The following is a 71931-nucleotide window of genomic DNA, read 5'->3' as shown; positions in this document are numbered from 1 at the left end:
TGAAGTTCAGAAACTTCAATACGGCCGTATTGAGTTCAGTGCGGCCGTATTGAAGTTCAAAATGCTCAATACGGCCGTACTGAACCTCTGGGAGGCCGTATTGGGCTTCATTCCTCCCACTTTTCTTATTTTAGCTATCCTAAGACCTCTAGACCTATAGAGAACCCTCCTTGGGCCTTCTGGAAGTCCTTCTGGTTGATCTTCCTTCAGTCTTCGAGAGTCTTCAAGCTTTATTTCCGACCCGGACAATTTTAGGGGTCTACAAAGATTTTCATGCTCACGCTTTAAATCCTCAAGCTCTTGTTCAGCTTTAATTAAAGCATTTTCATACCATTTCAGCTTGTTTTTCAACTTTGAATTTAAGGCTCCTAATTTGACAGCTTCTTCATGAATTTGTATAAAAGCTTCTTGGAGTTGATCATAATCCGGATTGGATTCAAGGTCAGAATCACTTACAATTGTGTCATGGTCAGCTCCAGCCATCAAGCATAGGTTGTTCTCCTCACATTCGGATTCATCTCTTGTTGTGCTTGAGTCATTATCTTCCCAAGCAATGTAGGCTCTCTTCCCTTTTCCATTTCTCTTGCTTTTCTTCTCCTCTTGTTGCTTCTTCAAGAGGTTTGGACAGTCAGCTTTCATGTGTCCCGGTTTTCCATATTCAAAGCAATTAAAGGAGGATGTGCTTGCTTCCTCTTTCTTGTTTGTCTTTTTATTAAATTTGTAGGGGGAATTTTTCTTTCTTCTCATGAATTTTCTGAACTTCTTCACCAGCAAATTGAAGTTCTCAGTCTCGGAATCATCGGAGCTTGATTCTTCACACACCTCTTTTCCTTTGGCAGATTTTAAGGCTTTCAATGACACTCCTTTGCCTTTCTTATCCTGTTGCTCATGTTCATCAAATATGTGCAGCTTTTGCTCATGCTCTCTCAGCTTTCCAAAAAGAGTAGCTAGTGTCAAGGAGGTCAAATCCTTTGATTCTTCAATGGCTGTCACCATCTTTTTTCATAGGGATATAGGGTCTATTTTCTATAGCATCCCATACAGCAATATCAATAGCTTCAATGAAAATCCTCATCTTAATTTTCCAGTAGACATAGTTTTCACCATTGAAAACAGGAGGTCTATGAATAGACACACCCTCACCATAGGGTAGGTTGTTGTTGGCCATTTTTGAAATCTTGAATAACTCTCAAGAACCTTGCTCTAGATACCAATTGTTAGAAAAGAATGGCACAATCCAAGAAGGGGGGTGAATTGGATTCTATGACCCTTTAAAAATTTTCAGAGTATTTAGGATCTTTATTTCACTTAAACTTTTCTAAGACTGAATTTTCAAATGAAGCTTCTTTAAAGACTTGTTATGAAAGTATGAATGCAATATGCTTTCTTGATTACAAAACAATGAGGTTGAAATGCAATGCTCTAATTCAGATTAAACCATCAATATTCATACACAAATGTTTAATCAAGAATTATCTTCTTTAATGTTCAACCAAGAAATTACTCAAAGTAAAAGATAAGGTAGAAGAAGATTGCACAAGTGTTTTATACTGGTTCAGCCACTCCACATGTGACCTACATCCAGTCCTCAATCAGCACCTGATCAAGATTTTGTTCCACTATCTCAAGGAAGAAGGTTTACAAGCACACACACATGCATATACTTCAACACTAAAGATAACCACTTTCTTGACCCCAAGAAAGCACCCCTTGTAGAAACCCACTACAAGAAACCTTACCACTTGAGAAACCCTTCTCAAGATTTACAAGTATTCACACAGAATAAAGGAACGAATTCACCTGGAATTCAGAAGCAAATCTTAATCTTCCCCTTTCAAGAATATGATGATGATGATGATCCTCTAACAAAGTTTTTCACATACGTTTTTACTCTTGGATTTCACAAAGAAAACTCTCCAAGATAGTCACAAAGACTCCACAAAAATGCTTTTCTCAATTTGATTATCATTTCTAACTCTTGTCTGAAGTTTCTCAAAGTTCAAACTATTTATAAAAGTCTCAGACCCAGATAATTGATTATTTTAAAAGAATAATCAATTATTTTGTTCTTCAGGTTTTCTGGAAACCAACCAAGAACAATATAATCGATTATTTTGCTGGATAATCGATTATTCCAGAGAGTTACTTCTGGGATAATCGATTATTTTGGCAAATAATCGATTATTGCAGCAAGGCATCCCATTTTTCCTATTGCTGGAATAATCGATTATATTTAACGATAATCGATTATTTTGAGTTAGTTTTCAAAACTTCGTTTTAAGCCTCAAAATAACTTTCTAACCTTTTTAACTCCTCATCATATACTTTCTACTTAGCTTAGATACCGGTTTGCTCATGCACACAACATACACAACATAAAATCTCATTCAAAGAATTTTATTTTCTAAACTCTATTACATAGCTCTATTTAATAGCATTTTCTTGACTTTCTCTGACTTTGTTTTTGTGCTTCCAAGTTGTTGTTGTTGTTGTCTCATATCTTGTGATCATCAAAACTCTTTTAAGCTTCAAGCTTCTCTAAGCTCAACATTTATGATATTAGGGAATCTCAAAGGAGGTATTATCAAGAACTCAAGGATTGTTTTGAGTCCATTTCAAAACGCTTGGATGTTATGAACATTCCCTATCCTGTTGAACACACTAGCCTAGATTGAGCATATCATTAGGCACAATATTTTAATATGTTTTGATGTTTTGTTGCATTTTAGCTTATGTGTTGAACAATTTATAATTTCTGGATTGTAATTTGGTTTAATATTTCCATCTATGAACAATTTATAATTTTTGAATTATAATGACTTATAATCATTTACTTTAATATCAATATCTGTTTTGTGATATATATTTGTTGGATATCATGAAGTTAGCAGAAAAACACACAGAAGGGGGGTTGAATATCAATTTGTTTCAGATACAATATAACATACATATAGGTTTATGCATATCAAACAGTTTATCAAGTTCATGCATTATGTATCATACATATCAAGCGTTCAAGGGTTCTAAGGCTCACCCCCTCACTTGATTATTCCTTAGACAGTTTTAATAGATTTTTCCTTTCCTACTTCTCCCTTAGATAGGTTTGATAGATTTTTTCCTACTTCTCCCCCTTTTTAATCATAAACAAGAAATAGGTGTAGATAAAACAACAGTTTATTGTTCATTTATCATTTCCATTCCTAGTCTATCTCTTAGCCAGATGTATTTATCTTCTTGAAGGGGCTTGGTAAAGATATCTGCTAGTCATTCAAATAAAAGTGCATCTGAAACATAAGGGTAGTGCAGGTATTTTTATACTGGTTTGCTCAAACTAAGCTACATCTAGTCTCTTTCAAATGAAGGGTTCCACTAGATGTTCAATGAAGTACAAGTATTATTTGTTCAGCCTCTTCAGGCTCGCAATGAGTATTATAGACCACCTAGGTCACGACCATTCCTGGTCCCAAGTATTCTCAACCACTCCTAGTTTTTCAGCTTCACTCGTAGATGCTAGTATTCTTTACTCAGCCACTTCTGGCTCCTAGTGAGTATTCTCGACCAACTCCTGGCCCATTGACTTCACTCATCAACGCTAGTATTCTTTACTCAGCCACTTTTGGCTCGTAATGAGTATTCTCGACTAACTCTTGACCCGTTGACTTCACTCATCAATGCTAGTATTCTTTACTCAGTCACTTCTGGTTCGCAATGAGTATTATTTGACAAGCCTCTCCAGGCTTTACAAGTATTCTTTCCTTAGCCTTTTTAGGCTTTACATATCATAATCAGACAGGTTTGGTTTGAGTGTTTAGGTTACTCTCATAGAGAGGATACATAAGATTGTACACTCACTAAGGTATGCAACCTTAGTCTAACAACGATTGAGTGTTTGGCTTACTCTCATAGAGAAGATACACAAAGGAATACATTCACTAAGGTTCATGTTCCTAAGATGCACTTGGAACTCCTTAGTCTATAGAGATGGTACATTTGACTCTATACGCTCTATCTCTGGTTTCGTTGCTTTGTGGGCTTGATATCACTCTTGTTAAAATGCAAAGAGCCAACCTTTCAAGGTTTGAGGTAGTGATATATATATTGTCTTGTAGAATTTGCTCATTGCAAGTGTCCATTGAAGCAGATATAGTCGTTCATGACTAGTTTATTTTCTCATTTAATGCTTGAGATCTTGCATTAAATGTTGCTTCCTGTCACAGACATTGCGTGAAGTCTTTTTTTGCCTTGTTAGTAGCTATGTCTGAGTTTAATAGAGACCTATAAACCTTTTTTTCCTTTTCCGGTCGCGTAGCTGTAGAGTGTTGTCCTTATCTGAAAAAAGTGATGTACTTTTTATGACATATACATGCTCTTGCTTTTGCATGCTTTTCTTCATCTTCTTTCATCACACTATCATGTTGAGAGAATTTAAGTGATCGTAGATGATGCCTTAATTTGTCCTTTAAGACTTGATTCTTTAAGTACTTGTGTGACGATCTTCGTCTACGTCTGTTAGTCCTATGTGTCGCAATCTATGATCTTCATCTAAGCATTTGAGTTTAATGTTTTGACTTACTTTTGATCTGGTCAACATTATAGATGGAAAAACTTTGTTTTTATCTGCAATACTTTTCAGTCTGTGCTGTCTTTCATCTGATGTACAGTTAACTTTCTTCTAATTTTTGAGGTTGTTCTTGACACATCTTTGTCTGATGTTAGACTCATGGTCGTCTGGCGCACATGTGGGTCTTTATCTCTCATATGACTTTGCTTCTTCTGATCTTTATGTTGTATTTGATACTTCAAGACTTCCACTAATAGTACACTTCATCTTGTATTTGTTGTCTTTTCTTCTGTCTTTGATCAGGCCTAGTCTTGATGCTTGACTAGCCATCATTTGATTCTCTTGTTTAGTTTTTCCAGGCTTTGTAGATCTTGCATTTAATGCATTTGATCTTGCATTAAATGTTTGCTCGGTGATTTGGGGTTACGTGAAGTCTTTTGTGCTATTTGTATACTTCTATGTCTAGGTTCAATCATGACCTAGACATGATGGAGATGATAAGGAGGAGTGATTGGAGTTCTTCTCCTTAGCTTCTCCTAGGCACGGATCTTCTTCAAAGGAGATTAAATCCGAGGCTCAAGAACACTTGAAGGAAGGATGATTCTCGGATTGGAAGGCCTAAGCCTTAGAAGGAAGTATCCAAGCTCAAGCAATCAAGAGATTGCTCACTTCAAAGGGAAGGAACTAGGTGATTCCTAAGGTGTTCAAACTTTGGCCAATCATATGACTAATCCGGATGGTACCTTCATCTTAATGTCATTTGGGAGTTATTTGATTTGAATTTAGAGTTCACATGGCCGGATCCTCACCATGCAATCCATGTGACTCAAATTCAAATCTAATGACTTCTAAATGACATAGAAATGAAACCTAATGCACCTATTAATGTATACTTCGTATAAACCTAATCTAATGACCTAAATATATTGGTCAATGAAATACAATGAATAGGAATAATTACAAGAAGAAAAATGAGCCTAATATTGGGTATCAAAAGCCCAAAGCCTAAGAAGCCCAAATACAAGCCCAAAAGCAAAAACCCTAATCTATGGTCAAAATACAAGACCAAAATCAAAGTAACTTCCTATGCTAAGTAATTACAATAGAACATGGTGTCAATCTATTAAAGCCCAAGTGAGAAGCACCCTAGGCCCACCAAGCCCATTGGGCCCACTAAGCTCTGAAATAGACAAGTCTTCAAGTAATCTCCTGGCCATAGCTCTAGTGGTTGGGCCTTTAGCCAATGCTTTTCCATCATTCCCTCCCTCTTGAGAAGGATTCGTCCTCGAATCTGAAGACTCTTCCTCATCATCACGAGCACCTACAAAAGGTTTTAGATCACTAACATTAAAAGTAGGGCTTACTCCATAATCAGAGGGTAAATCAAGTCTATAAGCGTTATCATTAATACGCTATAAGACCTAAAAGGGACCATCTCCTCTAGGACTGAGTTTGGACTTCCTTTGTTTTGGAAAACGTTCTTTTCTTAAATGAAGCCAAACCCAGTCACCTTCCTCGAAGATCATTGGTCTTTTGCCTTAATTTCCTTGTTGAGCATACTTCTCATTTTGGAGTTGAATATGAGTTTTAATCCTTTCATGAAGTTTTTTAACAAACTCAGCTCTTGAAGCCCCTTCCTTATGAATGAAATGTTCAAATTAGGAAGAGGTATCAAATCTAAAGGAGTTAAAGGATTAAACCCATACACAGCTTCAAAAGGAGAAATATTGGTAGTTTTGTGGACTACCCTATTATAGGCAAATTCAATGTGAGGCAAATACTCATCCCAAGATTTGTGATTGCCCTTTAGGACTGCCCTAAGCATAGTAGACAGAGACCTATTTACTACCTCAGTTTGGCCATCTATTTGAGGATGACAAGTAGTTGAAAAGAGGAGTTTGGTTCCTAGTCTTGACCATAAGACACGCCAAAAATGGCTTAGGAACTTAGTATCTCTATCTGAAACTATTGTACTAGGAAGTCCATGGAGTTTAACCACATCTCTAAAGAAGAGTTTTGCAATGTTGCTTGCATCATCTACTTTGTGGCATGGATTCAAATGAGCCATTTTACTGAAACGGTCCACAACCACAAAGATAGAATCCATTCCCCTTTGGGTTCTAGGTAAACCTAGAACAAAGTCCGTGCTAATATCTACCCAAGGGGAAGAAGCAACAGGTAAAGGTGTGTATGTTCCATGAGGCATCACTTTAGACTTGGCTTGTAAACAAGCCAAACATCTAAAACAATGCCTTTGGACATCCTTTCGCATATGGGGCCAATAAAATTTTTCTTTTAGCAAACTAAGGGTTTTATCAACACCAAAGTGCCCCATAAGCCCACCTTCATGACTCTCTTTAATTAATAGTTTCCTAATGGATCCTTGGGGTATACATAACCTTCCTTCTTTGTACAAATACCCCTCAGCCATATAGAAACCATCAAAATCTTTTTGTTGGCATTTTTTATAATTATCACCAAAATCAAGATCTTCCTCATACAATTCCCAAATATTATTAAATCCAAGAATTTGAGTACCTAGAGACATAAGCAAAGTATGCCTTCTAGATAATGCATCAGCTACAATATTTGATTTTCCTTTCTTGAATTTAATAATATATGGAAATTGTTCAAAGAACTCTAGCCATTTGGCATGCCTCTTATTTAACTTACCTTGACCTCTTAAATACTTAAGTGACTCATGGTCACTATAGATGACAAACTCTTTGGACACAAGATAGTGTTCCCAAGTTTGTAAGGCTCTAGCCAATGCATACAACTCCTTGTCATAGGTAGGGTAATTGAGGGAGGCACCCTTTAGTTTTTCACTAAAATAGGCAATGGGGTGTCCTCCTTGCAATAACACAGCTCCTATGCCAACTCTAGATGCATCACATTCTAGCTCAAAAGTCTTTTCAAAATTTGGTAAAGCTAGTATGGGTGCATTTGTAAGTTGATCCTTAAGAAGTTGAAATGCTTGGTCATGCTTTGAAGTCCATTCAAATAAAATATCTTTTTTAACAAGCTCATTCAATGGTGAAGCAATGCTAGAGAAGTTAGGAACAAATCTTCTATAAAAACTTGCAAGTCCATGAAAACTCCTAACTTCACTAACATTCCTTGGTTTGGGCCATTCTTGAATGGCTTTGATTTTCTCGGGGTCCACACGAACCCCATCTTTGCTTACAATGAACCCTAGGAAAACCACATGATCCACACAAAAAGTACATTTTTCAATATTTGCAAATAAGTGGTTTTCCCTAAGGATCATCAAAACTTCTCTAAGATGTCCTAAGTGATCATCTTGAGACCTACTATAGATTAAAATGTCATCAAAATAAACAACAACAAATTTTCCTATACACTCTCTCAAGTTATGATTCATAAGCCTCATGAATGTACTTGGTGCATTAGTTAAACCAAAAGGCATAACTATCCACTCATACAATCCAAATTTGGTCTTAAAAGCAGTTTTCCACTCATCACCCTCTTTGATTCTTATTTGGTGATAACCACTCCTAAGATCAATTTTAGAAAATATAGTAGCACCATGTAATTCATCAAGCATATCATCAAGTCTAGGGATTGGGTGCCTGTACTTGATTGTGATATTGTTAATGGCCATACAATCACAACACATTCTCCATTTTCCATCTTTCTTGGGCACTAACAATACAGGCACAGCACAGGGACTCAAACTCTTTTGCACCCACCCCTTATCCAATAATTCTTGAACTTGGTTCTCTATCTTCTTAGTTTCTTGGGGATTTGTCCTATAGGCTGGTCTATTGGGTAGACTAACCCCAGGCACAAAATCAATTTGATGTGCTATACCCCTAAAAGGAGGAAGGCCCTTTGGACCATCACTAGGGAATATATCATCAAATTCTTTTAATAATTGAGAAACTTCAAAAGGTAAAGATTTAGGCTCAATACTTAAATTATGACAATTAAGCATACCTCTACAAAGAAGAAGGTAAGAAGGCTTTTCATGAAATAGGGTTTGTTTTAAAGTTTCTTGTTGAATTCCTTCTATGGGAAGAGGTTTCTCTTTCTTCTTTGAAGATTTATGCTTCTTTTCTTTTTTTTTATCAAATTTTTTTTTTATCAAGTTTTTTTTTCTTCTTCTCTTTTCATTTTCATTTGTACTTGATCCTCTATCACTTGTGAAGGAGACAAAGGATGAAGTACAAACTTCTTTTCTTTATGGGTGAAAGTAATTTCATTGGTAAGGCCATTATGCATGGTTTTCTTGTCAAATTGTCATGGCCTTCCCAATAAAATATGGCAAACTTCCATTGGAACTATGTCACAAACCACTTGATCTTCATAGTTACCAATAGAGAACTTGACTTTCACTTGTTTATCTACATTGATATCCCCATCTTCATTAATCCAATGAAGTTGATATGGTTTCGGATGGTGAATAGGAGTAAGATCAAGCTTCTCCACCAACCTTGTGCTACAACAATTACAACAAGACCCACTATCCACAATGAGAGAACAAGTTTTTTCAAGAATTTTACACCTTGTGTGGAAAATATTCTCTCTTTGTGAAAGGTGAGACTCATGAGGTTGGCTTCCTAGAAGCCTTCTAATCATTAGAAGTTGACCATCATATGGATATGCTCTTTCAATTGGATGGTCTTCCTCACTTGATTCACTATCACTTGAAGTAGTGGAACTAGATTCATCAACACTACTATAAATGGCTTGCCCTCTCAAAATCATTACCTTTTTAGTGGGGCATTGAGAAGTTATGTGGCCTCTCCCAAGACATTTAAAGCATTTGATGTCATTAGTCTTACTACTAGAAGTGACAACATTTTTATTTTTCTCTTTTTCATTTTATTTTTCTTTTTCTTGACCCTTGCTAAATTTCTTAGAGGAATCATATTGACCCTCCCTCTTGTAGTCCTTCTTGATATATGAGCTAGATTGAGTTTTTCCTTTGAAAGAACTTTTTCTTAAATTTTGTTGTTCCACCCTTATACAAAGTTGGACCAAATCATCAAGGTCCCTATAAAGGAGTAACTCAACCCTATCTCTTATATCAAAATTAAGACCACTTAAAAATCTAGCAATGGTCAATCTTTCTCCTTCCCTAATCCCAGCCCTCATGAGATATAACTCCATTTTCTGTCTATACTCCTCTACACTCATATTCTTTTGTTGGAGTCTTTGGAGCTTATCCATAAGCTCCCTACTATAATAAGAAGGTATGTGCCTTCTTCTCATAGCACTCCTCAATTCATTCCAATAAGTGATAGGAGGGTCATTGTGAATTCTTCTCTCTCTCTCCAAGGATGTCCACCAATACATAGCTTGTCCTTGGAAAGCTAGGGTGGCTAGGGAAACTTTTCTCTCCTCACCTACTTTGTGACAAATGAAGATTTGCTCCACTTTCATCTCCCAATCCAGGTAGGCATCTACATCCTCTTTACCATGAAAGTAAGGGAGATCAACCCTTGATTCCCTCACTTTGGGTTCTTTAATGACTCTTCTAGGATGGGGTTGGTAATATGCATCAAGATTTAGACTATCCTCATTTTGACTAGAAGAATCATTAGAACTTTTTGTTGAACTCTTTGTAGAACTTTTTGGACTTTTATTTTTATGAATTTTTTTCAAAAGTTTCTCTTCTCGTTGCTTAATCTTGTTTATCTCTTCCTCAAGAGCAATAAGTTGTACTTCTCTTTCAATCTTTTCTTTTTCTTTTTGAAGTACCTCTTGTTGCTTCCAAAGTTTTAGTGCTTCAACCTCGTTGACAATTCTTTTAAAACTTTTAGGAGATTCAAAGTCACTACTACTTTGAGAAATATGACTCATTATTAAGCAATAAGAATTTTATATGCTATGCAAAATAAAAAGCACATATAGGTAGGCAAAATAGAAAGCAAACCGAGACCAAACAATATAGACAATGCACTCAAAAGAAAAATTAGGTCAACATGCTATTCAAGGAATTTTGTAACATATAAGGACTAAACATAGACTCTAAGACAAAACAAAGATTAAAAACCAAAATCTAATGCAAATGCATGAGGTCCAATCATGGACACATACAAGGAATGGAGAGACTCAAATAAAATAAAAAATAAGCACAAGCAAATAAGTCCTAAAACATTGATTGTGGAAGAAAATCAAAACAATCAAGTAATGGATCTATGGAACACAAATTGATTCAAATCAAGTAGATCCGAAAAGAAACTCAAGTAGGACAAGAAGAACACAAGAACAAAACAAGAACACGGACACAAAAGATGAAGACACTTATCTCCTTGAAGACCTTGCTCTTGATACCAAAATTGATGGAGATGATAAGGAGGAGTGATTGGAGTTCTTCTCCTTAGCTTCTCCTAAGCACGGATCTTCTTCAAAGGAGATTAAATCCGAGGCTCAAGAACACTTGAAGGAAGGATGATTCTCGGATTGGAATGCCTAAGCCTTAGAAGTAAGTATCCAAGCTCAAGCAATCAAGAGATTGCTCACTTCAAAGGGAAGGAACTAGGTAATTCCTAAGGTGTTTGAAGGCACTCTCTCTTGCTCTCTCTAATTCGGTGACTCTTGAAGAATTGCTGAAGATGTGATTCAGAAATTCAAATATATTCAAAAGTGTTTGTACAATGCATAGAATATACATTTATAGGTGGGAGGCTAGGTTAAAGTGGCGCCAATCCGAGTAAGTATAATTGGCGCCAAGTTTGAATTTCAAATTTGAATTTGAAATTCAAACTTTGGCCAATCATGTGACTAATTCGGATGGTACCTTCATCTTAATGTCATTTGGGAGTTATTTCATTTGAATTTAGAGTTCACATGGCCGGATCCTCACCATGCAATCCATGTGACTCAAATTCAAATCTAATGACTTCTAAATGACATAGAAATGAAACCTAATGCACCTATTAATGTATACTTCGTATAAACCTAATCTAATGACCTAAATACATTGGTCAATGATGGAAGAGCATGGGCTAAAGGCCCAACCACTAGAGCTATGGCCAGGAGATTACAGGAAGACTTGTTTGCTTCAGAGCTTAGTGGGCCCAACAGGCTTGGTGGGCCTAGGGTGCTTCTCACATGGACATTACTTGAATAAACACCATGTTTAATTGTATTTTCTTAGTATAGGAATTCACTTTGATGTTGGTCTTGTATTTTGACCATAGATTAGGGTTTAAGTGTCTTGGGCTTAATTTTGGGCTTCTTGGGCTTTGGGCTTTTGATACCCAATATTGGGCTCATTCTTCTCCTTGTAATTTTTCCTATTCATTGTATTCATTAGACCATTGTATTTTGGTCATTAGTTTAGGGTTAAAGGAGGATTAGTAGTTCATTTGAATTAGGACAAATTAGGTTAAATTTAGGATGGATTTAAGTTGCATTTAGGTCACACTTTTGGCACCACCTTGGCTACACAAGTGTGACACCGAAATGCAACCCTAAATACATACTAAATTCAGCCTAATTCACATTTAGCTCTACATGACCGGTTATGCACATGTGACACAAGGTTTGAATTCAAATTTGAATTTGAATTCAAATCTTGGCGCCAACATGTGACCTATCATGTGGCGCCAAGTGTCTCCTCCTATTTTCGGTGCATTATATGTTCCCTCCTAACACATTTTGTATTCACTTTTGATCATAATAGAAATTTGTGAGCCATTGGCCGAGTTTCCTCTCTCAAAAGTCCCTTAGAAAAAGAAGATGAGTATGAGCTTGCTTTAAAACCTTTTCGTAAATTTTGTTATTCAACCTTTATGCAAAGTTGAACCAAATCATCCATATCCCTATAAGGGAGAACCTCAACCTTATCTCTTATTTCATAGGATAATCCACTCAAAAACCTAGCAATGGTAATATTTTCCTCTTCTCTAATGCCAGCCCTCATGATGTACAACTCCATCGTTTGTCTATATTCTTCCACAGTCATATTTTTTGATGGAGTCTTTGGAGCTTGTTGATAAGCTCCCTAGTGTAATAAGAGGGTATATGCCTCCTCCTCAAGGCACTCCTTAATTCATTCCAATATTGAATTGGAGGTTCATTATGGAGACGCCTATCTCTCACAAGAGAGGTCCACCAATACATGGCATGACCTTGAAAACTCAAAGTGGCTAGGGAAACTTTTCTTTCTTCACTTACTTGGTGGCAAGTGAAGATTTGTTCCACTTTCATTTCCCAGTCTAGGTAACCCTCCACATCATCTTTTCCATGAAAATAAGGGAGATCTACCCTAGATTCCCTTGTCTTGGAGGTCCTATGGATTCTCCTAGGAGGTGGTTGATAATGATCTCCTAAAGCTAGGCTATCATGCATTGACTCTCCTAGTGTGGAACTATGAGCGTAGGAACTATGTTGACCATGGTGATGTTTTCTTTTATCTTTCTCCTTTAATAAACGAATTTCCTCCTCCATTAGAGCAAATTGAGCTTCTTTTTCAAGTTTTTGTTGTAATTCTTGCTCTTTCCATAGCTTTAGTGATCTTAATTCACGTGACAATTTAGTAAAACTTTTGTTGTCACTTGAATTAGTATCACTATGAGGAGTAGAAAATTCTTCCATTATAGGTGAAAGATTCTTTTTTGTTGGACCTCATGCATTGCATTTAGATTTTGGTTTTGAATTTATGTTTTGTCTTAGAAGTTTGTGTTTAGTCTTTATATGTTGCAAATTCCTTGAATAGCATGTTTAACCCAGTTTTATTTTGAACTTTGTGTCTACATATTGCTCTCGGTTTTGCTTCTCTTTTGCCTACCTATATGTGCTTTTCTTTTACCTTATTGTGTTCATAATTTGCTATTAGTTCTAGCAAATTTCTTTAGAGTTAGGTTTCCATTGTGTTCTTAAGTTTTCAATTCACTTTCCTTTGAAAATCTCTTAAAAATTTTTGTGACCTAAAATTTCAAGTGTTTAACCTACTTCTAGTGCACTTTTCTTGTGGATTCAAATTTAAAAAAAAAAAGACGCTGAAAACAGAGGAAATACAGAGCCTAAAACAAAAGAAGAGTTCCAAATTTCAAAAGAAAAAGAGTACAAAAAGAATCCAAAAACAAAACCTAAAACTAGTGCACTAGTTTCCTTGTTTTCACTTGAAATTTGACCTAATTTGTAGTCTCGGTTTCTAGAGCTTGGAATCATAAAAAAAATTGAAACAAAAGGAAAATATACACTCTGGACTCTTAACTTGAAACTGGAAAAAGAAAGAATAAAAAAAATAGAGAAAGCAAATTAAAAGGAAAAAGCCGAGAGGTGTACATTGGTGAAAAACCTACTTGATTCCTTGTTATTGTTTTGACTAATATTTTTGTTATACTTATCCAATTGCTTTCAAAAAAATTTTGTTTTGTTCATCTACTCTAGTACCTATCTAGGAACATTCCTAACTGAGTGCTAGCTTTATTTGGAGTCTTATTTTCCAGTTTTACTTGTTGAACCTCTTTGAGTCTTGTCATATATACATATTACTCTTAACTTTTGGTATAAGCTTTTCAAATTGTGCTTCTATTGCTTGTCTAGTTTTCTTTCAATAATTTCCCTGTGCTGGAAGTGGCCTCAAATCCTTGCTCAAGGATCAAGCATTGCTCAACAAAGAGTAGGAAAAGTTTGGACACTAAGACCTAAAAATTTGACCTAAATTAGTGACCAAAACTTCTCCTAAACTTCCTTCACTTGAGTGACCATTCCTTTCACTTTGTGAGGCATCCACCATTAACCTCTTTTGTTGTGATTCTTTGCAGGTCCAGGAGCATCAAATTTGAAGGATTAGTGGCGGATTAAGACACTTAAACAAGTGTTAGAAAAGTTGAACACAAAATCGTCACTAATTGGTCACCAAAATTGCCATTTATTGCTTTCTAGGCTAGTTTAAATTTTGCAATCTCTCTTGTATTTTAAAATCAATTTGTAAAGCTTGGAGGGAGTATTAAGAAGCTGGTCAGGTATATCTAACTCCTTGTTAGCATTCTCACGTGTAGTACTAGTGGAAGTGGCTTGAAAATTTCATATGTTTCAAGTTTCCACCTAGGGCAAACCGACTAGTTGATTATCCTTGCTTCCTTCAAGTGTTTGAACTTTAATTGTGTTTACTTAGTTGCTTAAATTCGTCTAGACTTGTGTAGATTTACTTGCTCACGTTTAGTTTAGTCTCAAAAACAAACAAATTGTGAAAAAGCATTCAAAATTTTTGTGAAAAGTTTTGGGGAATTGGAAGTACCACAAAGGAGTTTAGTGATTTCCACTTGAAAAGGCTTGGTTATTAAGTGGCTCTTTGTAGCTCACCTCCCTTGATAGTGCAACTTGTACACTTAGACTTCCAAGTGTTATTTTCATTCCTAGAAAATACCAAAAACATTTTATAACTTTTTGCATAGCATATAAAATCTTATTGCTTAATCATGAGTCAACATTCTCAAAGTAGTAATGACTTTGAATCTCCTAAAAGCTTTAAAAGAATTGTCAAGGAGGTTGAGGCACTAAAACTTTGGAAGCATGATGAAATACTTCAAAAACAAAAAGAAAAACTTGAAAAGGAAGTACAAATCATGGCTTTAGAACAAGAGATTCAAAAGATTAAGCAACAAGAAGAAAAACTTTTGAAAAGATTAAATAAAAATAAAAGTCCAAAAGGTTCTTCTAGGAGCTCAACCAAGAGCTCCAATGATTCTCAAAGTCAAAATAATATGGTAGTATACAAATGGATGCTTACTATCAACCCCCACCTAGGAGAGTCATTAAAGAACACAAAGTGAGGGAATCAAGGGTTGATCTCCCTTACTTTCATGGAAAAGATAATGTGGACACCTACTTGGATTGGGAGATGAAAGTGGAGCAAATCTTCACTTGTCATCAAGTAGGTGAGGAAAGAAAAGTTCCTTTAGCCACCCTAGCTTTTCAAGGACAAGCCATGTATTGGTGGACATCCTTGGAAAGAGAGAGAAGACTTCACAATGATCCTCCCATCACTTATTGGAATGAGTTGAGGAGTGCTATGAGAAGAAGGCATATTCCTTCTTATTATAGTAGGGAGCTTATGGATAAGCTCCAAAGACTCCAACAAAAGGGTATGAGTGTTGAGGAGTATAGACAAAAAATGGAGTTGTATCTCATGAGGGCTGGGATAAGGGAAGAAGAAAGATTGACCATTGCTAGATTTCTAAGTGGTCTTAATTTTGACATAAGAGATAGAGTTGAGTTACTCCCTTATAGGGACCTTGATGATTTGGTCCAACTTTGTATAAGGGTGGAACAACAAAATTTGAGAAAAACTTCTTTTAAAGGTAAAACTCAATCTATCTCTTATGTTAAGAAAGACTACAAGAGGGAGGGTCAATTTGATACCTCTAAGAAATTTGGCAAAGAAAAAGAAAAAGAAAATGAGAAAAATAAAAATATTGTCACTTTTAGTAGCAAAACTAGTGATATCAAATGCTTTAAGTGTCTTGGGAGAGGTCACATAGCTTCTCAATGCCCAACTAAAAAGGTGATGATTTTGAAGGGGCAAGACATTTATAGTAGTGTTGATGAATCTAGTTCCACTACTTCAAGTGACAGTGAATCAAGTGAGGAAGACCATTCCATTGAAAGTGCATATCCTTGTGATGGTCAACTTCTAATGATTAGAAGGCTTCTAGGAAACCAACCTCATGAGTCTCACCTTTCACAAAGAGAGAATATTTTTCACACAAGGTGTAAAATTCTTAATAATGCTTGTTCTCTCATTGTGGATAGTGGGTCTTGTTGTAATTGTTGTAGTACAAGGTTGGTGGAGAAGCTTGGTCTTACTATTATTCCCCATCCGAAACCATATCAACTTCATTGGATTAATGAAGATGGGGATATTAATGTTAATAATCAAGTGAAAGTCAAGTTCTCTATTGGTAACTATGAAGATCAAGTGGTTTGTGACATAGTTCCAATGGAGGCTTGCCATATTTTGTTGGGAAGGCCATGGCAATTTGACAAGAAAACCATGCATAATGGCCTTACCAATGAAATCACTTTCACCCATAAAGAAAAGAAATTTGTACTTCATCCTTTGTCTCCTTCACAAGTGATAGAGGATCAAGTACAAATGAAATTGAAAAGAGAAGAAGAAAAAAAAACTTGATTAAAAAAAAAACAAAAAGGAAAAGAAGCATAAGTCTTCAAAGAAAAAGGAAGAGAAATCTCTTTCTATAGAAGGAATTCAACAAGAAACTTTAAAACAAACCCTAATTGTTGAAAAGCCTTCTTATCTTCTTCTTTGTAGAAGTGTGCTTTAGTGTCATAATTTAAGCATTGAACTTAGTTCTTTACCTCTTCAAGTTTCTCATTTATTAAAAGAATTTGATGATATATTCCCTAGTGAAGGTCCAAAAGGTCTTCCTCCTTTTAGGGGTATAGAACATCAAATTGATTTTGTGTCTGGGGCTAGTCTACCCAATAGACCAGCCTATAGGACAAATCCTCAAGAAACTAAGGAGATAAAGAACCAAGTCCAAGAGTTATTAGATAAGGGGTGGGTGCAAAAGAGTTTGAGTCCCTGTGCTGTGCCTGTATTGTTAGTGCCCAAGAAAGATGGAAAATGGAGAATGTGTTGTGATTGTAGGGCCATTAACAATATCACAATCAAGTACAGGCACCCAATCCCTAGACTTGATGATATGCTTGATGAATTACATGGTGCCTCTATATTTTCTAAAATTGATCTTAAAAGTGGTTATCACCAAATAAGAATTAAAAAGGGTGATGAGTGGAAAACTGCTTTTAAGACCAAATTTGGATTGTATGAGTGGCTAGTTATGCCTTTTGGTTTAACTAATGCACCAAGTACATTCATGAGGCTTATGAATCATGTCTTGAGAGAGTGTTGTAGACCCCTAAAATTGTCCGGGTCGGAAATAAGACTCAAGGACTCTCGAAGACCGAAGGAAAGTCAGCCGGAAGGACTCCTGGAAGACCCTAGGATGATTCTTTGTAGGTCTAGAAGTCTTAGAGTAGCTTAGAATAACGGTGTGCGAGGATTGGAGCTCAATACACCCTCCTAGAGGTTCAGTACGGCCGTACTGAGCCATTTGAACTACAATACGGCCGTAGTGAAATCAATACGGCCGTACTGAAGTTTTTGAACTTCAGTACGGCCATACCAAATTCAATACGGCCGTACTGTAGTTCAAAAACTTCAGTACGGGCCGTACCAAATTCAATACGGGCGTACTGTAGTTCAAAAACTCAGTACGGGCCGTATTGACCCCCTAGGCCGTACTGCGCCTCAATCCTATAAATAGGACGTCATTGGCACGTCCTCCCACACTTTTTCCACACTTCTGGACCCTCGTGCTGAGTATTCTTGGGTTTTTGAGCTATTCTCTGCCCTAGAAGTCTCTCCGAGAGCCAATCCGACGAAGTTCTTGAGTCATGAGCCATTAGATTAAGACTCGAACAAGTCGAAGGGAAATCTCTTTGATTTCCATAGTAAAAATTATCTTTAGGGAAAGGAGCGAGCGGACGTGTAGTGGGAAGGAGCGCCAAAAAGCCTCCTAAACTTCGTTTTGAATATATAAAAGCCCGCTTCGAAGGTTTCTTTCCAAATCCCTTCTTTTACCGCTTTTATTTATTGCTTTTTGATTGTTGCATTGCATGTTTAGAGTTTTCATCATGTAAATATTTTACTCATAATCGTTTCTAATAAATAGGGGTAATTTAGTAACTTTACACTATTATTTATGAAATAATCCGTCATAGGGAACCCGAAAGGGGCGTTGTGGGGTGCTAACACCTTCCTCGCACGTAACCGACTCCCTTACCCGACTCTGGTTGTAATGGCCAAAGTTGATTTGTGAAAATCAATTGCCTTATATCTATTTCCAATGTTTTGAGTAAAACATTGGTGGCGACTCCAAGAACCCCTTCTTTTTGCGAAAACCACTAATCCATGGAGGGTCCCGCTTGGGATTAACATGGATTGGTGAGAGCCATTTAAACAAAATTGTTAGCTCGATGAGGTCTCAGTTTGAGAATAAGTCGTTCTAACAATCCATCATCTTTCAAAACTTAAAAAGAGTCCAACCATCGTCGCAAATGCCAAGGTCCGTTTCGGCGGGTGGCGACAGATGGCGACTCTGCTGGGGAAGCCTCGAGAGTCAGTCCCATTTAGTGATGGATTATTTCTAAAATGATAATTTAAAATTACTTCATTACCCCTCGCTTGTATGATAATACGTTTTACCTAATTGGTTTTAATAACTGTTGGATGTTTAAATTTTCGCAATTGTTTGAAATATAAACTGCACACGAACCTTTGCACACAACATTTCCCTCTATACCCAGGGGCATGAGTGGAAAGCCATAGGGAGTGGATGTTAGTACGGCCGGTTGTCGAATGGGTCTATAGGTGCCCGTAGACCGTTGTCGGAAAGCATCACTCAAGGTGAAAACCATGAACTCAAGTCCGACAGTGCGTTGGAGCTTTCCATCGACTTACGACGAGAGGGATTGGGTCCCTATAATGGGGGCACCTTGGGGGCCTTAGACCGGTGAGAACAGTTAGAACCTCCTTGAATATGCACTTGTCTGCAGGATACCCCTACCTCGTGATTCGCTCGTGACTGTTCGTGGATGAGTGAATTGTTTGAGCATTGTTTATGTGACATTGTTTGAGCATACATTGCATTCTTTAAACATACAACATTCCCCTTTTAAAATAAGAATAAATAGGAATAAGAATCTTCCATTACATGGTGTTAACATCTACCTTCATCACATTCATATAGGTAGTTTCCCTTTTCACCCAAAAAAATACAAAAAACAAAATACCCAAAAAACGATATTTATCCAAACCAAGCAATATCATGCATCATCTTAGGAGCATCCCGAAAACATGATAATGCTTAGTTGAATAAACACAATGCATGCATATTCAACGCCATCATCTCATATCATGCATTCTTATCGTAGATCATGGAGGGATCTAGGGGAGTGCAAAGGCAGTTGAAGAAAGTGGACTTCTTGTTATACCGTGCCGAGAGGTTGGACCACCTCTGTTCTTTGATGCCACGTGAGGCTCGTGTTGAGTTCGAGAAACCATATGGACGAGTCCTCGATTTGATGAAGATATGTGTGGATCCGGCCTTTCTGAGAGCATTGGTTCACTTTTGGAGTCTTGATCTGCATTGCTTCGAGTTCCCCCAGTTTGACTTAGTTCCTACTCTCGAGGAGTACGAGCTCATGTTGCGATGGCCCAAATCAGCAGGGGTCTATGTTTTTCATGGTAATTATGTGGCCGTGGAGAGGGTCGCTACTCAAGTCAAACTACCATCACGATCATCTGCCTTAGTGGGGAACGGCAGTATCAAAGGTTGGAAGCTCGCTATGATTGAGGATCACCTTTCTTCCTTAGCTGGTGAGGGAGATTGGTTAGCTTTCAACAAGACTCTAGCGTTAGCCGTGTTTGGGACAGTCCTATTCCCCTTTCACGCTAACACAGTGGACCATGCCGCTATGGACGCTTTCTTCGCCTAGGACGTGCACATGAAGAGTCTCGTGCCTGCCATTCTTGCCGACACCTTGCTTTCTGTCAACATATCTCAGCAGAAGCAAGGGAAGATTATCCGATGCTGCACCTCCTTGTTATATGTGTGGAGCATCACACACTTCTACGCCTCTAGTCACATGGGGACTTTGCCCGATCCGTTAAGGAGCTTTTCGAAGATCCCCGTATGCCGCCGCTATGCTTCCGAATGGAAGGAAGAGATGGAACAGTGGAGCATTGAGCACTTCACATGGGTTTGTCCTTGGTTCCGTCCAAGCAGTGTATTGATGAGATGCGGCAGTTACCCAAGCATACCTTTGATGGGCCTCAGAGGTTGCATAGCTTATTCACCTAGATTGGCTATGAGGCAACTTATGAGGACTCAGATTGTTCCTACCAAAGAGGAGCTTGGAGGATTGTGTTTCTCCTTTGATTCCGAGTATCAGAGAGACATGCACGCTGTCATTAGAGCGTGGGAGAGACCAATCTATGAGGGAGATCGAGAGCTTGGAAAGCCTCGGGTATCCGTCTCCACCGACTACGAGATTTGGAGGAGCGAGAGGGGGGTGCCCCAACCATCCACCTCTTGCGCGACCGCAGTCACGAGGAGCGTGCTGCAAGAACAAGTCGATGCCTTGACCAAGAAGCTGGAAATCATGGGAGCTCAGATGAGGGTTCTTTAAGAGAAAAACGAAGAATCCAGTTTCGCCATTGACGGTCTACAAAGGCAGTGCAAGAAAAAAGACCATGAGATAGAGCGGCTCAAGGACGAGTGTGCTAACCTTAATGAGAAGGCTATTCGGGCATCCAAAATGCCAAAGGTCGAACCGAATAGTCAACTCCGAGATGTTGACGCAAAGATAGCACACCTTGAAGCTGAGTACGCAAGGCAGGCACAGTTGATCAAGGACATGCAAGATGATCTACTCTTGACTCGATCCGATGCGCAGCAATGGCGGGAAGTTGCTCAACAACAAACCGCAAGCCTTTCCGATTTTCGCAAGAAGGAAAGGGAAGGATTAGCACAGATGGCTAAGCTCCGAGAGGAGAAGGATCGAGCCGAAGACGAGCTTAAAGAACTGCAAGCCATGATCAACTACCACATTCAAAAGGCGAAGGACGCTCAAAAGCTTAGCGATAATATGAGCCAAGCAGTCCATACGCAAGCCGAAGCAATGGCCCGTCATGTAGAGGAAGCCGAAGATGAATGGAGAAGAAACATGAACCCGCCTGTGGGTTTCTATTGGCTTTTCTCATTTTGTAAAAAATTGCTTCGAAGCATTGTATAATGAGTTGTACACTTTCTTTGATTAATAAATCGAATTTTTGAGATCTATGAAATCTTTCAATTGCCTTTGCATTTCATAGTCATTCATTTGCATACATCCCTCCTAGTAATTCATTAATAAACATTAATAAAAAGAAAGAATTAACCGATGCGTATGTTCAGAATGGATCGCACGCCGTTTGTTATTAAGTGTAAGCCAACAACCGTGCCAAGCGAACGCACATCAACTCCGTTGTTGGTAATCAAGACGAATAAAGGGGAAGGTCCGACACCATTAAGGATCACTGCTCCAAGACCTTTTCCCTACGAATCGAATAAGGCTGTGCCATGGATATACGACATCCATTCTTCTGTCGACAGCGATATCTCTAACATCGCTGGACTTGGGGGCATGACTAGGAGTGGCAGGATCTACACTCCCGAAGATCTTCATGATAAAGCTCCCAAGAATAAAGAAAAAGAAAAAGAAAAAAACGAGGAAAATAAGGAATCCGAGGAGGAGACTGATGAGCTGTTAAAATATATCCGACAGAGCGAGTACTCCATCGTGGATCAACTTCATAGGACGCCAGCAAAGATTACTCTGTTGTCGTTGATCCTAAGCTCCGAACCGCATCGACAAGCTCTGTTGAAAGTCTTGAACGAGGCATACGTGTCGCACACTATCTCCCAAGACAAGTTTGAGGGGATTGTTAGTCACATCACGGCTAATGATCACCTCACTTTCACCGATGAAGAAATCCCCGCTGAGGGACCGAACCACAACAAGCCCTTGCACATCTCTGTAAAGTGCAAGGAATATCACATCGCTAAAGTCTTGGTGGATAATGGATCTTCCTTGAATGTGATGCCAAAAAGAACGTTCGATCAAGTGGCAATCAAGGGAATCCAAATGCGCCCGAGCAACATGATCGTCCGAGCTTTCGACGGTTCTAAAAGAGAAGTGGTGGGAGAAATTAATCTTCCAATCCAAATTGGACCCACCATCTTTAATGTCGAATTTCAAGTGATGGACATTACTCCCGCGTACAGCTGTCTCCTCGGCCGACCTTGGATTCATGATGCGAAAGTTGTTCCCTCTATGCTCCACCAGAAAGTCAAATTCATAGTGGGTGACAAGCTGGTGACCGTACAAGCCGAAGATGACATACTCATCAGCAAGCCATCTTCCATACCTTACGTGGATGCAGCAGAGGAAGCTCTAGAGACCGTCTTCCAAGCATTGGAGATTGCCAATGTCGAAACGTTTCCCCGAGAAATGAAGAAGGTAGCCTACATGCTCACCAAGAACGGATACTTGCCTGGACAAGGACTTGGCAAGGATTCCCAAGGAATTCCCGAGCTACCCATTATTAAGGATAATCCGGGGAAACAAGGGTTAGGATACAACCCTAATAAAGATCAAAGGACGAAGAGGAACCAAGATCCTTCTCGACGTTCTTTAAGCCAGATCTTTAGGAAGGTCGGTTCACAGGCGTCAAGGCCGGTCGTCGTCATCAAGTGCTCTTCTTCTTCCGATAGGGATGTATAGACCTGATGACCGTTAGAGATCACTCCTCGGGGACAGCCCGACCCCCGAGCCTCGATAGGGCACATGTTTCCGCTAGAATTATAATAAAATCATTCTTTATTAGTTCTTATTGCTTCTTTTCTTGCTTGCAATAAATTTCTAGACCACATTATTTTAACCCTGTTTGAATAAGCATGAATGAGGTTAAAATTGTCTTAATAACAATAAACCCGCATCATTTTTATGTGGAAGTGTGTATGACAAATTGGAGCACCATTCCTTGGCCTCGACAAGTGCCATCATGGATAAAAAAGAAATCCTTTAAAAACAAAAATCATAAAATCAAAAAAAGCTCGGCAGGAAACCCAAAAAGGGGGCTGCGCAAAAATAAGAGCAAAGAACCCGCTAGGAATCCCACGAAAGGGTGACCTAGGCAAAAATTAGGGTTGCAAAAATGAACAAAAACAAAGGTCCGCTGAGACGCCACAAAGGGGTGTTTTAGGCAAAAAATAAGGACAATCAAAAAGCAAAAGAAATCCATGATGGTACCATGAGCTGAATTCAAAAAGAAAGGTTCAAGGGAAACTATCTAAGTTGTCGAATCACAACGTCAATAACAAGACTTTCTTAACTTCATAAGTGTTTAATCAAACAAGCCTAAACACATGAGCCTACCTTGGCCAGCCATTCTTACAAAAACCGTTTTCAAAACAATAATAATCCCCTCTAAAACACAAACTTTTGAACAAAAGTATCTTTCCTTTCTTTTCTCTTGTCCCAAACGATTTTAGAATAATCTAGTGGAAACATGGAGATATAGTGGTCAATAGGAAGGTTGATACATCTTCTAAAGGAAGGGAAGGATCACTGGGTTGATGACACCAATCTCGATATAACACGCATCATTCCTCGGTTACAGAAATCGGCAGCGCACAGCCCGTCTAGAGGAATGGCAAAATCCAAGCAAAGAAACGCATCGGTTAATTCTTTTGAAAAATAAATCAAATAGAATTAGGTGCATCATACCGCATACATGCATACAGATGATAGGTGTACTGGAAGATCACTTATTCTCTGTTTATTGAAAAAAAAACAAAACAAAAAAAAAACAAAACAAAAAAAAACAAAAAAAAACAAAAACAAAACAAAAACAAAAAACAAATAAACTTCAGAAAAAACAATGCGCCCGTACCATGTTCAGTACGCCCGTACTAAAATTAGGGTTATGAACAAATTTTCAACTCAATACGGGCGTACTGAAATTAACAAAATGATTAAACTTGCATTTTGTGCATCACACACACATTAGTTGCACATTCAAAGACCTTATCATGAGGCAGTCGCATAAAATAGAAAAATAGGAAAAATTTCTTGTGTATGACAGCAGCCAACAGAAAAAGCCGAAATCGACAAAAAAGGCAAAAATTCAGAAAATCCAACAAATCGTACAGAATAACTGAGCCTGGAGAGGCTTGCCGAAATAATACTCCCCAGAGACATCTCAGCTTGCACTCTTGGGCCGAATTCCCAGTGAAAGCTATCAGAGCAAGATCAGCAAGATTCCCCAATGGAAGCATGATCATCCAAACAAAATATCCGAGTCAAAGGACTCAGACTTCCTCAGTGGAAGATAGCTTTCCAACTCGAGCGACGAGTGAAGCTAAGCCTAAAGAGGCTTTCTAAATAATACTCTGGGATACACAAGATCCTCAATCCCCATTCGCCTACTCAGAGGCACTCCTCCAAAAAAGGAAAATCCAAAAAGATCGATACCCATTCCCCAAGCGGAATTCGGTATTCAACCAAAAAACCGAACGTCAAGATAATTCGCCTAACAGAAGAGGCCAATCAAGGTCAATACGACAGAATCCCCCAGCGGATAACAGCCTACACAGAGGCAACAAAACCAAAAATCAAAAATTCACCCGAATAAGGATAACCGGGATACTCCACCAACGTCGAAAGGACATCAGCCAATCATAAGGCATCGCTCACCTCAGGAAGAGCATCTTTGTGTCTGCATCCCCAAGGAATCAGAATTTCCCAGTGGACACCAACTACGCAATGGAAACTTGGGACACAAGAACCTATGAGTAACTGCACATCCCCTAGACGGATCCCTGCGCTATCCAGCCCTCAGCGGCACCAAAATCAAAAACAACCGTCAAAGCAGCATTGTGGACTGTGGAGACAAAATCATCAAAAATCCCTGGAGAGGGCAAACTCACGCTACCAAAGTGACCAGAAGCACGGAGGTATGCATCCCTGGAGAGGGCAAACTCACGCTACCAAAGTGACCAGAAGCACGGAGGTATGCAACCCTGGGGAGGGCAAACCGCAGACCCTGGAGAGGGCAAACTCACGCTACCGAGGTCGTCAGAAACACCGAGGTATACACGAGCCTAGAGAGGCGACGACTAATACTCAGCTACCGACGTCGTCAGAAACACTGAGGTATGCAGCTGCCAACGTCGTCAGAAACACGGAGGCATGCAGACCCTCGAGAGGGCAAACTCACGCTACCGAGGTTGTCAGAAACACCGAGGTATGCACGAGCCTGGAGAGGCGACGACTAATACTCACCCTGGAGAGGGCAAACTCACGCTACCGAGGTCGTCAGAAACACCGAGGTATGCACGAGCCTGGAGAGGCGACGACTAATACTCAGCTACCGACGTCGTCAGAAACACGGAGGTATGCAGCTGCCAACGTCGTCAGAAACACGGAGGCATGCAGACCCTGGAGAGGGCAAACTCACGCTACCGAGATTGTCAGAAACACCGAGGTATGCACGAGCCTGGAGAGGCGACGACTAATACTCATCTACCGACGTCGTCAGAAACACGGAGGTATGCAGCTGCCAACGTCGTCAGAAACACGGAGGCATGCAGACCCTGGAGAGGGCAAACTCACGCTACCGAGGTCGTCAGAAACACCGAGGTATGCACGAGCCTGGAGAGGCGACGACTAATACTCAGCTACCGACGTCGTCAGAAACACGGAGGTATGCAGCTGCCAACGTCGTCAAAAACACGGAGGCATGCAGACCCTGGAGAGGGCAAACTCACGCTACCGAGGTTGTCAGAAACACCGAGGTATGCACGAGCCTGGAGAGGCGACGACTAATACTCACCCTGGAGAGGGCAAACTCACGCTACCGAGGTCGTCAGAAACACCGAGGTATGCACGAGCCTGGAGAGGCGACGACTAATACTCAGCTACCGACGTCGTCAGAAACACGGAGGTATGCAGCTGCCAACGTCGTCAGAAACACGGAGGCATGCAGACCCTGGAGAGGGCAAACTCACGCTACCGAGGTTGTCAGAAACACCGAGGTATGCACGAGCCTGGAGAGGCGACGACTAATACTCAACCTGGAGAGGCCACTCAACAATTTTCCCACTGGAAGACACTACAAGTCGGAAGGATGGCTTACTCCCCGGACAATTGGGTCAACTCCTTTACTTTTCAACCGGTACACCAAAAAGTCGTTCGACTAAGTAAAGGGGGGGCAGTTGTAGACCCCTAAAATTGTCCGGGTCGGAAATAAGACTCAAGGACTCTCGAAGACCGAAGGAAAGTCAGCCGGAAGGACTCCTGGAAGACCCTAGGATGATTCTTTGTAGGTCTAGAAGTCTTAGAGTAGCTTAGAATAAGGGTGTGCGAGGATTGGAGCTCAATACACCCTCCTAGAGGTTCAGTACGGCCGTACTGAGCCATTTGAACTACAATACGGCCGTAGTGAAATCAATACGGCCGTACTGAAGTTTTTGAACTTCAGTACGGCCGTACCAAATTCAATACGGTCGTACTGTAGTTCAAAAACTTCAGTACGGGCCGTACCAAATTCAATACGGTCGTACTGTAGTTCAAAAACTCAGTACGGGCCGTATTGACCCCCTAGGCCGTACTGCGCCTCAATCCTATAAATAGGACGTCATTGGCACGTCCTCCCACACTTTTTCCACACTTCTGGACCCTCGTGCTGAGTATTCTTGGGTTTTTGAGCTATTCTCTGCCCTAGAAGTCTCTCCGAGAGCCAATCCGACGAAGTTCTTGAGTCATGAGCCATTAGCTTGAGACTCGAACAAGTCGAAGGGAAATCTCTTTGATTTCCATAGTAAAAATTATCTTTAGGGAAAGGAGCGAGCAGACGTGTAGTGGGAAGGAGCGCCAAAAAGCCTCCTAAACTTCGTTTTGAATATATAAAAGCCCGCTTCGAAGGTTTCTTTCCAAATCCCTTCTTTTACCGCTTTTATTTATTGCTTTTTGATTGTTGCATTGCATGTTTAGAGTTTTCATCATGTAAATATTTTACTCATAATCGTTTATAATAAATAGGGGTAATTTAGTAACTTTACACTATTATTTATGAAATAATCCGTCATAGGGAACCCGAAAGGGGCGTTGTGGGGTGCTAACAACTTCCTCGCACGTAACCGACTCCCTTACCCGACTCTGGTTGTAATGGCCAAAGTTGATTTGTGAAAATCAATTGCCTTATATCTTTTTCCAATGTTTTGAGTAAAACATTGGTGGCGACTCCAAGAACCCCTTCTTTTTGCGAAAACCACTAATCCATGGAGGGTTCCGCTTGGGATTAACATGGATTGGTGAGAGCCATTTAAACAAAATTGTTAGCTCGATGAGGTCTCAGTTTGAGAATAAGTCGTTCTAACAATCCATCATCTTTCAAAACTTAAAAAGAGTCCAACCATCGTCGCGAATGCCAAGGTCCGTTTCGGCGGGTGGCGACAAGTGTATAGGAAAATTTGTTGTTGTTTATTTTGATGATATATTAATATATAGTAGTTCTCAAGATGATCACTTAGGACATCTTAGAGAAGTTATGATGATCCTTAGGGAAAACCAATTATTTGCAAATCTTGAAAAGTGTACTTTTTGTGTGGATCATGTGGTTTTCCTAGGGTTCATTGTAAGCAAAAATGGGGTTCAAGTGGACCCCGAGAAAATCAAAGCCATTCAAGAGTGGCCCAAGCCTAAAAATGTTAGTGAAGTTAGGAGTTTTCATGGACTAGCAAGTTTTTATAGAAGATTTGTGCCTAACTGCTCTAGCATTGCTTCACCCTTGAATGAGCTAGTCAAAAAAGATATTTTATTTGATTGGACTTCAAAGCATGACCAAGCATTTCAATTACTTAAAGATCAACTTACTAATGCACCCATTTTAGCTCTACCAAATTTTGAAAAGACTTTTGAGCTAGAATGTGATGCATCAGGAGTTGGCATAGGAGCTGTGTTATTGCAAGGAGGACACCCCATTACCTATTTTAGTGAAAAACTAAAAGGTGCCTCCCTCAATTACCCAACCTATGACAAGGAGTTGTATGCATTGGTTAGAGCTTTACAAACTTGGGAACACTATCTTGTGTCCAAAGAGTTTGTCATTCATAGTGACCATGAGTCACTTAAATATTGAAGAGGTCAAGGTAAGTTAAATAAGAGGCATGCCAAATGGTTAGAGTTCCTTGAACAATTTCCATATATCATTAAATTCAAGAAAGGAAAATCAAATGTTGTAGCTGATGCTTTATCTAGGAGACATACTTTGCTTGTGTCTCTAGGTACTCAAATTCTTGTATTTGATAATATTAGGGAGTTGTATGAGGAAGATCTTGAGTTTGGTGATAATTATAAAAAATGTCAACAAAAAGCTTTTGATGGTTTCTATATGGTTGAGGGGTACTTGTATAAAGAAGGAAGGTTATGCATACCCCAAGGATCCATTAGGAAATTATTAATTAAAGAGAGTCATGAAGGTGGGCTTATGGGGCACTTTGGAGTTGAGAAAACTCTTAGTTTGCTAAAAGAAAAATTTTATTGGTCCCATATGCGAAAAGATGTCCAAAGGCATTGTTTTAGATGTTTGGCTTGTTTACAGGCTAAGTCTAAAGTAATGCCTCATGGTACATACACACCTTTACCTGTTGCTTCTTCTCCTTGGGTAGATATTAGCATGGATTTTGTGCTAGGTTTACCTAGAACCCAAAGGGGAATGGATTCTATCTTTGTGGTAGTGGACCGTTTTAGTAAAATGACTCATTTTATTCCATGCCACAAAGTAGATGATGCAAGCAACATAGCAAAACTTTTCTTTAGAGATGTGGTTAAACTTCATGGGCTTCTTAGGACTATAGTTTCAGATAGAGATACAAAGTTCCTAAGCCACTTTTGGCGTGTCTTGTGGTCAAGACTAGGAACCAAACTCCTCTTTTCAACTACTTGTCATCCTCAAACAGATGGCCAAACTGAGGTAGTGAATAGATCTCTGTCTACTATGCTTAGGGCAGTCCTAAAGGGTAATCACAAATATTGGGATGAGATTTTGCCCCACATTGAATTTGCCTACAATAGGGTAGTTCACAAAACTACCAATATTTCTCCTTTTGAGGTTGTGTATGGGTTTAATCCTTTAACTCCTTTGGACTTGATACCTCTTCCTAATGTTGAACATTTCATTCATAAGGAAGGGGCTTCAAGGGCTGAGTTTGTCAAGAAACTTCATGAAAGGATTAAAACTCATATTCAAATTCAAAATGAGAAATATGCAAAACAAGGGAATAAAGGCAAGAAGTCTATGATCTTCGAGGAAGGTGATTGGGTTTGGCTTCACTTAAGAAAAGAACGTTTTCCAAATCAAAGGAAGTCCAAACTCAGTCCTAGAGGAGATGGTCCCTTTCAGGTCTTACAGCGTATCAATGATAACGCTTATAGACTTGATTTACCCTCTGATTATGGAGTCAACACCACTTTTAATGTTAGTGATCTTAAACCTTTTGTAGGTGCTAGTGATGATGAGAAAGACTCTTCAGATTCGAGGACGAATCCTTCTCAAGAGGGAGGGAATGATGGAAGAGCATGGGCTAAAGGCCCAACCACTAGAGCTATGGCCAGGAGATTACAGAAAGACTTGTTTGCTTCAGAGCTTAGTGGGCCCAACGGGCTTGGTGGGCCTAGGGTGCTTCTCACATGGACATTACTTGAATAAAAACCATGTTTAATTGTATTTTCTTAGTATAGGAATTCACTTTGATGTTGGTCTTGTATTTTGACCATAGATTAGGGTTTAAGTGTCTTGGGCTTAATTTTGGGCTTCTTGGGCTTTGGGCTTTTGATACCCAATATTGGGCTCATTCTTCTCCTTGTAATTTTTCCTATTCATTGTATTCATTAGACCATTGTATTTTGGTCATTAGTTTAGGGTTAAAGGAGGATTAGTAGTTCATTTGAATTAGGACAAATTAGGTTAAATTTAGGATGGATTTAAGTTGCATTTAGGTCACACTTTTGGCACCACCTTGGCTACACAAGTGTGACACTGAAATGCAACCCTAAATACATACTAAATTCAGCCTAATTCACATTTAGCTCTACATGACCGGTTATGCACATGTGACACAAGGTTTGAATTCAAATTTGAATTTGAATTCAAATCTTGGCGCCAACATGTGACCTATCATGTGGCGCCAAGTGTCTCCTCCTATTTTCGGTGCATTATATGTTCCCTCCTAACACATTTTGTATTCACTTTTGATCATAATAGAAATTTGTGAGCCATTGGCCGAGTTTCCTCTCTCAAAAGTCCCTTAGAAAAAGAAGATGAGTATGAGCTTGCTTTAAAACCTTTTCGTAAATTTTGTTGTTCAACCTTTATGCAAAGTTGAACCAAATCATCCATATCCCTATAAGGGAGAACCTCAACCTTATCTCTTATTTCATAGGATAATCCACTCAAAAACCTAGCAATGGTAATATTTTCCTCTTCTCTAATGCCAGCCCTCATGATGTACAACTCCATCGTTTGTCTATATTCTTCCACAGTCATATTTTTTGATGGAGTCTTTGGAGCTTGTTGATAAGCTCCCTAGTGTAATAAGAGGGTATATGCCTCCTCCTCAAGGCACTCCTTAATTCATTCCAATATTGAATTGGAGGTTCATTATGGAGACGCCTATCTCTCACAAGAGAGGTCCACCAATACATGGCATGACCTTGAAAACTCAAAGTGGCTAGGGAAACTTTTCTTTCTTCACTTACTTGGTGGCAAGTGAAGATTTGTTCCACTTTCATTTCCCAGTCTAGGTAACCCTCCACATCATCTTTTCCATGAAAATAAGGGAGATCTACCCTAGATTCCCTTGTCTTGGAGGTCCTATGGATTCTCCTAGGAGGTAGTTGATAATGATCTCCTAAAGCTAGGCTATCATGCATTGACTCTCCTAGTGTGGAACTATGAGCGTAGGAACTATGTTGACCATGGTGATGTTTTCTTTTATCTTTCTCCTTTAATAAACGAATTTCCTCCTCCATTAGAGCAAATTGAGCTTCTTTTTCAAGTTTTTGTTGTAATTCTTGCTCTTTCCATAGCTTTAGTGATCTTAATTCACGTGACAATTTAGTAAAACTTTTGTTGTCACTTGAATTAGTATCACTATGAGGAGTAGAAAATTCTTCCATTATAGGTGAAAGATTCTTTTTTATGAATGAACTTTGAAAAGCAATTGTTTTTGTGCAAGGTTAAGACTAAGTACTTAGAGGATTATGTATACAAATTGAACTTTGAAGGGAGGTGAGCTACTAAGAGCCACTTAAAAACCAAGCCTCTTCAAGTAAAAATTACTAATCCCCTTTGTAGTTAATCTTTACCAAATTCTTTTCAATGAAAATTATTTTTGATGTTTTATGAACTATGATATACTAGACGTGAAAGCAAGTAAAACAAGTATTAAGCAACAAATTAAACTATCTAACGTGTCCTAGGGTGAGAGCTTGAGAGATACCAAAGATCAATCAAGGACCACTCCCACCAATGCACTAACGAAAATGGAAAAACTAAGGAGAGATGGTTGTGCACCAAAGACAGCCCCAAGACACTCCTTGAAATGGCCAATTAAAAAGTATGAAAAAACAAAGAACAAGTGGCTCAAAATAAAATATGAAACAGCCACCAAGAATTAGTGATAGATTAGTGACCAAATTTGCAACAAAATTTCAAATTAGTAAGAGAAATTGGTCACTAAAATCCGTCACTAACACTTTTATATTTTTTTTTTTAAATTCAAGTACAATCTTCAATTGAATCTCCAAGAGGTCTTCACAGAAATTCTAGTCCAGCAACTTCAAAAATTCCAGCCACAAGTGTTTGGTGTTTGATCTTTTGAATTTTGATAGCCAAATCCGAGAGTCTCCTTTTTCCTTTCCTCCTCCTTTTCTTAGTCCTCTTTTGATGACCCTTGTAGAACTAGCTTCTAAGGAGATAGGCTAGGTCAAGCATAGGTCACATTTGAGTTCCATAATGAATACAAACAGCAAAGGTATTAAAGGAAAGAAGATTAGGGTAGGAGAAGTCAATATAGATGACAAAAGACAAGATTAGGCTAGGTCAAGGAAGAACAATCCTAAGAAAGGTTCTAGAATTGATTCATAAAACCAAAAACACTCAAGAAAAATGTGAGCTGAAAATTTTAAGATGCAATTTCAAATCCAAACCGAGAAGACAACAATGTAGATTCAACTCCTTAATTGGCTTTTTCCTTTCAAATTTAGGTTTAGCACTTTTTTTTTTAATCAAATTTCTTTTGCATTTTTTTTTAATCAAATTTCTTTTGCATTTTTTTTTAATCCTAGGAGTTGCCTTTTTCTTTTAATCAAAAAAATTCACACAAGTCTCGGTCACACCTTAATTGAAGTACCAAAACCGGCTTCAAATTGAAATTCAAATACCACCCAAATTAGGTTAAAATGTAATGAACATGTAACATGCTTTTGATGCTTGGTTGGTTTATGTAGCACATGCACAATTTTGGCTCCAAATTTTAAAATTCAAATTGCAATTCAAACACAATTTTCCAGCACACACCAATGATACAAGATCAAACCTCACGGATGTAAAATTTTTGTGTAAGACATTTTCAAGATTTTGGAACCCTAAAAATTTCTAAGAAAACTACTAATGATCTAGTAGTAGTTTATGAACTCAAACAAAACCAAAATGATGAGCTTATACCAAAGAAAAATAGATCTCGGCCAAATCCAGAAAATGATTCAAAATTCACTCAAAACAAATTTCAAACGGATCACTCAAGCATAACTAGGAAGTATGAACATAATAAGAACTACACATGACTACTAAACATTGATTCAAAATAAAAAATGACTCAAATACACATGGACCGAATAAAATTTCAAATATGACTCAAAGAAAACAAAAAGATCATAGGCAGAATTTTCCTAATAAGCACAAAGAATTGGAGCATGATTCATGGAAGCATATAATCAAAGGCGCATATATGAACCATTCAAGCAACAAGAAACTAGATCCATCAATTTTAAGACAAGAAAATAGATCTAGGAAAGAATCAACTCTAAAATGACAAAGACTCAAAATGAACACAATGAACAAAAGATGAACACAATCCAATCACGGATCCACACTTCAAAAGACAAGGAAAAGTGACTTATCTCTTGAAGAACCAAATGCTCTAGATACCACTTGATGAGGTTCCACTTGGAAATCCTCAAGAATCCTTCAATGCTCCTCGGTTCCTTGGAAGAATGACAAGGAAAGGCAGCTCCAAGAAGCACCAATGTGACCCTAGCTTGCTTCTAGCTAAGTCCGGAAGAAGGAAGAGTTTCCTAGCTCTACAAGGAGAAGATCTCAAGTAGGGTAGAGTTAGGAAAAGGTGACTTTTGGATAGGATTTTCTATGGAGAGAAATCTCATCAATATATGTCCAAAAGTGATACATGATTCGACCATAGCTAGATTTATAGGATAAATTAGGTTAAGGCTTTAAGTTGGGTTTACCTAGAGTTAAGTAAAACCATGGTATGGTTTACTTAACTCTAGGCGCCAAAATTTGAATTTAAGAATTCAAATTTTGGTGCCAACCGGCCACCCCCTCCATGTGCACTCATTTGGATGTGATTTGGTGTCCATTTGAGTTGCATTTAGGTCACACCATGTGCATGTGTGCACATGGCCGAAATGCACCTTCAAATGATTCCAAATTACATTCAAATGAAAGTGTACAAGTTAACCTAAATTAACCCTAAATCTAAATGACCATGAAATGAAATTACTAAGCTAATGGCCAGAACTACAAGGCCCAAAAGAAAGTACAAAGGCACTAAGGCCCAATCCTATACTAACCCTAATCTAATGGGCTTGAGACAAAGCCCAACAAAATAAAGTAGTGGGCTTTCCTTGGGCTTGGGCCCACTCTTCATGCATCATCCTTGCCATAGCCCTAGTAGTTGGGCCCTTAGCCCATGGGCCTCCTCCATCACTTGGTTTGTTTCATCCACATGGTGTGCCTTGCTTTGACTCATCCCCGTCTGATTGACCATTTGGCTTCATCTGGTGCTCGTGAAGACTTCATGTATGCTTAGCCCATTTATGCCTTGTTCTAAATTTAACCTTGTTTTGGCCTTTTTCTTGATACTTTAATCTTCAACTTGTAGACGCCTTATTTTCGTATCTTCGACGCCTTATTTATCTGAACCACTTGCTTTATCCCTTGTGACATTTCCTGACTCATCCAATTTGCTTCGTTACATCCATTTCGTACTAGTGATTGTTTTATTCTTTGGTATTGGAACAACTTCTTATTGCATGGCTTGAGCTTCAATCGTTTGCTTAACGAGCTTTCATCTTGGTGTGCACCCCACCAGAAGGCATTTAGTAATTTCTCAATCTCATCTATGGTGCAGATAGGAATCAGGAAGATACTCATAGCATATGAAGGGAGAGCCTGCAAAACAGCCTTGATGAGGGTCTCTTTTCCTGTTTTAGATAATGATTTGTGGCTCCAAGACTATTGTTTTTTCTATATATGTTCCTTGATAAACCTGAAAACTTCATTTTTATTTCATCTAATCATAGATGGGAGTCCAAGGTACTTACCAGTGGTCACGCAATTCTGGACATGCAGAGTATTTGATAACAGATTATGAATAGTAAGAGGTGCATGTCTATTCAGAAACACTTCAGATTTATCATAGTTTATGGCTTGACCAGAAGCTATCTCAAAAGTTTTCAGTATGGTAGCAACCTCATTGGTCTCTTTCTCAATAGCTTGGAAGAAAAGGAATACATCATTTGCGAACATCAGATGATGCAGTTTGGGAGAACCATAGCAGATTTGAATGCCATGCATGTTCCCTAAAAGTTCAGCTTTATGAATAAGGTTGTATAATCCTTCCATACCTAGAATGCAAAGGTAAGGGGAGAGGGGGTCTCCTTGTCGAAGACCTCTGCCAAGAACAATGGAGCCGACGCGATTGCCATTAAGGAGGACCTGAAAATGAACAGAAGTGATACACATCATCATCCAACTTACCCATTTTCTATAGAAACCAAATCGCTCCAAGATGCAACGCAGATAGTTCTAGGAGAGCCTATCAAAAGCCTTGCTTATGTCGATCTTCAAAGCTGCTTCATGTTTAGTTCTCTTTCCACTACAACGTAGGTAGTGGATAGCTTCATTTGCTACGAGCACATTATATGTGATAAGGCGGTCTTGAACAAAAGCAGCATGTTCATGGGAGACGCACTTTTGGAGAAGAGGTTTTAGTCGATTTGTTAAAGCTTTCAAAAGTATTTTATATATCATGTTACAAAGAGCAATTGGTCGAAGCTCTTTCATGTTAGATGGGTTAGGACACTTAGGGATCAAAGTAATCACTGCATCGTTGATGTGTGGGGGAAGCTCACCAACTTCGAGCCATGAGTTGCAAGAGGAAAGAATGTCTTCGCCATAAACCACCCAAAAGCTTTTGTAAAAACCAAGATTGAATCTGTTAGGCCCAGGAGCTTTGTCTTTGTGCATCTGAAAAAGAGTCATACGAAGTTCATCTTTTGATAAGGGCGTTGTGAGTTGCTTATTATCCAGTTGGGAGATCCTATAGTCCAAGTTATCAATTACAAAGTGAATCTCCCCAAGAAGCATGGTGAATAGGTCTTGAAAGTATGAGCATGCAAGGTTACCAGTTTAGTAAAGGTGGAGTGTTTTTTACCTTCAGAGTCGTAAAGAGTGGAGATATGGTTTTCTAATGACATATGTTCACCGCTTCATGAAAAATTTTTGTATTGGAGTCCCCATCTCTTAACCAGAAAGTTTTAGCACGTTGACTCCAATAGGAATCCATGCAACAAAAATTGGTTGCTGAGTTGGTGTTGTAGCTAAAAGTATAGACTCTAATCAGTAGTACCCTGAGCGTTTTTGCATTTTTTCATATCACGCTTAAGGATATCAATAGATTTGCACAAGTTAGCATGCTTTCGTCTATTCCCAAATACGAAGATATCTACTACAAGAGCTAATCTTATTCTCGACACCCTTTTTGTTATGATAGTTCCAGCCATACCTAACAGCACAATCGATGTCTAGGTCTTCCATCCAAATATTCTCAAAACGAAAATACTTATGCAGTGGGTTAGAAAGGTTAGCATGAAGCTTGAGAGTAATAAGAGAGTGATCAGATTTACCTGCTACACTGTTTGATAGAAGGTAGTTAGCAAATAAGTGACACCAATCCTTAGTAACAAGCGCTCTGTCAAGCCGTTCTTCAACCAGGTTGTTTGGGAGGTTTCCTTTGATCCATGTAAACGGATGACCAACTTGTTGAGATTCATAGTGGTGAATCAACTCATATCTGGAGAATGAAGGTGATGGCTTCCTCCTTCCATGATTGACGTAGAGTATGAAGGGGAAGGCTTTGCCCTTGATCTAGGCTCACCAAGAGGGTAGACTAAGGTAGGTTTATGGTGGAAAAGGAAGTTAGGCGTGACAAGGAAGATGGTGGGTGGCGGAAGTGTTTAGGGATGTAGTGTTTGGGTTGCTCAAGTTGGCTCACTCCAAGTGTAGGTGGAGGCCACTCTAGGGTTTCACTCTCCAAGGGTGGAGAATGAAGGAGGCTAGCCGAAGTTAACCTAGTGACTAAGGATGGGATTTTGAGGCATGAAATGCTCACTCAATATCATATAATCCAAAGTATTTACAAGTGGTGGGGTGTTGGGGATTTATAGGAGGGGAGGCATCTAGGGTTTCATTTGGGACATGCATGGCCGAAATTCATAATTAAGGCAAATGCACTCCAAATGACATGCCAAATGAACCCTAGATGCTACTTAGTGACCAAGTTTGGAATCTATGGGTCTAGATTGGCTACATCAAGGTGCATGATATGATCATGCAACCTTTACCCTCCACTTGGGCCTAAGCCTTTCTATCACCAAAAATAGATCCAAAACTCACCAAAAATGCGTCACCCTTCTAGTGTAATACCCTAGCCCAAATTAAAAACCTAATCATCTAAAGCACCCCATAATACAAGGGTAAAATGGGAAATACAAGGAAAATAAATCCTATGACTAAAATACCCCAAAATACAAGGGTAAAATTGGAATAAAGCAATAAATTCTATACTACTCAAATTGGCCATAGCCATGAACCATGTGATGGGTCTCACATGAAGTGAAGTACCAAGGATGGTCCTCCATCATACCCTCCTTTTTGAGAAGGATTTGACCTCAAATCTTTAAGCTCTTCCATTCCATTGATCCTTCAAAAGATGTGAAACCACAATTAGGGAAGTAAAAAATACTAAAACTTTAGCGATGCAATCCTTAAGTACACAATTTGTTGAATGAAAGTGCTAGGGAAAGGAGAGAGCCAAAGAGGCATCACCATTTAAATTATTGGCCCCATGCAATTCATTCACCAAATCATCTATCTTAGGGATTGGGTGCCTTTTATGCAATGATGGATTTTAAAAAGGTGCTCATCCTCCATTGCCATCTTTCTTTGGCACCAAAAGAAGGAGGATGGCACAAGGGTTAAGGTTCTTTTGAACCTAGCCCTTTGTCTTCAAAGGAAAAATTCTTTTTTTCTTTTCTTTTCTTTTTGTTTTTGTTTTTGCTTTTCTCTTCATCATCTTTCTTAGCCTTTAGTTTGAGTTGGTCCTCATTCACTTGAGAGGGTGATAGAGGACACCACACAAACTTCTTACCTAAGTGTTGGAAACTTATTTTATTGGTGAGGCCATCATGGATTATGTGCTTGTCAAATTGCCATGGCCTCCCAAGCAAGACATGACTAACCTCTAATGGCTCTATGTCACACAAAACATCTTCTTTATAGTTGCCAATAGAGATTGGTATGCTTACTTGTTGGTTAACTACAACACCTCCCTCCTCATTGATCCATTGCATTCTATAAGGTTTAGGATGAGGTTTTGTAGTCAAGGCTAACTTATCAACCAATCTAGTACTGCAACAATTTGAAGTTGACCCACTATCTACAATGAGAGAACAAGTATTTTCTAGAATTTTGCATTTTGTTTGAAACAAGTTCTCTCTTTGAGATTGTTCAATGTCACTAGGTTGATTGTTAAGAAGCCTTCTAACCAATAGTAAGTCTCCTTCACAAGGTAAAATTTCTTCCTCGGAGTCTATGGCTTCTTCTTCACTACTAGAGGAAGATGAAGTAGCTTCATCAAGGCTACTATAGTGATCTTGGGCTTTTAAAACCATGGTTTTCTTTGTAGGACATTGAGAAGCAATATGTCCTCTTCCAAGACACTTAAAGCACTTGATTTCACTTGACTTAGACTCTTTGGAAGGTGCTTTAAAAGATGAATTTTCTTTTTCTTTTTCTTTTTCTTTTTCTTCTTTGGGATAAGGTAGGGAAGAGTGGCCCTCCTTCTTAAAACTCTTGGAATAAGAGGGAGTGGAGTCTTTTCGAAAAGGTTTTCTTGTAAGTTGATGCTCCACTCTTGAGCAAAGTTGAACAAGTTCATTCAAATCCCTATAAGGTAGAAGTTCAACTTTGTCTCTTATCTCAAGATTAAGACCACTTTGAATCTAGAGATTGTGGTCCTCTCTTCCTCCCTAATCCCAGCCCTCATCATTAGCAACTCCATAGATTGCCTATATTCTTCCACACTAGAGGACCCTTGTTTCAATCTTTGTAGCTTGTCCATAAGCTCTCGGTCATAGTATGGAGGAATATGCCTCCTTCTTAAGGCACTACGGAGCTCATTCCAATATTGGATTGGGGGCTTATGATTTATTCTCCTTTTTTTTTTCTAAGGAGGTCCACCAATACATAGCATGCCCTTGGAAGCTAAGGGTTGCTAAAGAAACCTTCCTATCTTCACTTATTCCATGGCAAGAGAAAAGTTGTTCAACTTTCATTTCCCAATCTAAATAACTTTCAACATTATCTTTGCCATGAAATGGGGGAAGAGTGATGTTAGGTTCCCTATTGGAAGACTCCCTATTTCTATGATACCTTGGGGGTCTTTGATAGTAATCATCATTGTGATGACTACTAAAGAAGATATCACTTGGAGGTTGGGTATGATGCCCTTCCTCCTCATGAAAACTTGAATGCACATGCCCCTTACCTCTTGAGGGTTGAGGAGAAGTGACTCTTGGTCTTGAACCACTAGCCTCTCCTCCCACAACTAGTCTTTCAAGCAATCTTTTTATTTCTTCATTATTTCTTTCAAACTCTTTTTCTTTTTTTCTTAATTCTTCCTCTCTTTTTATATTTTCCTCTTCTTTTTTTCTTAGGTACTCTTTGAGTTGCCTAAGTTCATCCCTAACACTAGACCTAGTACTACAAGAGTTATGACCATGCACACTAGAATGATCACTCATCTTTGATCAAAAAAAAGGTTTTCACAAATGTTTGTTTTCAAAAAGGTTTGAAAAAGGTTTTCACAAAGAGTGAGTGATAAAAGGTTTTCACAAAAAGGTTTTCAAAGTGTAAGATAGGTGGGAAAAGGCCTAAGTGTACAAAGTGAACCTTCAAGGGGAGGTGGACTACAAAGAATCACTTAATAACCAAGCCCTATCAAGTAAAAATCACTAAGCCTTTTCTACTTTTCTTACAAAACAATTTGGCACAACAAAAAAAAGTATGTGTGTGCACGTTACCCCTAGTAGGCAAAAGCAAGCCTTCTAAACGGATTTGGAGACAAAGATAAAAGCCTAAACAATTATACTACCAAAAACTATAAAGCATGCAAAAGAAAAGCACTTAAAACATATTCTAGTCGAGGTCCTAGGTGAAGGTTTTCAAATCACCTTCAAACTACACGAAATTAAAACCAACTTGAAGAGGTTTAGAAATGGCCAAATTACAAACCAAAAGAATGAAACCAAGGCCCAAAAACACACTAGGCCGAAAAGAAGAAAAATTAAGCAAAATTATGAAAACACAAGTCTAAGTCTTCAAACTCCTCCACTTGGGTTCCTTCACAAAAAGCAAACTTGTTAGTCCTCTCCAAGTGTTTGATCACTCCTTTTGGTGTGGTGTAAATCCCTCCAAAGGCTAGGTTTGGATTCGGTTCACCCCTCCACTCAAATCCACCAAAGGTGTGCTAGTTTTCTAGAGAAGTTCTTTACCTACAAACAAAGTGAAACCAACCCAAAGAGCAAGAGTCCAAGAAATAAAACTGAAAAGGCACAATTAGGAAGGCTAAACTCAGAGAGAATTGATGGAGACAAAAAAAAAGAGGCCAAAGAAAAGACAAACTAAAAATTAAGACTCAATCACAAAAAGGAAGCACACAAAAGAGTAGTCCTAGAAAGGCACTAGAATGGATTAGTGTTTTAGCTCACTTGATTAAGTCTTTTAAAGGATTCGGTCCAGCCAATATTAAGGTCCCAAAATAAGGTCAAAATGTCACAAGTCTAACTCCAATAGCAAAGGTAATGGTCCAAGTCCACAAGTCTAGCAACAAGTCCTTTTTGGTCAATTTTTTTTTTGTTCTATTTTCACGTCCAAATTTTGATGTTCCTTGGGTCCAAGTTCTTTTCTTTAATATTCAGCCCATTTTTGCTTAGGTTTTGCACTTGTGGGTGGTGAAAATTAGGTCAAATTTTAGGAGAAAGAGAGGAGGACAAGTGGCGTGATTTTAGAGGTGATTAGGGTATCTTTTGAGTGGAAAAAGACTTGTACTATCTAGTACAAGTTGTTTGCACAAAATTTTTCAGCACACCTCTTAGATTCTTTTAGGGTTTCTTTAGGCATAGAAAATTGACTAAATCAAGTGAGAATGCAAGGGAAAGTGGGCGGTTATGCATGTGCAAGGAAATGTTTACACATGGAAATCAAAAATCACATAGAACATGCTAGGACTAGGTAGCATGCATGAATGACTCCTAGAATGAAAGCTATATGTCACGCCCACTATATCATGCAATATGGCATATTTTTTTTGTTCATGTAATCATGCAAAGTGTTTGGCACATACATGGAATTTTTGTAGACAAAATATAGGAAACATAAGATGACAAAACTTAGGTAGATTTAAAAATCAAAAGCATGTTCATAGCATGTTCTTCATGTTCATGTGAGACTCAAGAAAATGAAAAGCATGGCAACACCTAATAATGGAAACCTAAAATGGCAAGGAAGGCTCACAAGGAACAAGGTGTGAACCCAAAACTATTCGGCCACACAAGAGAAGACAAGGAGAAGAGAAATGACCGAATAGAAAAAGACACACAAGAAGACAATAAGGACTAGATTTTACCCTTGATGAACCTTGGCTCTGATACCACTTGATGGCTTCCTCCTTCCATGATTGACGTAGAGTATGAAGGGGAAGGCTTTGCCCTTGATCTAGGCTCACCAAGAGGGTAGACTAAGGTAGGTTTATGGTGGAAAAGGAAGTTAGGCGTGACAAGGAAGATGGTGGGTGGCGGAAGTGTTTAGGGATGTAGTGTTTGGGTTGCTCAAGTTGGCTCACTCCAAGTGTAGGTGGAGGCCACTCTAGGGTTTCACTCTCCAAGGGTGGAGAATGAAGGAGGCTAGCCGAAGTTAACCTAGTGACTAAGGATGGGATTTTGAGGCATGAAATGCTCACTCAATATCATATAATCCAAAGTATTTACAAGTGGTGGGGTGTTGGGGATTTATAGGAGGGGAGGCATCTAGGGTTTCATTTGGGACATGCATGGCCGAAATTCATAATTAAGGCAAATGCACTCCAAATGACATGCCAAATGAACCCTAGATGCTACTTGGTGACCAAGTTTGGAATCTATGGGTCTAGATTGGCTACATCAAGGTGCATGATATGATCATGCAACCTTTACCCTCCACTTGGGCCTAAGCCTTTCTATCACCAAAAATAGATCCAAAACTCACCAAAAATGCGTCACCCTTCTAGTGTAATACCCTAACCCAAATTAAAAACCTAATCATCTAAAGCACCCCATAATACAAGGGTAAAATGGGAAATACAAGGAAAATAAATCCTATGACTAAAATACCCCAAAATACAAGGGTAAAATTGGAATAAAGCAATAAATTCTATACTACTCAAATTGGCCATAGCCATGAACCATGTGATGGGTCTCACATGAAGTGAAGTACCAAGGATGGTCCTCCATCAGAAGGTTTTGATGATAACAAAGTATGGATCAAAGCTAACCAAGGACATCAACAAGTCAAAAACAAAGTCAAGAGGAAAATATGGCTATTATGTTGTGTAATAGGAGTAGCTCATAAGTTGTAATGTTTGTTGAGCTTATTTTTTCATGTGTGTACTTTGTGCATAGGTTAATCTTTATCTAATCTGACTAAGAGTGAGTATGATGATGAGTTAAAAACTTGAAAAGTTATTTGATGGAAGGTGGCTTAGTTCCATGCACGCCCTTGATCTTGGTTCAACAAGGGAGACTCCAAAAGATGATGAAAAATGAAGGAGATGGTGGCGGAAGCACAAAGGTGAAGGTGAAGAGGGTTTGCTCAAGGTTGTTTCATCCAAGTGTAGGATGAAACCTATTTAGGGTTTTGCTTTTATGGTGGAGATGGGAGGAGGTTAGCCAAAGGCAACCTAGTGCTAAGGAAAAGGTTGGTGTTTAGGGTGATGGAGGTGGCGCACAAGGTGTATGGAGGTGTTTGGTGGGGTGTTGCTCCTTTTGGCTAGCTCACTTCACTAAGGTTGGTGAAGGCCACCCAAGGTAGGCCAAACTCACTCACTCACGGTGGTGGAAGGAGGAGGAGAAGGGGAGGAGGCCGTGGAGTTCCTAGAGACTAAGGAGAATGACAATGAGGCAAAATGCACACTCAATATCATTAATATCCAAAGTGTCTACAAGGAGCTAGACTAGGGGAATATATAGGAAGGCTTGCATTTAGGGTTGCATTTAGGGTGAGTGGCCGAATTTCACTAGGGAGAAATGCACCCTAAATGAAATGCCAAATGCAACCCTAGATGCTACTTGGTGGCCAAGTTTGGCATCTTTAAGGGTTTAGGTTGGCTACAACAAGGTGCATGATAAGTCCATGCATCCTTGGCCCTCCAATTGGGCCTAAGCCTACCTAACACCAAAAAAAAAATGACCAAACAACACCACTAAGTGTGCGTCACCTCCTTAATGGATGCACCCTAGCCCAATTAAAATCCTAAGCATCTAAATTACCCCAAAATACAAGGGCAAAAATGGGAAATACAAAGAAATAAATCCTAGGACTAAAATACCCCAAAATACAAGGGTAAAAATGGAATAAAGCAATAAATTCTATACTACTCAAATTAGCCATAGTCATGAACCATGTGATGGGTCTCACATGAAGTGAAGTACCAAGGATGGTCCTCCATCATACCCTCCTTCTTGAGAAGGATTTGACCTCAAATCTTTAAGCTCTTCCATTCCATTGATCCTTCAAAAGAAGTGAAACCACAATTAGGGGAGTAAAAATTAAAACTTAACTATGCAATCCTTAGTACATAATTTGTTGAATGAAAGTGCTTAGGGCAAAGGGGAGAGCCAAAGAGGCATCACCAAAATTTTATTGACCCATGCAATTCATTCACCAAATCATCTAACTTAGGATTGGGTGCCTTTTATGCAATGATGGCTTTTAAAAAAGGTGCTCATCCTCCATTGCCATCTTTCTTTGGCACCAAAAGAAGGAGGATGGCACAAGGGTTAAGGTTCACTTGAACCTAGCCCTTTTTCTTCAAAGGAAAAATTCTTTTTTTCTTTTCTTTTCTTTTTGTATTTGTTTTTGCTTTTCTCTTCATCATCTTTCTTAGCCTTTAGTTTGAGTTGGTCCTCATTCACTTGAGAGGGTGATAGAGGACACCACACAAACTTCTTACCTAAGTTTTGGAAACTTATTTTATTGGTGAGGCCATCATGGATTATGTGCTTGTCAAATTGCCATGGCCTCCCAAGCAAGACATGACTAACCTCTAATGGCACTATGTCACACAAAACATTTTCTTTATAGTTGCCAATAGAGATTGGTATGCTTGCTTGTTGGTTAACTACAACACCTCTATCCTCATTGATCCATTGCATTTTGTAAGGTTTAGGATGAGGTTTTGTAGTCAAGGCTAACTTATCAACCAATCTAGTACTACAACAATTTGAAGTAGACCCACTATCGACAATGAGAGAACAAGTACTTTCTAAGACATTGCATTTTGTTTGAAACAAGTTCTCTCGTTGTGATTGGTCAATTTCACTAGATTGATTGTTAAGGAGCCTTCTAACCAACAATAAGTCTCCTTCACAAGGTAAAATTTCTTCCTCGGAGTCTATGGCTTCTTCTTCACTAGAGGAAGATGAAGTAGCTTCATCAAGGCTACTATAGTGATCTTGGGCTTTTAAAACCATGGTTTTCTTTGTAGGACATTGAGAAGCAATATGTCCTCTTCCAAGACACTTAAAGCACTTGATTTCACTTGACTTAGACTCTTTGGAAGGGGCTTTAAAAGATGAATTTTCTTTTTCTTTTTCTTCTTTGGGATAAGGTAGGGAAGAGTGGCCCTCCTTCTTAAAACTCTTGGAATAAGAGGGAGTGGAGTCTTTTCGAAAAGGTTTTCTTGTAAGTTGATGCTCCACTCTTGAACAAAGTTGAACAAGTTCATTCAAATCCTTATAAGGTAGAAGTTCAACTTTGTCTCTTATCTCAAGATTAAGACCACTTTGAAATCTAGAGATTGTGGTCCTCTCTTCCTCCCTAATCCCAGCCCTCATCATTAGCAACTCCATAGATTGCCTATATTCTTCCACACTAGAGGACCCTTGTTTCAATCTTTGAAGCTTATCCATAAGCTCTCGGTCATAGTATGGAGGAATATGTCTCCTTCTTAAGGCACTACGGAGCTCATTCCAATATTGGATTGGGGGCTCATGATTTATTCTCCTTTCTTTTTCTAAGGAGGTCCACCAATACATAGCATGCCCTTGGAAGCTAAGGGTTGCTAAAGAAACCTTCCTATCTTCACTTATTCCATGGCAAGAGAAAAGTTGCTCAACTTTCATTTCCCAATCTAAATAATTTTCAACATTATCCTTGCCATGAAATGGGGGAAGATTGATGTTAGGTTCCCTATTGGAGGACTCCCTATTTCTATGATGTCTTGGGGGCCTTTGATAGTAATCATCATTGTGATGACTACTAAAGAAGATATCACTTGGAGGTTGGGTATGATGCCCTTCCTCCTCATGAGCACTTGTATACATGTGCCCCTTTCCTCTTGAGGGTTGAGGAGAAGTGACTTTTGGTCTTGAACCACTAGCCTCTCCTCCCACAACTAATCTTTCAAGTAATCTTTTTATTTCCTCATTGTTTCTTTCAAACTCTTTTTCTTTTCTTCTAATTTATTCCTCTCTTTTTATATTTTCTTCCTCTTTTCTTCTTAGGTAATCTTTCAATTGCCTAAGCTCATCCCTAACACTAGACCTAGTACTATGAGAATTATGACCATGTACGCTAGAATGCTCACTCATCTTTGATCAAAAGGTTTTCACAAAATTTTCACAAAGAGTTAAAAAGGGTTTCACAAAGATTGAGTGATAAAAAGGTTTTCACAAAAAGTTTTAAAGGTGCAAGATAAGTAGAAAAGGCCTAAGTATACAAATTGAACCTTCAAGGGGAGGTGGACTACAAAGAATCACTTAATAACCAAGCCCTCTCAAGTAGGAATCACTAAGCCCTTACCACTTTTCTTACAAAACAATTTTGACACTACCAAGTGTGTGTGTGCACGCACCCCTAGTAGGCAAAAATAAGCCTTCTAAACGTTTTTGGAAACAAAGGATAAAAAAACCTAAACAATTATACTAGTAAAGCTATAAAGCATGCTATGGAAAGCAATTTAGAACATACACTAGTCGAGGTCCTAGTGAAGGTTTTCAAATCACCTTCTCTACACGCTCTAAAACCCAAGTTGAAGAGGTTTAAAATGGCCAAAATTACAAACCAAATGGAAGAAATGAATGGCCTAAAACAAAGAGGCCGAAAGCAAGTAAAACAAGGTAAACAAGAAATTAAGTCTTCAACTCCTCCTCTTGTGGTTCCTTCACAATGAGCAAACGTATTAGCACCTCTCCAAAGTGTTTACTCTCCTTTGGTTTAGTGAAAACCCTTCCAAAGGCTAGGTTGGATTTTGGTTCACTCCTCCACTCAATCCACCAAAGGATTGCTACTTTGCTAGATAGGTGCTTCACCTACAATCAATGAAAACCAACCAAGAGCAAGAGTTCCAAAAAGATAAAACTGAAAAGGCACAATTAGGAAAGCTAAACTCAAAGAGAATTTATGGAGACAAACAAAAGAGGCCAAAAGAAAGACAAGCAAAAATTAAGACTCAATCAATAAAAGATAGCACTCAAAAGAATAAACCTAGAATGGGTTTGTGTTTAAGTTTCACTTGCTTAAGTCTTTTAATTTTTTCGGTCCAGCCAAGGTATAAGTCCCAAAATATGTCCAAATTGTCAAATGTCCAACTCCAAATGCAAAGGGAATGGTCCAAGTCCACAAGTCTAGCAACAAGTCCTTTTTGTCCAATATTTTTTTTTTTTTGTTCTTGTTCTTTTTGGGTTCACGGCCTTTTGCTTTTTAATGTCCTTGGGTCCAATTTTTTTTTAAAATTTCAACCCAATTTGTTGCTTAGGTTTTGCACTTGTGGTGGCACAAAAATTAGGTCAAAAATATGTAGCATAGGAGCAAGACAAGTGGCGCATCCTTAGAGGTTCTTTAAGGAAATTTTGAGTGGAATTGGTTTTGTACTATTTAGGTCAAGTTGTTTTAGCACAAAATATCCAGCACCTCTTAGATTCTTTTAGGGTTCTTGGAAAACAAGAAAGCAACTTAGACAAGTGAAAATGCAAGGGTAAAGATGGGCGGTTTTTCTAGCATGTGCAAGAAGGTTCACACATGGAAAATCATGGCAACATAGAACATGCTAGAAGCTATTAGCATGCATGAATGACCTAGATAGGAATTCTATATGACACGCCCACTTAAGATGTATGCATCATGGTATTTTTCATGTTTTCATGCAAGGTGTTTGGGCACATACATGGAAAATATGTAAGACAAAATATAGGAAGTAAAAATGACAAAACAATAGGTAGATTCAAAAAGAAAAATGCATGAACATGTAATACTCAACCTAGCATAGAAATATGACAACCTAACAATGGAACCTAAAACATGGAAGGTTCAAGGAAAACAAGTATGAACCACACAAAAATATTCGGTCAAGAGAGGAGAAGAAGAGAAATGACCGAATACCAAAAAATAGAGAACAAAGAAGACTCAAAGGAAAATAAGGAAGGAAAACATTTACCCTTGAAGAACCATGGCTCTAGATACCACTTGATGGAAGGTGGCTTAGTTCCATGCACGCCCTTGATCTTGGTTCAACAAGGGAGACTCCAAAAGATGATGAAAAATGAAGGAGATGGTGGCGGAAGCACAAAGGTGAAGGTGAAGAGGGTTTGCTCAAGGTTGTTTCATCCAAGTGTAGGATGAAACCTATTTAGGGTTTTGCTTTTATGGTGGAGATGGGAGGAGGTTAGCCAAAGGCAACCTAGTGCTAAGGAAAAGGTTGGTGTTTAGGGTGATGGAGGTGGCGCACAAGGTGTATGGAGGTGTTTGGTGGGGTGTTGCTCCTTTTGGCTAGCTCACTTCACTAAGGTTGGTGAAGGCCACCCAAGGTAGGCCAAACTCACTCACTCACGGTGGTGGAAGGAGGAGGAGAAGGGGAGGAGGCCGTGGAGTTCCTAGAGACTAAGGAGAATGACAATGAGGCAAAATGCACACTCAATATCATTAATATCCAAAGTGTCTACAAGGAGCTAGACTAGGGGAATATATAGGAAGGCTTGCATTTAGGGTTGCATTTAGGGTGAGTGGCCGAATTTCACTAGGGAGAAATGCACCCTAAATGAAATGCCAAATGCAACTCTAGATGCTACTTGGTGGCCAAGTTTGGCATCTTTAAGGGTTTAGGTTGGCTACAACAAGGTGCATGATAAGTCCATGCATCCTTGGCCCTCCAATTGGGCCTAAGCCTACCTAACACCAAAAAAAAAATGACCAAACAACACCACTAAGTGTGCGTCACCTCCTTAATGGATGCACCCTAGCCCAATTAAAATCCTAAGCATCTAAATTACCCCAAAATACAAGGGCAAAAATGGGAAATACAAAGAAATAAATCCTAGGACTAAAATACCCCAAAATACAAGGGTAAAAATGGAATAAAGCAATAAATTCTATACTACTCAAATTAGCCATAGTCATGAACCATGTGATGGGTCTCACATGAAGTGAAGTACCAAGGATGGTCCTCCATCATTATTTTGAGACATAAAGCAGAGTTTTTGAAAACTGACTCAAAATAATCGATTATCATTAAATATAATCGATTATTCCAGCAACAGGTAAAAAGGATGCCTTGCTACAATAATCGATTATTTGTGAAATAATCGATTATCCCAGGAATCACTCTCTGGAATAATCAATTATCCTGCAAAATAATCGATTAATCTGTTCTTGGTTGATTTCTAGAAATCATGAAGAACAAAATAATCGATTATCCTTTAAAATAATCGATTATCTGGTTCTGAAAATGTTATAAATAGTTCTTACATTTTAAAACTTCAGAACAAGATAGAACAGAGAATCAAAAAGAGAAAAACATGATTGTGAAGTCTTTGTGACCTTCTTGGAGTGTTTTCTTTGTGAAACCAAGAAGTAAAACGTTTTTCTGAAATGTTTTGAGAAAGGATCATCATCATCATCACATTCTTGAAAAGAGAAAGATTAAGATTTGCTTCTAAATTCCAGGTGAATTCGTTCCTTAATTCTTTGTGGATAATTGTAAATCTTGAGTAGGTTTCTCAAGTGGTAAGGAATTCTTGTAGTGGGTTTCTACAAGGGGTGCTTTCTTGGGGTCAAGAAAGTGATTATCTTGAATGTAGGAGTGTATGCATGTGTGGTATGCTTGTAAAACTTCTTCATTAAGATAGTGGAACAAATCTTGATCAGGTTATGATTGAGGACTGGATGTAGGTCACATGTGGAGTGGCTGAACCAGGATAAAAGACTTGTGCAATCTTCTCTTACCCTTATCCTTTACTTTGAGTATTCTTGATTAACATGTTTGTATGCACAACATTGTTTTAAACTGAATCAAAGTATTGCATATTGATTGCTCTTAACTTTGAATCTTATTAAAGATTAATCAAGAAAGCATATAGGATTCATTCTTTATTAACAATTCTTTAAGGAACTTCTTTGGAAATTCATATTAGAAAAGTTTGAATTGAAATAAAGATCCTAAGAACTCTAAAAAAATTTTAAAGTGTCATAGAATCCAATTCACCCCCCTCTTGGATTGAGCCATTCTTTTCTAACACAACTAGGGGAAGGTCCTCTAAGCCGCAATCCATCGTGGCTTGACGAAAACCCTGTATCAAATAATGGGGATGAGGATTGGTACCTTTTTTGTCAAAAGGTGATAATATGTCATTAAAATCACCAATGATACACCAGGGGTGGTTTGAGAGAGAGGCAAGATGTCTAAGCAAGTCCTAAGAGTCTTTTCTCTTACGTCTCTCAAGGTAACCATAAAAACTGGTAAGCCTCCAATGATTGTCATTTTGATCTTTAACATTAGTGTTTATGTAATTTGAATTGGCTTGGGTTATAGTAATGTCAAAGCTATCATTCCAAAGAAGAGCGAGCCCACCACCACGACCAATCCTATCAATAGCAAACCAGTGGTTGAAATTCAAAATGTGACTCAAATCTTTGATTCTATCAGAGTTGACCATGGTTTCACTCAAAAGAGTATATCAGGCTTATATGAGCGGGTAAGGTCCCGTAATATTGGAATTGAACGCTTGTGCTTGATTCCACGGCAATTCCAGCTTGTTAAACTCATAATTCCTGGCAGCCCTGAGTGCTAGGGATTGCAGATAAAAAAGTTAGATTGTTGTTTTCATTAGAGTCATCCATGTCAGCTTGAACAGAATCTTTATGATGTTCTAGGTTGATACTAGGTTCCTGTCTTCTATGTTTCTTATCAGTTCCAACGATAACCTCATTAGCGTGTGGGTGCAATTCATTGGTAGGATCCGCAATTTCACGCATGTTATCTTGATATTTATAGTTATCATTTATGGTATTATTTTCATCCCAAAGCCATCGTTCTCCTCCGAAGTTTGGGATTTGGCGAAGATCAGCACGCAGTTCTGGGCCCCAAAGACGAATGCCATCATCGTCTTCTTGTTCAAAGAGTCTTGGACAAAACTTGTCATTGTGACCTAGAATACCACAAATAAGAAAACTGGCCAATTTTTTCATACTTAAAAATAACGGTCTTCCATTCTCCACCTTGTTTCTTAATTTTCTTATATTTTTCCAGAGGGGAACAAATGTCTTTTTTGATGCATATACACATGTAGGATTTCCATAAAGAGGCATTGTGCTTGGAGTCATAGTCAATAAAAATTCCTAGGCTATTTCCTAGAAGTTCACCTATATTTTGAGACATGAAACCTGCAGGTAAATTATGAACTTGAACCCAAACATCTACGTGGTTTAAAGGGATATCTTTTGGAATATCACCTTCAAAAATTTTGCTTACAATAAGGATGTTGTTTTCAAAATTCCAGGGGCCATTATCAAGGACATGCTTAAGATCTAAAGGATGATAAAACTGAAATAAAAAGACACTTGGTTTAAGTTCAGAAATAGAAACGCCTTTACCAGGACGCCATATGCTAGCCATACGAATCTTCATTATATGAGTACGAATGGGTCTTTTAGTAAGGAAACGACCCACATGACTCAAGTTAACCAGGTTAGAGGTACCTCCGTCATCATCGTCTTTGATGATTAAGCCTTCAAAATTTTCATCCAGGGAGTCCATAGTTTTAACGGAATCAGATATTGACTTAATGTTTTGTAGACAAAGTTTTAAAAGAAAAAACTTGCAGCGATATAAATTGAAAGCAAGAAAGAAAAAAAAAAGTCACATGCAAAGATGCGAAGATGGTTCTAAGAGAGCCTGAGATGATTTCTTAAACTAGGCTTTACGTCGAATATACAACATGAAAATATGGTGAACAAGAAAAATGAAAAAGTCCAGAAAGAGAAAAGAATGAAAAAAGAAAGAAATGGTGAAATGATAAAAGATCTTGAAAGATTCAAAAGTATGAAGAGAAAGTTCATGCAAAAATTGTCAAAAAAGAAATCAAATAAAATGAGAGATATTTAATATGTAATGCAAGCAGGACTACGTAAAGAAACTACAAGAAACGCATACAGGTAGCAAAAAATAATGAGAAATGTACAAAAAGATACGTAAAATCAATCATGATGAATAAGAGGTGAAAAAGAAACCCTGCAACAACTACAAGAAGAAGAAATGATTATGAGAGAGAAATCGGAGAAGCGACTACGAGTTTAATTGCTCACACAAGAGGAAAAAACTCTCACGAACGGAGAGAGTGAAAGCTCTCACAGGAATATGTTATAAAATTTAACTACAAAATACTTGTTTTAGAAAGAAAAAAAGTTATTATGCATTTAAATTTTAAATTAAGATAAAAAAAATTAAAAAATAATAGTGTATGTATTTCAAGTAAATCAAGAAAAAAACGTAAGTTGTTACTAACTTCTTTTTGAATATTTTATATTTTATATTTTTACTTTTTCTAGTTTTATTCATATTTTGAGGTTCCACTTTACCTCTAACATATTTTAAAGTGTGGAAGAGTGAAATTGGAAAAAAAAACAAAAACTTCTTCTTCCATCTCTAGTCCTTCATGTTTCAATAGCCAAACTATATATTTAAAGTGATCTTTGAGGTTAGTGTATTTAAAGTTCTATTTTTAATATTACTTTATTAGAATTATTTTTAATTTTCAATGACAAATTCAATATTTTAATTTTTATCTACTTATTTTATTTTTATGTTTAGAAGAAACATTGTATGTTATGAACATTACATTAGTTAAAATTATATTGATTTTAGTTGTAGTAATGGAAATGTATTTTAAAAGAAAATCATTTTCAGAGCAATCATCTTCTCCTCAAATACCTGTTGAAAAAGAAGTCAAATTGGGTCCATCTACCAAGAAAAGATTTTTAGAATGTGATTTGGAAAAGCTTCTTGATGATCCTTGTCTAAGGCCAAAAATTTCAAATTATCTTCCGAGTGATAGAGATGAAATTGGAAGATATTATTTGTAAAAGGGCCTTTGACAACCAAAAGAGATAAATTTTTCACAAAGACAATTTGGAGATACCATTAGTAAATTTAATTCGGATTAGTATTTAAAATATGGAAGTTGGTTAGAATATAGTCAAAAGGAGGATGCAACATATTGTTTATATTATTATCTTTTGAGATCACATGTTGGGGGAACACAAAGATAGTGGTGATGTATTCATAACTGAAGGTTTTACAAATTTGAAAAAAAAAGTGAGAGGTTTCAAATTTATGTTGGAGGTCTAAATAATTTTCATAATCAAGCATGAAGGAATTGTCAATCTTTGATGAAACAAAAACAACATATTGAAGTTACAATGTGTAAGCAGTATGATCAAACTAAAAAGGAATATCAAATTCATTTGACTTCAATAGTTGATTATATTTGATTCTTATTATGCCAAGGATTAGCTTTTCATGGTAATGATGAGTCAATGTTATCAAGTAATAAGGAAAATTTTCTTGAACTTTTAGATTTTCTTGTTGACCACAATGAAGTTATTCATAAAGTGATAAAAAAAATGTTCATGGAAAACTAAAATTGATAGCTCCTACAATACAAAAAGATAGTTAGATCTGCAGCTAGTGAAAATACTAAATCTATACTTGATATTGTTAATGTTTCTAATACTAATGCTTTATCATTAAAACTAGCTTTGGAGTCATTGTTTTCAAAATATGGATTAAATTTATCAAGGTTGCGTGGACAAGGATATGATGGAGCAAGTAATATGCAAGGTAAATTTAATGGTCTCAAGAGCTTGATATTAAAAAAGAACTGTTTTGCATTTTATATTCATTGTTTTGTCCATCAACTTCAATTAACTCTTGTTACAGTGGCAAAAAAAAATATGTTGGAGTTGCATTATTTTTTAACTTGGTTGCTAATATTTCTAATGTTGTTGGAGCATCATGTAGGTGTTGAGATATTATTCGAGAAAGTCAAATTGCAAAGGTGAAAAAGACATTGCAGAATGGAGAAACTCTAGTGGATGTGGCTTGAATCAAGAAACTACAATCAAGAAGGCGAGAGATACTAGATGGACCTCACATTATGGTACATTACTTAGTCTACTTTCCTTGTTCCCTTCTATGATTGATGTGCTTGAAATAGTTGAGGAAGATGACATAAGTTTAGAGCAAAAGGGTGAAGCATGTGCTTTATTGAATTCTATGCAAACTTTTGAATTTATTTTCACCTGCACTTGATGAAAAATATTTTAGGGATTACTCATGAGTTATCTCAAGCATTGCAAAGAAGTAATCAATATATTGTAAGTGCTATGAAATTAGTTTTAGTGTCCAAACAAAGATTACAAGCAATGAGAGATGATGCTTGGTCTTCTTTGCTCAATAATGTTTCATCATTTCGTGAAAAACTTAACATTGTGGTTCTAAATATGAAAGACACTTTTGAAACACAAGGAAGGTCAAGGCTCAAAGTAGAACAAGTTTCTAATCTACACCATTTTCAAGTTCAATTATTTTTTTAAGTGATTGATCGACAACTCCAAATGTTAAACAACCGTTTAACAGAAGTAAATATCGAGTTGCTTCTTTGTGTAGCATGCTTAAATCCAAGAGATTTATTTTGTACATTTGACAAGGAGAAGTTGATTCGATTTGCTCAATCTTATTGTTTTGAATTTTTCTCCTATTGAACTTTTGTTATTAGATAACCAACTTGAAAATTATTTCACAACTATATATTTTGACAGTGCTTTTTCAAAATTAGAAAGGATTGGTGATCTTTTTATGAAGCTTGTGGAGATAAGAAAATATGTTGTATATCCGTTGGTGTATTTACTTTTAGAGCTAACCTTGATACTACCAATGACAACTATATCAGTTGAAAGAGTTTTTTCTGTTACGAATATCATCAAGAATTAGATGCGAAATAGAGATGAATGATTAAATGATTGTTTAGTTACTTACATAGAGAAAGAGATTTTTTGTAGTATTAAAAATGAACAAATCATTTAATGTTTTCAAGTTATGAAAACCCACAAAGAACAATTATGGATTGTATTTGTCTTTATAAAAATTTTATTTTATATTTTAAACACCATAAATTATAAAAATTTATGTAATTAAATATTATCTTCACTACTTAAAATTTTTGAATTCATCACTGAATCGACGTAAAGGTTATTATGTAGGAGTTGAGAGACACATGTCTTTGCGCTCCATTTTGGTTCAATTATTATTATACGTATTAATGAAAAAAAATATAAATAAAAGTCCTAAGGAAAATTATAAATAAAACTCCTAAAGCAAATTTTTGAACATACGCTGAAATTTGGAGGGAGAAATTTTAATCACAATCCCCATATATTGAAGCAGATAAATTAAATTATAGAGATTTGCGGCTATATACGATTTTAGGAACAAAGCTATAGCAGTGTGGGGTTGAGCCGTTGAGGTAGATTTTATTTATTTATTTATAATATTTAATTTATTTTATGAAGGCCAGTGGGTTGGGCCTTCACTGCTCGATGAAGCCCAATTAGTTGGACCCTATATCCTACATGAGCTGCTATTTTATTATTATTTTGTTATATTCTTCCTCTGCTGTGCTGGGTAGAGTATAGTGTTCAAAGACCGAGGAAGGAAGAAACGGTGATGGAAGAGGCAGAGGAGGAGCAACGTCGTCGTTTAAAGCTCGAAGAGGCCCTTGAAATCCACTCCCTCAGACGCATCATTAGTGCTTGCCTCAAGTATTGCTCCTTCCCTTCGGTTTTTAAAATGCCCATTCGACCATCTTAGCCAAAATACACTGTTACTTTTTATTTTATTTTTTTTCAATAAAAGATTTAATAGCAACCGCAAAATGTTCCCCAAAGAAAAAACAAGTGAAGGAGTTTTTATTTATTTATTTTTCTACTTCACCGTTTGGTTTTATTTTCGTGTGTCAAGTGAAAAATAAACATGTAGTTGATTGGAACGGTTTCACTGCATAGTCGACCATGTTCATCTAAACCCATAGCAAGAAACCGTTTGTTTTGTTGCAAAGTTTTTATTTATTTATTCATTTATTTATTTTATGAATTATACAACAGAGGGCGCGATAAATCGTTGTGCAATTATTAATTCTCTGGTTTGGAGGGAACAAAGCTTTTATTTTTCACTTTTGAGAGGTCTTACAGGAAGCTTCCACCTGCCCATAAGGTATTTTTGTACTCCGCTTTTGCTTTGTATTCTGGTGGGCACGACTTTGATGTTTGATTGTTCAGTTTCTTATGGGTTGATTGTGCACTGTTTCTTGTTTCTGGCGGCACTATCAGACTTGTTTTGAACTGTGGTACCAGTCTCTAAGGCCTCACAGAATAGGATAAAACTTGGATGCAATTCCTTTAGTGTTTTTGGTGTTAGTTTTTCAATTGGAATTGGTGTTTCATCTTTGTAAATTATGCTCAACCTATTATGCTAACATTAATTATGTGGATTGCTGAATGAGGTGAAACTATAATTCTAACGGTTGAATAGTACTAGAAACATCTAAAGAATTGAATCTAAGTTTTTTCCTAGAGTAATGTTATTACCTCGGTATAACATTGTTATGTTTGACTTGTTACCTGTTGAAGATCTCACATCAATCATAATAGTGTATATAAGTGGAGATCAATCCTCACCTTACTACCCAATTTTTTAAGGTTGAATTACGCTTCTAATCCACTCTCTTAAGATGTATCAAAGCCTATATCCTAGTGATTATTGATTTTTGCTTGGCGTATTGTGCCACTCACTATCGGATCACCTGCAAATGTTTACTCATGTAAACTTCACGTTTAAGATGTTTAGTCTTCGATGTGAGAGATGTGTGTTGGAGATCTTATATCAACTAGAAATAAAGATAAACTAGTGTATATAAGTGGGAAACAATTCTTACATTATTAGCTGATTTTGTAAGGTTGAGTTAGATTCCTTATTCACTTTCTTAAGATTGCTTCTTCCTAAGCTTGAGCAAGATGGTACACTTTGGCTAATTTAGACTGCATGGTTAGAGTTTGTTGAGCTTGTCTCTTTAGGATCATGCATGAATTAACTAACCACACTAATTGCATATGCTATGTTAGGCCTGTGCTTTATGTTGTATTGTCTCAGTCCATTGCCTTTTACTTCTATGTTATATTTAATTTTGGTCTAGAATAGTCTTCATTTTGCCATATTGTAAGTAGTCATCATTGCATACCGTGTTGTGCTCACCTTTTCTGTCTGGGATCTCTTGTCTTATGTTATACAGATGGCATCCTCAAGCAAGCGTCCTCGCTCGGATCAACCTGGTCTGCCTCCTCGCAAGCCTAGCCGACCCTACTCCCGCCAATTCCTCACCAAGCACAACGAGACTTATTTTGCTACGGTGAGCAGTAGGAAGTTCATCCTGGAGAGGCGAGTTGAATTAGAGGATGATGAGGCCCCTGAGTTCCAGAATGAGCTCACCAGGCGCCATTGGGACAAGCTTGGCTCCTACCCCCTTCCGGCCAACATTGCTGTGGTCAAGGAGTTTTATGCCAATGCCCTACGACCAGAGGAGGCTATTGTTCCCTATACCAGCTATGTGCGGGGTGTGCGAGTCCCCTTTGATGCCCACACGATTAATAAATTCTTGGGGACTACACTACGACCTGATGAGCAATGTGAGTATGGGCAATTTGAAGGCGGGGCAATAGCGGTCGAGGTGGCAGAGGCTACGATGTGCATGCCGGGTACTAGCTTTCATAGGAACCGGGCTCAACAACCCTTGCACGTGAAGCGTCGTGATCTACTCCCTGTGGCGAGGATTTGGTCAGCGTTGATCCATGCCAACATCCTCCCCTGCTCGCATGTCTCTGACCTACATTGGAGTCGGGCTATGCTGATGCATTGCATTATGACCGGGCGGACCGTGGACATTGGCTTCATTATCTGCGTGGAGATTTCTAACTGCGCCAATGCATCACCCTCCGCAGCCCTTGGACATCCCTCCCTAATCACTCAGTTATGTCAACTTGCTGGTGTGGATGTCCATGCACCACCATTTGAGGGTCCTGGCCGGGCGATTGATAGTCGTTACATCTCTACTTATTGCCAGGATCGTTTGCCACCTGCTGTTGTGCCGGAGCCCATTCACGTTGCTGGACCCCAAGAGGACATGCCCATGGATGATGCTCCTGCACCGGACCCTCCACTCACTTTCCATCAGCGTTTTGACGCTCTTGAGGGTCGGTTGGACACTTTAATGCTGCAACAGGAGTCCCTCCACCGCGGCCAGCTCTTCCTTCTGGATGTCTTTCGGAGTTTTGCTCTACACTCCGCGACCGCTCCCAGCTACCAGTTCCCTTCTGTTGCGGATTATCATGCCTATACTGGTTGGCTTGGGGACCAAGACCCTTTCTTTAGGGGGGGTGGAGTTGCTGCTAATGATGTTGATGGTGTGGATGAGGGTGGAGCAGACCCCGGAAATGATGATGAACAGGCTCCATAGACGGATGCAAATGGAGTCTACCTTAGTTCACCTTTATGTCTATTGTAGTTTATTTTTGTCTTTTATTTTCAGTGATTTAGCTTTGATTTAGTTGTTCTTGTTTCAAACTTTGTGGTTAGATTTAGTGTTTTTGTGATTATTCTGGTTGGTTTACTTTTTGTGACTATTCTGCTTATAGCACGGTTATTGATCTTATTCGTACTTGCTGTGTTGTGGCCAATTCTGGATTGTGGTTTGCTTGATGTTTGTGGTGCACGTACTTTAGACATTTTTGGTTCACGTTAGAACTTTAGTTCATGACTAGTTGCATACGGGTTTCAATGTTGATCATAGTACTAAGCCAAGTTTGATAATCTTTGGATGTATAGTCGGGTGAGGTTTTGAGGCCCTGAATGCTGATGAGTGAACTACGCTTAAGTTGCATGATAGGCTTTGCTTGAGTTTCCGTGGTGGTTTGCTAATGTTGTGCATTTATATTATCAAGACATTCATATTTTCTTGTTTTGCTAACCATCTAAGCCAAAGAGCCACCTCCACATTTCACTTGACCCATAACTTCCTAAGCCTAAACACCACACCTTTTACTTATCCCAAATTGTGAAAAATTAACTATAACTCTTGCTTTGGTTAAGAGAGTAATTGATGACACGAAACAAGTTTGGGAGAGTTGAAGAATAAGGGTTTCTGGGAAAAGGAAAGTATATGGTCATTGTTTCAAAAAAAAAAATAGAGAAAACAAAACAAAAATATAAGGATGCAAAAATGAAAATATGCATCACATAAAGGCTAGGGGCTTGGGTCTAGTTAAGGGCATGTTCTAAAATGTTGTATTGGGTTAGGGAGAGGGATATCATTGTAAAAATATCAATTGCTCTCTTAAGCATAGCACTTTTAATCCTTGACAAACTATGAGATTGCTATTGCTTGACCCAAACTGCCCTAATAAAGACTTTGTGATAAGTGCCTGCATTAGCATTATCATTGATTCCATTTGGAAACAGAGAGCAAAGTTGAATTATGTGGTGTGAGTAGTAGATTTGAGATAAACACTCACCCCGATACACCAGTGTGCACAGAGAGAAACACCTCCCTAGTGAGGATGCATTCATGGATGATCATTAACTTTCCTTAGCCCTTTAATCTCTTTTGAAACCTTTGTTTGCACCTTGTCATGTTCTATTGCAATAATTGTGACTGAAAAGAAAATCCAAGTAAGCTAGAATTTAGGAATTTGACATACATGCATTACTTGGTATCTGCCAGATCAATTACCTGTTGTTTGAGGGCAAGCAAGGTTTTAAGTTTGGGGGAGTTGTTAAGTCTCAATTACACTTCTTTTTAGATAGGGATTATTGAACAATTTCACTCGCTCCATGCACTCTTGTAATACAAATGTTCTCTTTTGATTCAATTTTGTGCAGATATAGCTAACCCAAAAATCATCTGACAATACCTTGATACACCTCATTTTTTGTGTAAGTATTGAGTTGAAGAGTGAGGTTGAAGACCCATAGGATTGAAAATCTAAGGAGCTAAGGAGCAGGAGAAGAGTATCCACGCCAGACGCAAGACTACCCGAGCCGAGCGTGTACAACACAGAGAGCAACTTACTTTGCATTTTAGTAGGGTGTTGGGCACAAGAACATCCGCGTCGGGCGTAGCTCACGACAAAGAGTACTTGAACTCTCTAGAAGACACGCGTCGGGCATAATAGTGCCCGAGTTGGGAACCAATCGAGACATAGAGCTCTCTGGAAGACCTTGAGCCGAGCGCCAAATATCCATGCCAGGCGTGATGGGAGACAGAGAACAATTACCTCTCTAGAAGACCCCTGTGTCGAGCGCAAGGTATAATGCGTCGGGTGTGTAAACCCTATCCTGTCTCACCTAGCTCATATTTGATCAAATCTTCGAGGATCCTCCCCTCATTCACATATTGGGCAACTTCTAAGAGCTGTGGAAGGGACTCCCGGTGCTTGGGACCGTTCATGTGTGAGTCTTTCCTTCGATTTTTCCATCTCTCTTCTATCTCTATTTTTGTTTTACCCTCATTGTTTTGAGCGGTTCTACCCATTATTTTGTGGGGTTAGATGTAACCAATGAAACTCTCTTGTAATCTTCACTTTATTAATGATATATATGTTGTTTCATTCATTGTTGTGTTATGTTTCTATTCTTAATGCTTGCTTTGGATTGATCCTCCTTTGCTTGATATAGAGTCCATTGGGTATTGGAAAATAGCCTTTTGAACTAGCTCTAAAACAAATACCTAGTGAGAAATGTATCTAGGAATGGAACTTGGCCCATTAGTAGTCTTAAACCCTAACTCGTAATGCGGGTGTAGGTATTGGATACTCAAGGAATTGATATTCACTATCTGCACCTAGGCTCTTGCTCTAAGGGATTAGGTTTGAGTAAACTTATGGGTTGACTAGTCAATGAATGTAACAAGAGAACAAAGATTCATCAGTGTGAAGTTTGGTGATATTTGACCCCACAATTTTACAAAATCATACTATCATTTCTATCCCTTCCACACACACATACAAATAGTTTTATAGGTTTTAACATTTCAATAGTCATAACCTTTATTTGAATTGCATGACAACCTATGAAAAATTGGAATTATTCTTTAGTCACAAATAGTCATTAAATGCTTATTTTACCTACTAGTCCTTGTGGATACAATTTAAATTTACTACTTGAACGACCGGTATACTTACCGTGTTTGAGTCCGTTGATAGAATAAAAAAATGATTTATAACAAAGACAGAAACTAATGTCAACGGAAATCTCAACAAATTTTTGGCGCCGTTGCCGGGGATTAGTAAGGCAATTTTGTATTTATAGCTATTTATGACTTGTTCTTTTATTGTTATTGTTATTTTTATTTTAGCAATGAATTCTTTAAGTTGACTTGTGCACTCTAGTCTTCAGTTTTCTCTTGTATGCAAAGTACTATTCGAACCAGAGGGACCAAATCTTCTGAGCCGCTATTGAGCGATCCTAAGATTGAACGCACGGCAAGAAGGAATAATAGCAACAAGAGGAGAAGGAGAAATAGAGCAAATCCAGTTAGTCAACCAACCACTCATATTCCTGAAGTTTTTGTCTCTACTATTCCAGAGTTCACTGTGGAAGGTGGAGGTGAAGGTGGTCCTCACAATGACAATCCGAATCGGAGGCGCACTATAGGTGATGCTTTCATCTACACTAGCCCGAGGGAATTCTCTAGCATGGTGAGGCCCACAATGAATGAGAGACTAGCGGAAATGAAGCCCGCACTCCTACAGCTCATTAGCTCTCATCAATTTTTTGGCCTGGATCATGAAGACCCACATACTTATCTCTACATTTTCTATGAGTTGTGTGGTTCAGTTGGAGTTTCAGGGGCTAATGAAGAGGCATTGTTCATGAGGTTGTTTCCGTTCTCCCTAAATGGGAAGGCTAAGGCTTGGCTTCATTCTCAACCAAACCAAAGCTTAACCACTTGGAGGGATGTGGAGACTAAATTCTTAGCCAGGTTCTTTCCCCTTTCCAAGAACACTGAGGCCAAAACTGCTATTGCTACCTTTGCTCAAGGTGCAGATGAGCCATTATGTGAAGAATGGGAGATGTACAAATCACTGTTGAGGAGATGCCCTAATCATGATTTTGAGGTGGAGCTACAAGTTCAAACTTTCTGTAATGGGTTACAACCTCAAACCAAGATGATATTAGATGCTTCTTTTGGAGGGTCAGTTATGTTCAAAATCGCCGAAGAGGCTATCACCATCATTGAGTCTATGGCCTCCACAGATTTCAGGAGCCAACATGGTAGAAGCTCTTCACACAAGAGGGGAGTTTTGGAGTTGAGTACTCAAGATGCAGTGTTAGCTCAAAACAAGTTACTTTCTCAACAAATTGAAGCATTGAATCAATAGATGGCCAAGTTACCTCAGCAACTTCAAGCTATGCAAGCTAATGCCCATCCTATGCAACAAGTGTTATTATGTGATTTTTGTGGAGGTGACCACCCTAATGGTTATTGTGTCGAACCACCTAGTTCCCAAGGTGAAAAAGTGAATTATATGGGGAATCAACACTACTACAAAAAGGATAATCTAAGTCGCCCAATCTAAGACGGTTTATTAAAAATTGATGTAGAATAAGACGCGGTGGCATTTTTGTAAATAAAAGGAACATTATATACGACGGTTTAGTGAATACCCGTAGTAGAATAGCCTACACAAATATATCTACAACGGTTTTTAGTAAAATCGACTTAGATATTAAGTGATCTACGACGATTTTTAATAAAACCGACTTAGATATTAAGTGATCTACAACGTTTTTTTGTGTAAAATTGACTTATATGGAGACCCAAAATTCGTGCCCGCGCTCTCAATTCATGCGCGCCGTTCAGTCTCTCAGCCACAACCCTCGTTCTCTCTCTCAATTCTCGAAAGCTCTTTTCATTCTCTCATATTTCAACGAAGTCAATTTCGGCGAGCACAGCCTCAACGACGACAAGGTATTTCCTCTTTATCTTCTCTCTTCATTCTCTCATTTCCCTCTATCGACGTAGTTTCGAGATTTTTTTGGGTGCTGAACTCGAAGCCGCTTTTTCCTGTTTCTTCGTTTCTTTTTCTAGGTTTCGTGTTTGGTCTCAAAACCATATTATCTCTTCCGTTTCTTAACTTTCTCCTATTTAATCGTTCGCAGCTCCGCAACCCAGTAACACTCTCTCTCACACACTAGCTTGTGTCACTTTACAGATTGCTTACTTTACTCGTTCCTGCTGGTTTTCGCGGTGTTGGCTCTCGTCAAGTTGCCTGCTCGCTTGTGTCATTTTTCTGTTTTAGGAAGTAAAAGAAGAGAAATGGGAAGCCTTTATAGCTGATGCAGTTTTCCTTGCCAAGGTGATTGCCATTGATGTGTTTGCAAAACTCTTACAGCTTCCTTCTTTGATTCCTACATCATTTCCCCTTCCCCTTTTGTTATTATTAGTAAGATAGGGTTTTGACATTTTTATTTATAATTTGAACTTGAATTTTTCATATACCATAATATTATATCTTTAGTCTAATTAGATGCGTATTGAACTGTTAATCATGCATTATCATGATTTTCCTGTTCTTCATTTATTATTAGCAATTGCACAGTTTTGATTGTGAACAAAAGTAATGCACATGTTTCATGTGTTAAATCAATTTCCAGCTGCAAATTACCTATGGTTTCATCTTTTTCTATGTCTATATGGAAGTTCTCAAACCTTCTATCTTATTTTAATATTTCCAGATTTTTCTTTTTCTCCTAGCCTTTACAATGGATCAAAGCTTAACCATTTGGTATATTCTTGTATTTTTAGGTGGGTAGTTTCCTCTTATTTTGTGATTGTTAAGCACTGTTTCATTTTATTCACACCGCATTTAGTTTTCCTGTAATAGAATATCAACTACTAAGTATGCACCATGAACCATGAGACTTTTACTTTGGTTAATTAACATATATATTTTTTCACCATTTTTTAACGGTGTAAAATGGATTGTTCTTGCTTTTTCCATTCTGATGGTAATAAGTCCAAGGTGTGCATTGGATATCTGCTTAAAGTTAATTACAAACTGTGATTCTATAACTCCATTTAGTATTTTGACTCAACTGGGGTTTCCTGTAACAAAAGTAACTGGGGTACATTCTATCTCAACATATTTTGTTATAATCTGAGATTTATTTCGCTTTTGACTTAACTTGTAGCTTTTATTGGTTCCTTTGAGCACCTGTGGATGTTGTGATCATTGATTCTAAGTTCATCTGTGCATTGTGTACAATTTATCAGTAGAAAAAGAAAACCATTTGATTACATCTTAATTGATGATGAGCAGAATTCATTTTCTGTAGATATATGATTGAGCCCTTCACATTTCTGTACCCGGGGTAGTACTGTATAGTTTATTTTAGTGACTGGTTGGTGGGTTTTATTTCTGCAGAGTGAGGTTGCAGCTGGAAGTATAAATCTTAATGGAACTCTTATAGTGGAGGTGCGGAGACCAGGTGGCGAGACTGTTATGGGAGACATTGTTCGCATAGTTGAAGAGGCACAAAGTAGGGAAGCTCTTGTACAGCGATTGGCTGATAAGGTTCACCTACTCAATCTTGTCTTAATTTTATAGCAAATTTTGTTTTGTTTCTATGTTAAATGGTCTGGCTACTTGCCATAGTTAATTTCTGCCAATAGTGACTCTGAAATATAAATTTCCATATTTGAGTACACATTTTAGTCTCAAATGAAAGACTAAAATTATATTAAATTTGATTAAAATCAATATTTTATATTATTTTGAGGCTAAAAATACAATTTTCACTAATTACACTGTTGCCAACAACTGTTTGGAACTTGATGAATAAATTAATTTGTAAACACATACCTTTTCATAATTTTTTTATATAATGCAGTTGAAGTATGACAAATAAAAAAAATTATTTATTATTTAAAAAGAGAGAATATTTTTTTTATCAACCTCAATTTTCTTATGTTACAAACTACACATATCACCCGACAAACCTGTAAACTTGATGAACAACCTTAAAAAGAAAAATAATTCTGCCAGAAGAAATTAAATACAATTAGAAAAAAACTTCAGGTGCAGAGCACTGCAGGTACGGTTTGTTATATTCTTCAATTAGAGAAGTTTTCCTTCAATAATTTGCGTAAAAAATAAAATACTAAAGTGTTGTACATTTTAATTAAAGGTAATTAAATGTTAAATCTTAACGTCAAAATAAATGCATACAAAAGAAAATAATGATTAATCCCATAATGTTAACATATAACCGACGTTGACCCTCGATCTAGGAGGTAGAAACATAAGTCCACGAGTTTATACATGACTTATGTCACGAAGCTATATTAGTTTTTGACTGGAGGATACACAACTTCCCACGTTAAGGGTAATGGTAACAAAGGTTGTAGTTGCTTCTGAGTTCTGAGCATGATGGTACAAAATCTTAAAATCTGTCATGTAAGAAACATACCATACAGAGGGTAATGGTGCAAATATTATAAGTCGTATTTAATTGATAAAGTAGTATATGCATTGACCATGTGTGATGAATTTATTAAATAAATTTAAAATCATTCTTGTCATAATTAATAGTTACATTTTGTTGGAATGAGTAGCTTGTAATATGTTAGAGCAGTTCACTCTAAATCAGCTCTAGAGTAATATATATATATATATATATATATATATATATATTAAGATACTTGCATAAGAATAGTATAACTTTTGATTAAGAAACTCATTCTTCTTTTGGTCTAATAATTTACCACCTTTTCTCACTTTCTTAACACTACAAAAAAGTATGGATAGGATCCTATTTTTTGGCTTCTCTTTAGTGTTGTACTATGGTCTTCATTAGAGAAGATTCCCTTTCTATTAGGCAAACAACTTGTATTAATTATTTTTATTAATAAATGCAGGTTTTCTTGTGATTGTGTAATCTGGACATTGATTCTCTGGGGTGGTTACTCTGATCAGTGGCATTGTAAGAGGCTTGTATGACTATGTAGGTTGTTCCTTTCAGTTATTAATTCTATATTGTTAATGACATACTATATCATAGTCTTAATTCTATATCACCAAATGACATACTTTTCTCAACTCCTATCCCCTTAAAAATTCCACTTATTACTAATATAACTAATAGACCTATCAAATAATTGTGGACATGACAGGCAAAAGTCTATATACCCTTTTTCTATAGTGTTGAGCAAGGTGTATTTTAGGGATTGATCTTGGAATATTAAATAAATGTTAGATGTGGCATATTAACTATATCATGCATTTGTGATGTAGAATGGATCATAGTTGGATGAATTCTAAAAGAATCACCAATCAGTATCAAAATGGGATTGAACAATTTTTGGAATTTGCTCAACGAAATCAAGCAGATTTGAATGGGAAGTTTTATTGTCCTTGTGTTAACTATTTAAATGGGAGGTTGTTGTTGGTTCAATGTAGAAATCATTGGCAGTTGTTGGTTCTTTGTCCTATGAGTAATGTTGTTCTATGGTTTTGTTCTTTGTATCATAAGCCCACTATACATGTCAAACATTTAGTTAAAAGGTAAACTTTAATTTGTAATACGTTTTTTACTTTCATGCTCTTTATTATAAATTTTTAATTATGTAACTTACGTTCATTTTATTTTCTTTAGTGTTATGGCTGTGTATAATGTCATGAGTGGTATATCTACTGCACTGTCAAAGAACTTAGAATGGATTTACCCCATGGTAAGTAAGTGGTTCGTAATTAAATTCAATGTGCCTAACAAATTCTTTTATTACCTTAATTAAACAAAACTATTTATTCTACTTTATTTGGTGTTCGTTTTAGAGTTATAAACAACAAGGACATTATGAATGTGGATACTATGTCATGAATTGGATGTCATAAATAATTTAAGGGGGAGTAACAAATGGTTGGAGTGAGGTACATTTAAAAATATTGTTAATTTCTTTTAATGCTTTTTATGATGTAACTAATATATGATGTATATATGTTGTAGCTTTTTGAAGATGCTACACCATTGGGGGAAACCAAATTGGAAGACATTCGGATTCATTGGGGAAATTTGTTTTTAGAAAAATTTAGAAATAGATCATGTTGAAAGGTCTAGTATTACATGTAAAATTTAGAAATAGGTGAATGTGGTTTCAGTATTAGGCTGCCCAGTGCATGTATAATGTAGTGTGACCTAATTTTTTTTATCTTCTCTTCTCCTTGTAAGAGAAAAACTCTTCTTTATGGATACTAGATTAGCCTCTTTTTGTTTCCAAGTATATTGTTTCTTTAGTATTATATATAATGATAATAATCCCAAATTGGTCTCTGTTGGTTTCTCTTACATTGGATAATTGAATCAGTTTTTGCAGGTTATTTATAATTGAATCAGTTTTATTTTAAAAATTAACCTGGTTAAAAAAAAAATACAATCTACAGCGGTTCTATGCAAAAATTGACTTAGATGTATATATGCACATCTAAGTCAGTTTTGAATAAAAACCATCTTAGATGTGCACATATATATCTAAGTCGGTTTTAAATAAAAAGCGTCTTAGATGTGCATATATACATCTAAGTCAGTTTCGATAAAAATCGACTTAGATATATGTGCACATCTAAGACAGTTTTGTGAAAATCGACTTAAATGTATAAATACATCTAAGTCAGTTTTTAAAATTGACTTAGATGTATAAATACATCTAAGTCAGTTTTTACGTAACTGACGTAGATATGTTTATTCATCTACGACGGCCTTATCTAAGTCGGTTTTAAAACTGATGTAGATATGGCAAAATAACCGACTTAGAATACAATCCTTCTAGTAGTGCAAGGGCGGCAAAATTTCTCTCAACACCCCTATCCCCAAAATTATCCTCAAAACTCAAATAAGGGGTGGAGAAATAACTATGGTGGAAGCAAGCAGGATATGAATGCTTCATCAAGTAGCAGGCCTCCACATCAATACCAACACCCACCTTTATATAAGAGAACAACCAAGTTGGAAGACACATTGCAACAATTCATGCAATTGTCTATGTCTAACCAAAAGAACATCGATGCTTCAATTAAAAATCTTGAGATACAGGTGGGGCAAATAGCAAATAGCTAGCAGAACAGCAAAAAGGTTCCTTCTCTTCCAACACCGAACAAAACCCAAAGGGGCACTTAAATGTAGTATCTACAAGGAGTGGTAAAGAGTTTGTGGTGAAGGAAAGTGAGAAGAAGAATGAGAGAGAAGAAAAAAATGACATGAGTGTGGAAGATGATGCTAGTGTTGATGAAGAAATCATCCTCGAGGGCCCAGGAATATGGAGAAGGAGTGAAAGAAATGAGTTGGTTGAAGAGAATAAAATGAAAAAAGAAAATGACAAAAAGAATGAGAAAAAGAAGCAAATCAAAAAAGAGAAAGAAGGAATTAGTGGAGAGAAGAATAAAGCACCCATGGAGGAGAGGAGTATTGTAAAGGTGCCACCCACCAAGAACCTCTCGTATCCTCATGCCCCTACAAGAAGAGATAAGGAGAGGCAATATGTTCGGTTCTTGGAGATCTTCAAAATCTTGCAGATTAACATTCCTTTCTCCGAGGCATTATAACAAATGCCTACTTATGCTAAATTCATGAAAGAGCTCCTCACCAAAAAGAGGAAATATTTTGAAGAGGAGACCATTACATTGGAGACAGGATGTAGTGCCATTATTCAAAAGATGTTGCCAGCTAAATCCAAGGATCTTGGTAGTTTTACTCTTCCAGTCACTATTGGGAGTTTAGCTATTGGGAAGGCATTGCTTGATTTGGGGGCTAGCATCAATCTCATGCCTTTATCTATGCTTTAGAGGATTGGTGATTTGGAGGTGAAGCCCACTCGCATGACCCTACAGTTGGCTGATCGATTGGTGAAGTATCCTCATGGCATAGTGGAGGATGTTCTGGTGAAGGTGGACCGTTTCTTGTTTCCTGCTGACTTCGTGGTGATGGATATAGAAGAGGACATTGATGTACCTCCCATTCTTGGCCGACCATTTATGAAAATTGCAAGAGTTTTGATTGATGTGGACGATGGGAAGCTTAAGGTGAGAGTGAATGATGAAGAAGTCAACTTTGATGTTTTTGATGCCATGCACTATCCCAAGGACAAGAGTAGTTGTTTCCGGGTAGATGTAATTGATGGCCTTGTTGAAGACACCAGGAAGTGTATGTTTGGGAATACGTTTTACATAGCGTAAACGAGATTTCACACTTTCCAAAGCCAAAAACGTAAAAGTAAAGGGGGAGTTACTTTAAATTGAACGTACGTTTGTTAAATTTCAACTATAATTCAAAAGGAGGAAAGGGAGGCAAATGCACCTAAGCTTGAATTGAAAATACTTCCTTCTCATCTCAAGTATGTGTTTCTAGAAGAAGGTGGAAGCAAACCGGTCATCATAAGTAGTTCCTTATCCACATTGGAGGAGGAAAGACTTGTGAAAGTATTGAAGTTCTATCAAGGGGAAATTGGTTGGTCTATTTATGATCTCAAGGGAATTAGCCCAGCTTATTGCATGCATAAACTATTTATGGAGGACGAGTACAAATCAGTTGCTCAACCACAAAGGCGACTCAATCCTGTGATGAAGAAGGTAGTGAAGAAGGAAGTGATGAAGTTGTTGGATGCCAGTATGATCTACCCTATTTCTGATAGTGCATGGGTGAGCCCTGTGCAAGTGGTTCCAAAGATGGGTGGCATGACGGCGATTCAAAATGAGAAGAATGAGTTGATTCCTTCTAGGACGGTCACGGGGTGGAGAATGTGTATTGACTACCGAAAGCTCAACAAGGCTACAAGGAAGGATCATTTTCCACTTCCATTCATGGATCAGATGCTTGAGAGATTAGTTGGCCAAGCTTATTATTGCTTTCTTGATGGGTATTTATGTTATAGTCAAATTGTGGTAGATCCAGAAGATCAAGAGAATACCGCTTTCACATGTCCCTTTGGTGTCTTCACTTATCGGAATATGCCATTTGGACTTTGTAATGCTCTTGCAACATTTCAGAGATGTATGCTAGCTATATTCTCCGACCTAGTGGAGAAGAGCATTGAGGTCTTCATGGACGACTTCTCCGTGTTCGAGTCTTCGTTTGATGAGTGCCTAGCCAATCTTGAAGTGGTGCTTAGAAGATGCTTGGAGACCAACCTTATCCTCAATTGGGAGAAATGTCATTTCATTGTGACCGAGGGAATAGTCTTGGGGCACAAGATCTCTCACAAGGGCATTGAAGTCGACCCAGCTAAAGTGGAGGTAATAGAAAAACTTTCTCCGCCCATCAATGTCAAAGGTATTAGGAGTTTCTTAGGGCATGCTGGCTTCTACAGGAGATTTACTAAAGATTTTTCAATGATAGCCAGACCCCTAAGTAATCTCCTAAACAAAGACACTCCATTTTGCTTTAACGATTCTTGTTTGAAAGATTTTGAAGCTTTGAAGGCTAGACTCACCTCTGCATCCATAATCACTGCACCGGATTGGAAACTTGATTTTGAACTCATGTGTGATGCTAGTGATTATGCGGTTGGGGCGGTCTTAGGCCAAAGGAGGGCTAAAACTTTTCATGTTATTCACTATGCTAGCAAGGTTTTAAATGAGGCACACATTAATTATGCCACTACTAAAAAAGAGTTGCTAGCCATAGTGTTTGCATTGGAAAAGTTTTGATCCTATCTGATTGGTTCCAAAGTGGTTGTGTTCACAGATCATGCAACCATTACGTATTTACTCACCAAGCCGGATTCCAAGCCAAGACTCATCAGATGGATTCTTCTCCTTCAAGAATTTGATTTGGAGATCAGAGATAAGAGTGGCAAGGAAAATTTGGTTGCTGACCACCTGTCAAGGCTCGTAAATGATGAGGTGACCATGAAGGAGAGGGAGATCTTGGAGGAGTTCCCTGATGAAAAATTGCTCATGGTGCAGGAGCGGCCTTGGTTTGCTAACCTAGCAAACTTCAAGGTAGCTGGAGTCATACATGAAGGTTTCACATGGCACTAGAAAAAGAAATTCCTCCGTGATGCTACCTATTATGTATGGGATGACCCTCACTTGTTCAAGATTGGATCAGACGGCCTATTGAGGAGGTGTGTTTCTAGAGAGGAGGCTAAGAGTATTCTGTGGCACTGTCACAACTCTCCTTATAGAGGGCACTTCAACGGAGAGAGAATAGCTGCCAAGGTTCTTCAATCTGGCTTTTACTAGCCCACACTCTTCAAAGACGCCCATAGTCATGCCAAGTAGTGTGACAATTGTCAGAGGGCCAGGGGGATCACTAGGAAGCATGAGATGCCCTTACAGAATATGCAGGAAGTTGATGTGTTCAATTGTTGGGGCATAGATTTTGTTGGACCACTGCCTTCTTCTCTCATAAATGAATACATCCTTGTGGCAGTAGACTATGTCTCAAAATGGGTTGAAGCTATTGCTACACCCAAGGAAGATGGCAGAACAGTGGTGAAGTTCCTCAAGAAGCACATTTTTAGCAGATTTGGCACCCCTAGGGTACTTATTAGTGATGGAGGTTCACACTTCTATAATGTTCAGTTGGAGAGGGCTCTAGAACACTATGGAGTCCATCATAAGGTTGCCACCGCCTATCACCCTCAAACCAATGGTCTAGCCGAGGTTTCTAATAGAGAGATCAAGAGGATTTTGGGGAAAACTGTGTCATCTTCAAGGAAGGATTGGTCTACAAAGCTTCATAAAGCTCTATGGGCTTATAGAATTGCCTTCAAGTCTTAGATTGGTCTTACTCCATTTCAATTGATGTATGGGAAAGCTTGCCATCTTCCTGTAGAACTGGAGCACAAAGCTTATTGGGCTTTGAAGATGTTGAATTTCGATCCTCTCAATACTGGTGAGAAGAGGAAGTTAGAGCTGGATGCTCTTGATGAATTGAGGCTACAAGCCTATGAATCATCCAAGTTGTACAAGGAGAAAGTCAAGAGTTATCATGACAAGAAGATTCTCGAGAGGGAGTTCAGGGCAGGCCAGTCAGTATTACTGTTCAATTCCAGGCTCAAACTCTTTCCTGGAAAATTAAGATCTAAGTGGTCTAGCCCCTTCAGAGTCAAGGAGGTGAAATCCTATGGTGCCATAGAAATTGAAGATCCTGAGGCACAAAGGAGTTGGGTTGTGAATGGATAGCGGTTGAAATCCTACTTGGGTGGAGAAGTCGAAAGACTCTGTTGTATCCTTTTTTTTAGAGATCCTTGAGGTCTCTTCTAGTTAGGCTCGGGACAGTAAACAAGTGCTTCCTGGGAGGCAACCTAGAGATCTGAACATTTTTCTTACGTGTTTTCCATTTTAATTGCATTCTTAGACTTCAGTATTACTGTGTGTGATAATTGTCTATGTGTGAGTTGAATTATGATTGTATGTGTTGTATGTAATTGTGTGAATCATGCTTGAGTGGGTAGATATAGGTTAAATCTTGTTTCGGAGT

General features: G+C 38.0%; 5 protein-coding genes across 8 annotated transcripts; 4 read left to right on the top strand and 1 right to left on the bottom strand.

The window, feature by feature from the left end:
- Positions 1 to 34364: 34364 nt before the first annotated feature.
- LOC145958641 (uncharacterized) lies at positions 34365 to 35222 on the bottom strand. The gene is made up of 2 exons (XM_083076147.1): positions 34802 to 35222; positions 34365 to 34681 (listed from the first exon to the last, which is right to left on the bottom strand). The coding sequence occupies exons 1-2, from the start codon at positions 35220 to 35222 to the stop codon at positions 34365 to 34367; spliced, it is 738 nt and encodes a 245-aa protein (XP_082932273.1).
- Positions 35223 to 55001: 19779 nt separating this feature from the next.
- LOC145949170 (uncharacterized) lies at positions 55002 to 58130 on the top strand. The gene is made up of 3 exons (XM_083076924.1): positions 55002 to 55163; positions 55506 to 55614; positions 56690 to 58130. The coding sequence occupies exon 3, from the start codon at positions 56690 to 56692 to the stop codon at positions 57908 to 57910; it is 1221 nt and encodes a 406-aa protein (XP_082933050.1). The 5' UTR covers positions 55002 to 55163; positions 55506 to 55614; the 3' UTR covers positions 57911 to 58130.
- A 146-nt stretch (positions 58131 to 58276) lies between these two features.
- On the top strand, positions 58277 to 70375 carry LOC109814115 (uncharacterized). Of its 4 annotated transcripts, none has more exons than XR_003805537.2 (8): positions 58277 to 59901; positions 60847 to 62422; positions 62614 to 62810; positions 63879 to 64028; positions 65372 to 65457; positions 66109 to 66184; positions 66288 to 66383; positions 66460 to 66783. XR_003805537.2 is itself a non-coding variant. In XM_083076925.1 (8 exons), exon 8 carries the CDS (start codon positions 68997 to 68999, stop codon positions 70149 to 70151), a length of 1155 nt encoding a protein of 384 aa, XP_082933051.1. In that variant the 5' UTR covers positions 58277 to 59901; positions 60840 to 62422; positions 62614 to 62810; positions 63879 to 64028; positions 65372 to 65457; positions 66109 to 66184; positions 66288 to 66383; positions 66460 to 68996; the 3' UTR covers positions 70152 to 70375. The 4 variants fall into 4 exon arrangements, 3 of the variants coding, with proteins under 3 accessions (XP_082933051.1, XP_082933052.1, XP_082933053.1); XM_083076925.1 differs by having other exon boundaries at positions 60840 to 62422; positions 66460 to 70375; XM_083076926.1 differs by lacking the exons at positions 58277 to 59901; positions 60847 to 62422; positions 62614 to 62810 and adding an exon at positions 63262 to 63353 and having other exon boundaries at positions 66460 to 70375.
- On the top strand, positions 68325 to 68681 carry LOC145958640 (uncharacterized). The gene has a single exon (XM_083076146.1). The coding sequence runs from the start codon at positions 68325 to 68327 to the stop codon at positions 68679 to 68681; it is 357 nt and encodes a 118-aa protein (XP_082932272.1).
- Positions 70376 to 71252: 877 nt separating the features above from the next.
- On the top strand, positions 71253 to 71633 carry LOC109801991 (uncharacterized). The gene has a single exon (XM_020363171.2). It carries the CDS (start codon positions 71253 to 71255, stop codon positions 71631 to 71633), a length of 381 nt encoding a protein of 126 aa, XP_020218760.2.
- Positions 71634 to 71931: the final 298 nt, after the last annotated feature.

Source organism: Cajanus cajan, chromosome 6, assembly GCF_000230855.2.
Source record: "Cajanus cajan strain Asha chromosome 6, NIPB_CcT2T_4, whole genome shotgun sequence".
Lineage (NCBI taxonomy): Eukaryota > Viridiplantae > Streptophyta > Magnoliopsida > Fabales > Fabaceae > Cajanus > Cajanus cajan.
Note: the sequence above shows the minus strand (reverse complement) of the source record. Positions and strands in the feature narration are given on the sequence as shown.

Bases quoted from the DNA above. Each gene is read 5' to 3' on its own strand.
- LOC145958641 (XM_083076147.1), bottom strand. From the start codon at position 35,222: ATGTGTATCACTTCTGTTCATTTTCAGGTCCTCCTTAATGGCAATCGC. The intron at 34,682-34,801 runs GTAAGTACCTTG...TATCTAAAACAG, and splicing joins CCAGAATTGCGTGACCACTG to GAAAAGAGACCCTCATCAAG.
- LOC145949170 (XM_083076924.1), top strand. From the start codon at position 56,690: ATGGCATCCTCAAGCAAGCGTCCTCGCTCGGATCAACCTGGTCTGCCT.
- LOC145958640 (XM_083076146.1), top strand. From the start codon at position 68,325: ATGACCCTACAGTTGGCTGATCGATTGGTGAAGTATCCTCATGGCATA.
- LOC109814115 (XM_083076925.1), top strand. From the start codon at position 68,997: ATGCATAAACTATTTATGGAGGACGAGTACAAATCAGTTGCTCAACCA.
- LOC109801991 (XM_020363171.2), top strand. From the start codon at position 71,253: ATGTATGGGAAAGCTTGCCATCTTCCTGTAGAACTGGAGCACAAAGCT.